Genomic DNA, 72,089 nt, shown 5'->3' with positions numbered 1-72,089 from the left:
GAGTGTCCTCTATCCGTTCTGTCCTCCACTGAGCAGCAGGGGCCAGGTTCTTACACAGCACAACGGCTTTCATAGTGTATCCGTTTTCTTTTTTATATCGAAAAATAGATTTTAAAACGACAGTTTTTGAACTATGGATTGTAAAATGAGAAATATAACCATAACTTACTTACGTACGTGTGCAGTTTAGGAGCCGGAATGTGGAGTCCGATTTTTCGATTTGATTTGATTTATTTATTTAAAATAGGGACAATCTGGATTAGACAGCATTACCAATTCATCTGCAGACACTTCAGGATGACAGTATGTGCTGTGCTGCTTCTGACATGACAGGAGGTTTTGTCAAATCCAACAGTCGATACATATGGGTAGTTCCTTTGTTATATCACCACCAGGAACCCCCAACATTCCAGTGTAGGAACCCCTCTCCCAAAGGCTTGCATTGAAACCACCATACTTACTTTTAAATGCCAACAAATTGCTTTGTTGAACTTTGTAGAGCCAGCAAACGAAAATACTTGAAGTCGGGATTTCATATTGTTCCTAATTGTTACATGAAGCCAGAGAGATGAACCTGTGGCTGCAGGCAGTTAGGAGAGAGCTGGACAAACTCAGTCAATCTACAATAGCTCATTTGTCTGATAAAGGTATGCAAAGTAAACAAAATAGCAGACTTACAATTCAATCTGTTGAGTGTAAATCACCAGTTATGCCACCTCAGGACAGTTATGTCACCTTGTTTGTAAAAGCAGTAGCCATGGTAATCTGCCAAGCTGAAGAGGTTATGTTTCGAGACCAAATTTGCCCAACTTTTCTATATATCTGGCACGTTCCACCAGGCCCAACCTTTGGAAATAATTACGGGACATTTCATCTGAGCTAGCTACTAACTGTATTGAAATAAATTAGCTCACATGAGAGATTTGTACAGTTGTCCCCTCTGGAGCGTGATGTCTTTGGAGTGGCGCTGTACAGACTGATTGTATAGGGTTATTCTATGGCCAATTCACATGTTGCCGAGGAGGATCATGTTAGGCTGTGTGCAGTGTGATTTGATACCCCTAAAAACTGTAACATTGGAGTAAGTGGTTCATGTGATATGCCTCTTCTGTATCTGTTCCTCTATGAGATAATATCAATGTTTTTTCGGGCCTAAAATGTGTTACCTGGTGTAATACTGTTATAATGTTAACCCACTTAAGGGAGTTCTGCAGTACATCACTATTGATCAAACTCTTTGAAGGTTTGCTACTCTATTTTTGTTTATTTGACAATCTGAGGGTATTGTATTCCCAATGCCATACGCCTATTGGTATGAAACAGATATGTACTATGTAAGCCTCTGCCTTGTAGGCAATATACACATCAATATACGCTTTACCAATGAGTGAACATATCTGAGAATCCAAAAAGTTAAAGGGGTAACCTGGGGATTCAAACAAGTCAGCCCTCACCCGGCCACTTTCTTAGCGAAAACAGCTGAAGGACGGGGTTAAAGAGATAGATAGAGATATCCACTCTCAAATTCATAGACAGAGCTATGGACGCAACGGCTGACTATCTGAGATCAAGATGAGTTTTAACAATGTTTTGAAGCTATGCAGTGTTTATACCAATTACATTGTTTCCAAAACATTTAGTCAAACAAGTTTGTTGTATTAAGACAGTTGAACTAAGATCTTTGTCCTTTAAACAAAATAAAAGTAAAAGGAAGCTTGGTTTTTTTCTCCAGCAAAACAGATGTATAACAAGTGCTTTAGACTGATCATCTGCATTGTGCTGTCAGCAGTTTGGTTTTTAAGTCTGTCACTGGCTGCCACCAAGTGGTCATCAGGGTAAACTGTATGACTGTTTGGAAGCCATGGTTTGAGTTACTGTACGTTGCTGTGTACACTCAATGAACACTTTATTAGGAACACTATACTAATACTGGGTAGCCTCAATTCTTCATGGCATTGATTCCACATGACGTTGGACACATTCCTTTGAGATTCTGGTCCATGATGACATGATTGCATGCGCTTTCAAGTTGCGAATCTCCCGTTCTACCACATCCCAAAGGTGTTCTATTGGTTTCAGATTCGGTGACTGGGAAGGCCACTGAAGAACACTGAACTCATTGTCATGTTCATGAAACCAGTTTGAGATGACTTTTGCTTTGTGACACGGTGCATTATCATGCTGGCATCAGAAGATGGGTACATTGTGGCCATGAAGGGATGCACATGGTCAACAACACATACTCAAATAGGCTGTGGCATTCAAGCGATGATTGATTGGTATTAACAGGCCCAAAGTGTGGCAAGAAAACATTCCCCACACCATTACACCACCTGAATGAAGGAGAAGGTACTGTATACAGTACATGTGTTCCTAACAAGTGTTTGGTGAATGTATGTACTAACGCTGTGAAGTCAAGTAGACTTCCACTAGAAGAAAGGTTATGTCGAAAATGCAGATATTGTGAAGTGCCTTGTCCTCTTTTCAATTTCAGAGTTGTGGTTGAAGTGACAGATGCTCAATTATACCTTTTTATATTTAAAAAGATAATTTCTCAACCTGATCTACAAAGGCATTACAGTAATTGGTGTAATTACTTGCAATCTTTCATTTTGCATCAAGATCTATAATTGTGTGCTACTTTGTATTACAGTTTTTTTAAGTTTTTTTTCTCAAAGCATAGCTCATTTACTCTTAACTCTAAACACAAATCCCAAAACTCACACACAAAACCCTGAACTCCACAGATCTCTTGCAAAAGCAAACACTGCATTCAAAATAATGTAAAATAACTCAAAATGTAATTTTGTTGTCAAATAACAAACACACACCATCAAATGAATAGACACTTGTAACAACCAATTGACTAATTGCACACGCACACAGACATGCACGCACAGAACAGAAGAGAACACATGGGGGGTTCCTCAGCAGTATGAATTACCAGCAGAGCTTTTTATCTGGCTGTGAAGGACGACAGGATGGCATTCTCTTGGCTATGTATCCTCATGCTAGCTTCTCGGCTAACGGCCCAGGGATACTTGGCTCAGTCTGAGCACACCTCGCCCTCTCTCCCTCTCTCTCTCTCTTTCTCTCTCTCTCACTCTGTCTCTGTATCTCTCATAACATATCTCTCATTCTGTCAGCATCCTACCCCTCTTCTCTTTACTGTTGGCTCCAACATACACCAACCACTTTGTGTTTCAATCGAGTACCATTTCTTCTGCCCCTCTCTGGCCAGTTGCCTGTGTAAAGCTGCAGTGCTTTGTGTTGCCCATTCCAGCCTTTCATTATGGCTCAGACTTTGGCTGTTGCAGTTTTTCTCTATTGCTTTAACACTAACATCGGAACCTCAAACACAATGATCAAAACCTGAAACTGGTGTATTTTATCTCACACCAATTCTTCACAATGACAAACACATTTCGTGCTTATCACTCATGTTGCATCTCTAAACCACACAGTTAACAACACACTAAGTACAATTCTCAACATTTGGCACAATCTTCCTTGATGAAATCGTTTGTGTTCACATGGAAAACACTACCATTCAGACTGCTAAACTCAAACCACCAATCACTTAATCACACTCCTCATATGCACCTATTGTTTTTTAATTAGCAATCATAGCTTTAGCCATGAAAGGGCCAAAGCTGAGCTCTCCTGTGTTGAAATATATCTGAAGTATATCAGGGCTGGACATACTTTCAGGTCATACTTTCCCCTCTGCTTGGTCAGGGAGAACATTGTCTGTGATGTCGACGAGGTATTGTGGCCTGTGTGTCGAGTATATGCAGAAGGCTAATTTTATGTTTTCTTTTGTTCTGTATGAAGAACACTTTACAAATCCAACTGTCATTGCTGAGAATAAAAAAAAAATGCTATTCCTGTATTTGCGTGTTTTATATTTGAGTATGAAAACATAACAGTTTATAACAGGCTACTCTACGTATGTAGTGTAACACTGAAAATGCAAAAGGCCTACTGATAATCTCATCATAGCACAGTTTTCCACTGATCATAGTGTTTTCCATTGTGCACATCAGGGTTCAATTGGTTGTTACAAGTGTCTATTCATTTGATGGTGTGTGTGTGTGTTTGTCATTTGACGACAACATTTCATTTTGAGAAGACATGACATTATTTTGAATGCGGTGTTTGCTTTTGCAAGAGATTTGTGGAGTTTAGGGTTTTGTGTGTGAGTTTTTGGATTTGTGTTAAGAGTTAAGAGAAAATGAGCTACGCTTTGACTAAACATGTTAAAGCGATAGAGAAAAACTGTAAGAGGAGTGCACCATGGTACAGTACCTACGGACATCCGCACAATTATACAGCACAGGTAGAGACGTGGCAGGATGATTTGTGAATGGCATTATAGCCTGTCCATTTTGAGTTACTGCAGGGTAACACTGGCGTAATTCAATTGGAGGGTTAGGGTTAGGAGGGACAGCCTTGGGAGGTGCAGAATTTAGAGGCATATGATCGCTTATCATCCACCTTTTTTCACTGTCTATCTAATTGATAGCTCACTCTGGCCAGCTTCAGTGACATTGTGTGGAATGTCCTGTGTCTGTCCTGCTTAATTGAACACATAATTGCCCTATTTGGATACGCTCAGGAGGATGGAGCTTAACAAATGTAATAGATATGATCAGAGCTGACCTCTAGAACACACTGTGCATGCGAGCGGCCAGAAGGTGCAATCACCAGGATTATCTCTAGAAGGCGTTAGGAACATTGATCAGCCATACAGACTTGAGAGCATTTCTGATTACAGTTTTTCTCTATCGCTTTAACATGTTTTCTCAAAGCATAGCTCATTTTCTCTTAACTCTTAACACAAATACAAAAACTCACACACACAAAACCCTAAACTCCACAAATCTCTTGCAAAAGCAAACACTGCATTCAAAATAATGTTATGTCTTCTCAAAATGACATTTTGTCGTCAAATGACAAACACACACCATCAAATGAATAGACACTTGTAACAACCAATTGAACACTGATGTGCACAATGGAAAACACTATGATCAGCGGAAAACAGTACTATGATAAGATTATCAGTAGGCCTTTTGCATTTTCAGTGTTACACTACATACATACAGTAGCCTGTTATAAACGGTAATGTTTTCATACTCAAATATAAAACACAAATACAACAATAGAACGTTTTTTAAATTATGAAATACTGTACACATCTCAGTAATGACAGTTGGATTTGTAAAGTGTTCTTCATACAGAACAAACAATAGAAAAAAGAAAATGTGGTTTCTGCATATACACAAAGGCCACAAGACCTTGTCGACATCACAGACAGTGTTCTCCCTGGTCAAGCAGAGGGGAAAGTATCGCCTGGCATGACGAATCCAGCCCTGATATACTTCAGATATATTTCAACACAGGAGAGCTCAGCTTTGGCCCTTTTATTGCTAAAGCTATGATTGCTAATTCAAATGCAATAGGTGTTTGCCCATATGAGGAGTGTGAGTGTGTGATTGGTGGTTTGAGTTTAGCATTCTGAATGGTGGTGTTTTCCATGTGAACACAAGCTTTTATCAAGGAAGAGTGAGCCAAATGTAGAGAATTGTACTTAGTGTGTTGTTAACTGTGTGGTTTAGAGATGCAAAATGAGAGATAAGCAAGAAATGTGTTTGTCATTGTGATGAATTGGTGTGAGATAAAATACACCAGTTTCAGGTTTTGATCATTGTGTTTGAGTTTCCGATGTTAGTGTTAAAGCAGAGTGTTAAAGCGATAGAGAAAAACTGTAAGTGAGAGAAGATCGGGAAAATAGTCTGGTTGAAATAGTGATGATGGTAAAAATCAGAGTGGGGTAATTTCTCACCCTATCACACAGATCTTACACACACCACACACACACACACACACACACACACACACACACACACACACACACACACACACACAGGGATGCATGCAAGCACACAAGCGCACACATACACAGTGTTATGTGAACCACTGGAAGTATTCGTTTTGATGAGGCAAGATAGATGTTGACATTGTCCCTCAGGCTCTGAGCACTCATTCTCTGACAGAAGTGCTCTCTCAGGTCTTTTGTTTGTAAAGGCTTCTCTTTTATGTGCTCAGTGAATGGGGTGAGTGCTAGGACAAGTCTGTATCAAGCACAGTGATCCAAGATACAGTTAGTAATTGGAGCCTATGTCAAAGTACAGTACACAGATACAGCTTTTGAATTAGGTACGTAACCACATTATGACACTGGAAACAAGCATTACCGGTACTTCATGTACAATACCGGTGACTGAATTAGATCACTACTTTATTGTAAGAATGTGAAAAGTCTGAATAATAGTAGAGGGAATGATTTATTTCAGATTGTATTTCCTTCATCACATTCCCAGTGGGTCAGAAGTTTACATACACTTAGTATTCATTATACAGTTAGTATTTGGTAGCGCTGTCTTTAAGTTGTTTAACTTGGGTCAAACGTTTCCAGTAGCCTCCCACAAGCTTCCCACAATAGGTTGGTGGCATTCTGGCCCATTCCTCCTGACAGAACTGGTGTAACTGAGTCTGGTTTGTAGGACTCCATGTTCGCAGACACTTTTTCAGTTCTGCCCACACATTTTCTATAGGATTGAGGTCACGGTTTTGTTGTACCAAGTAATGCTGTAATGCTCTCTTTATTTTTTAGGCTATGACACGGCTCTCTAAAATACTTGATTCTGATTGGACAATCGCTCGTTCTACCAGTGAGTTATTTCTCCTTTGGCCCGATGAGCCCGGGCGAGCTGGAAAAAATGTGTTGTATTCTACCCCCCCCACCGCCCCCCACCCCCCCCAACTCATAGCCACCCCAACTCATCAACTGTTGCTTAAAGTTTAGACCGTAATGTTCACAAAACAAGGCCAGTGCTCCGCTCCCGTGCCACAGGAAGCCTTTAGGCGTGCGTGCATCAAAGTGAGAGGAGCGCATTTCGGGAACTTGTTGACACACAGTTGAGCTGTTGAGCTTCATTCTTTCTTTTTATTTATTTCCATCATTGCAAAGAACATGTATAATACTGAGAAGGATATGAGGAGATATTAGCTTTGATAATGATGGTCAGACGTCGAGAAGATTCATCTGACACGGAGAGCAGCCACCATTTCGCCTCTCACACGATTATGTCGTTGGTAAGTAGACTCCGCATTCCCCATTTACAAATGTGTTGGTCCTACTTTTAGAGTTCACTGCATGTAGGCTAGACATTATGTTTTGATTGATGTAATATAGGCTGCTTATTGAGTTACATACAGTGTGAAGCAAATCCCGTCCGTTCCGCTGGCGCTGCATAGTGGCGCTGTCCATGGTGCTGTCCATGGCGCTAAAAGTAAGACTGTATTTCCCACATGAACCATCCTGACGGTTTATGTCGGCATTTCCCGGGACATGCCAGCATAAACCGTTTTCCCACATGTACCGTAAAAAACCAGGGTCGAAGTCTTCACAGAGTTTTTTTCACAGAGGTGGGAACAATAGCTGGTTAACTCCACCCTAATCACACCCTCAAGACAACCACACCCTCAAGACAACCACTCCCCCATTACACTACCTGTCATTATCTACCTGTCATCTGTCAGTTATTAATAATAATAATAATTATAATAATTCAAGATTCATGATTTTTTATTGCCATGTGTGGCAAAAGTTTATTACATCCCTTTACAAGTACAAGAGAGTAACATTCATGGCAATGGAAAAAAATTAGGCAACATACAATTGAGCAATACAATAATAGAATGGTAAAAAATTATTATGTTGTGTCCGTGTGTATCATTTATCATCCATAAGGCATCTAGTGGGACTTCGGTGTAGTTCCTTCCCATCCCATCTGGGCATCAAAGCTGTAATAAAAAAAGAAAACAGTACATTTGAAATGATTGCCCACTGTTACCAACATACCACTTTTACAAAATACTACTATCTTCATAAAATAGAATTGCTTATATAATGACAATGACAAATACCTGAAGTGCTGGTGACTCTCATCAAGGTGTCATCTCTCAGAACCTCTCACCTCCTCATTCTGTAACACAGATGTCAGGTCAGAGATGTGGACACTTCTCTAGTGTAGGTTTTCCATAGACTCAGTGTACTGTCTTGTACTGTAAGAAGTAGGCTAGTGAAATCATTTCAATCCACAGTATTATTCTACAGCAAATCTACATATCAATGAATGAATCATTATTTTTGATTCCATACAACATTACCGTTCATTACAACATAATTTACTTTTTCTATAATCTATTATATCTCTAACAAAGCTAGCTAACTAACTAGCTAACACTTGTTTGGCTAGCTGGTACACACAAACACACTAAAATGGTGCATGAAACATATTACAGTATGTTGCATGTTTAGTAGGTCTGATTGTGGTGAGCAGTTTCAGTGGTTTGATAACTGATGCTAACAAAGGCGGTATCTACCTTACTCACAAAACAACAAATAACTGTTTGGCTATCCTAAGTAAACAACACAAAATCCTAGTAAACAACACATGTAACTTACTAAAACTTACCCAAGAACACAGCAGAAGGTCTGTCTGCAGACGACTGTGCCATGAATAGTGAACTGATGTGGAGATCAATGAAATCTGATCAAAAATAATAATAATTCCGTTGTCATCTTCAGATTCGGAGTTCGGAGTTCCCATTATGTATATAGTCCATTATACAACAGTTAGTTCCGACTAAGTCATTTGATTGGACAAGAGGCATTCCATGAGTGCTGATATACAGTATAACAGCACTGGGACTTTTAACTATATGTATCACTCCGAAATGACCGTTAATACAAAGTATTAGTCTAGTCTGTAGTCTAGTCTTAGTTAGTCTAGTCTAGTTTAGTCTAGTCTGCTAGTCTGTAGATGTTTGTGTTCAGGTTACTAGGCAACAGTCCAGTTGCGGAACTATTTTTTGTTGACGGAGCCAAAATAAATGATTAAATAAACAAACAAATCATAATCTGTTGTGAGGTTGTGCTGTTATACTGAATATCAGCACGGCTGTGATTGTCTTCGGTACTCGGCCTGCGGCCTCGTACCTACGACCCAATCACAGCGTGCTGATATTCAGTATAACACACTCCCTCTCGTGTGATATTGCTTAAATATTAAGGAGTTCATTAATTGCCCACTGTCGATATTTCTGCCTGCTTTTGAAATTCTGTTGATAGCATTAGCGAGAGCTTCAGCATCCATCTTGTAAACTACAGGTCCACACGCACAATGCTACTTACATACAGCTGGGGTGTGTGTGGCTCCCCACACTGCCACACTAATACCCCCCACCCGACATTGCTACTTTGCTAACTAACTGTAGGTATTTGGTGAATGTAAAACTATTGGTTATGATATCGAGTGGGTTCTTCATTGCTTCATTTGTCGTTCTATGCCCAAAAAACACATTTTTTCACAACAAGACTTGTTTGGCTCGATTGCAAGGTTTCACAATTGCCGACATCAGGACCTTTTAATGAAACGGTGTCACATATTGTATATAATGTCTAATGGCCTCGTTAGTTAATGAGAGCCTATTGCTATACTGCTCTGATACATTTGCTTGTATACAATGTTTTTTTATTTTTTTTGAGAAAGGCTTATGACATCTGCCCACAGGGACAACAGTTGAAAAGTAGCCGTTTGCTAACACTGACTCATTTACCAACTGGTTTATTAATGTGTACTGTCCCTGGTCAATAAATAAAAAATAAAAAATAAAATACTGAGCAACAATACCTTTCCGGACCCAATGTCACAAAGAACACCAATATTACTGGTCAGGTCATAGAGATTGTATGGATCAGGTACCTAGGTAAAGACTAATTGTTTCATATCCATGTGTTTATACATTGAATTAAAAAAAATATGTTACAGTTTTTCCCAATTGCTAAAACACAAAAGCCAATTCTCTAAACCAAAATGACCAGTTCTCTAAACACATGTAATAAAACTAGCCCCCATTTGCCAAAACCATAAACACATTTCACATGAAGACACAATTCACAAAACACAATCCTCCTTTTCTCATAAATCTGAACACATGTTGTCTTGCTAAAACACAAGTTGCAAAAAACTCAAATTCTCAAATTAAAGCTAATGTGATGCAAAATGCTTGCCACAGTCAGCACAATTTGAACACAACGAACACACCTGGCTTCATTCATTAAACATAACGACTCAAAATGTAAGACACTTGTTGCAAATGATGTGAGGAGCAGGCCCAGGAGGGAGCGGAATAGTTGGTAGTATAGATAATAGGTGGTATAGTTCCATAAATAAATAAAAAAACATCACACCCTGAACATTGTTTTCAATGAGTATTGTTGTGTGTAATGGATCCTCTGTAGTGTTTGCATTGAGTTGTGATACAGTACAGTAGTGTACATACTGTATTTTCTGTAGATTTACATACTGTTCATATGAAACACACAAATCTATGAATGCCCAATACTCTACAGTGACATATTCTGAGAACAGATACTGTAAGGTATTCTCACACACTGAACATTGTGTTTTCAGTTGTTTTGTTGTAGTCTGTAATGATGCGTATAGTGTTTACATTTTTGCAGGCTTTGAGCAGCTGTTTTGGTGTGAATGTTTGAGTTTTGAAGAGAGAAGGTGTGTTTTTTTTAATGTAGCTTTAGAAAAGTGTGTTGTGTTTAGAGTTTGGGGAAAATGGAGGAAAGTTTTGTGAAATGTGTTTTAGCAATTGAGAAAAACTATAACTGTTCATGATTCTCCACCTACTGACAATTCCTTTTCTTTTCCAGGAGATGGTGCAAAATACCAATAAATGCTTCATTACCGGTTCATTTTGTATGAGACCAAACTGCATTTCCTGGTATCAGTGCAGCCAAATCTGAATGTAGGCCATCTGAACCAGGGCAACAAGGAGCATTACAGTCTCAGCCCACCGACAGCAGGCTGCTGTTAAGGTAACTGTTAGCTGTTAAGGTGTGTCAAATACATGTGATTTCTGTTCAAATGACCTCATACACATGTTCCATGGTGTGCTCACGCACTGACTTTAACTGTAATGTTTACATGTTAATACCTATGTGACACCTTAACTTTAATGTCTACACTTCTAATAAGCCAACACATAATGTACGTTGGGTCAGACTGTGTTTTCATTGCAGTACATTCTCAAGTATCACAGTCTCCATAATGTGCACTAGCTATTCAGCCTGTGTGACAGCAGCAGGTGTGGAATTGTGGACGGCGTTTCGTTGTAATTTCAACACAGAAAGCTTTGGGCTACTTATACTGCAATTACCTAAATTACCTAAATCATCCCTCTGCACCTCCCTCAGTCATCTAAATCATCCGTCTGCACCTCCCTCAGTCATCTACATCATCCCTCTGCACCTCCCTCAGTCATCTAAATCATCCCTCTGCACCTCCCTCAGTCATCTAAATCATCCCTCTGCACCTCCCTCAGTCATCTAAATCATCCCTCTGCACCTCCCTCAGTCATCTACATCATCCCTCTGCACCTCCCTCAGTCATCTACATCATCCCTCTGCACCTCCCTCAGTCATCTAAATCATCCCTCTGCACCTCCCTCTGTCATCTACATCATCCCTCTGCACCTCCCTCTGTCATCTACATCATCCCTCTGCACCTCCCTCCCAGTCATCTTTCCCCCCCCCTTACATTTTACTTTCTAACTTTCCTTTTTTAAACTACACTTACAGTATTGCATCCACGCTGTCATCCATCCTGTCATCCACCCTGTCATCCACCCTGTCATCCACCCTGTCATCCATCCTGTCATCCACGCTGTCATCCATCCTGTCATCCATCCTGTCAAAATAATTTGCCATCAGCATTAGCTGGAAATGGCATGATTGGCATGCAGTTCTGAGATAATCATCTGAGATGTGATACGTATTACCCCACCATGGAAAGCTGCACGCTACAAAGACAGCATTCACCATTCAAAACAGCAATTACAATTTCCCTAACGAAAATTGCAAAGATGGAATTGAAATATGCAACAATTTGTTTGGTCATTAAGACTCCTATTCAAAACTTTCCTTGGTTGTAATTATAACAAACTAGACAGTATGCCTCGTTGATGGGTTCCCTCAGTGCTTGGGAGTAATTTTCAGTCCTGAAGGAAACACTGTCTTCTGTTTTAATGTTCACATCACGTCCACCACTGCCAGATACAAGAACAGTGCATTGCCTGTTTACCTGAAAGGATTAGGTTATTTCCCTGTTAGTGATCACAGATGACACCACACCACTCGCATATTGTGTGATTCACACAGTTACTTCAGAGGGATTTAGCATGGTGCCAAATGCTGGGAATCATAATATATCCCTGATCACAATGGGATAATGTATTGGAAATTGCTGCTTTCAATTCTCAATGAGTCTCAATGAGCAGTAGACATTTAGAGGGTTATCACAATATTAGCAGAATCTCTAAATGGATTGGTAATTGTTAATCTGACACGCAGACGGATAATGCGGTATGAATAGTCCTTACTGTGAACAAATTGTTGGCTGTAACTTCTGAATGTGATGTAATGAGTTAATTGATGCCAGCAAAATGAATTACTAGAGTGTATACAGTCATACAGCCACCATACATGTATATAACATGATATTAGCTCATAACTGATATGAGGTATCTATGTTGAACTTATAAAGGATTTGTGTAGGCTTCATTAAGCCTTTACAATATATGTTGCATTTAAATCTGCATCTGATCTTGTTGTCATCTTGATTTTGCGTCAAGTTGCAGTTCTAGTTGAATGAATGAATGAATGAATCGTTTAATGACCACACGACCTAGGTCGGTGGAATTTGTTTTCGGTACAGGTGGAAAAGCTCAATACAGCAGTGTCAAAAACATACACACATTGCACATAACTATCACATGGACATGTACACACATAACCACAGGACAAGACATAATCAATATTTACAATTTATAAAGTGCAGTACATCTGGCAGGGTTAGTGCAGTGAGTCAGGTGTTGAGAGTCCTTATAGCAGAGGGGAACAAACTGTTTTTGAAACAGGATGTTGCAGAGCATCTATCTAGTCTTCCATATGTAGAGTCCCAGCTGATAAGGCAGTGATGCGTCATATCTTGTCTCTAGTGTGGTCTGGCAGAGGCTCAGCTCATCTCTCACACACCCATAAAGCCCAAAAGGTGACAGGGTAGATCGGCGAGGCTATTTTTCATCAAGACATAATTCAGTATCCCCATCCCGATTGTGCAAGCCTGGGTCTTAGCTATGTCACAGGGAGACGTTCATGAAGTTAGAAGCACTGAGAAGGCACTGTCAAATTTAAGGGGAACTTCAGCACAAAGGCAATGCATCTATGTTTTTGTATTTTCACCCTCTCCCTAAAATGTAGCATCTTAGAATTGGACAGTTTTGGGGGACAAACCGAATAAAATGGTTACCCAGCGAGATACAGCCCACCTTTGAAAAACAATTTGCTCAGGGACCCACATCCCCTTCTGCAAATCCACAGTCCTCTGTTGTCAAACGACAACAACATTTAAAAGCACGGTAAAGTGCAAACAAGAAGATAATTGAATATCCACCGGGTTGTTACATACCTGAAGTTGGTGCCCCTGCTCATTGGACCCTTGTTAACAAAAAGGCTCCTCCTAAACAAACCAACCAACCACACGACCCGAGGACAATCCCATAACTGAAAATTATAGAATCTAGTATGTTTAGAAATAGATCTATGTGTTGCTTTTTTTGACTGTATTGTAAAGAATGAGTGGTGTCCGCTGAGGCACCATCCGTGATTACTCACTGGAATATTCGCTCATCTCAGCGAGGTGCACCACCTACCTTTTAGTCAAACTGAAGTGTGTTTTCAACCTCTAAACGGGGGGACACAGAGAGAGAACGGGTGGGACACAGGGTGACAGAGAGAGAACGGGGGGGACACAGGGTGACAGAGAGAGAACAGGGGGGACACAGGGTGACAGAGAGAGAACGGGGGGGACACAGGGTGACAGAGAGAGAACGGGGGGGACACAGGGTGACAGAGAGAGAACGGGGGGGACACAGGGTGACAGAGAGAGAACGGAGGGACACAGGGTGACAGAGAGAGAACGGGGGGGACACAGGGTGACAGAGAGAGAACGGGGGGGGACACAGGGTGACAGAGAGAGAACGGGGGGGACACAGGGTGACAGAGAGAGAACGGGGGGGGACACAGGGTGACAGAGAGAGAACGGGGGGGACACAGGGTGACAGAGAGAGAACGGGGGGGACACAGGGTGACAGAGAGAGAACGGGGGGGGTACACAGGGTGACAGAGAGAGAACGGGGGGACACAGGGTGACAGAGAGAGAACGGGGGGGGTACACAGGGTGACAGAGAGAGCACGGGGGGACACAGGGTGACAGAGAGAGAACGGGGGGGGACACAGGGTGACAGAGAGAGAACGGGGGGGACACAGGGTGACAGAGAGAGAACGGGGGGGGACACAGGGTGACAGAGAGAGAACGGGGGGGGACACAGGGTGACAGAGAGAGAACGGGGGGGACACAGGGTGACAGAGAGAGAACGGGGGGGACACAGGGTGACAGAGAGAGAACGAGGGGGACACAGGGTGACAGAGAGAGCACGGGGGGGACACAGGGTGACAGAGAGAGCACATCGTCCCTCAGGGACCAGGCCTCAGGTGCTCCTCCTGCCCTGTCACATCCCATCCACGTGTCAATATTTCACCTGCATTATTGATTGCTAGCCTAACATCTCTAAAAATATTCCTTCCTCAACCCATACAAAACATCATGTATAATGAATCATGACATGTAGCCTGCTCTCATCTACTTCACAGGAGGTACAATAACATTCCCCCCAAAAGAAAGTTTTGAGGTAGTCATGTCAAACTGGTTGAAGTGGAATATTTATGCCAGGTAAAGTCTTGCATGTACAAAACTACGAGACGACCCAGGGGAGGGCCTATGAGTAATAGAGTACCTAGTTCACCTAACATATCTGAGAGTACCTTACACTACCACTCCATACAGTACCTAGTTCCCTAACATATCTGAGAGTACCTTACACCTCAATGGAATGGAAAACCATTTCACAGAGTTGCTGATGTGACTATTTCAAGAGATGAGAAACATCAAAGCCACATCAGAGTCAATCGATGGGGGTTACAAAACCAATGTTGCGAATCATACCCCGCCAACATGTACACACACACACACACACACACACACACACACACACACACACACACACACACATAGACTTCCTACAACCTTATAACTATGAGATCTAGGGGCAGAAAAAAATGGTGTTACCAAACATTGGATAACGTCATGAAAATGTCCTCAATGGCCTCAGGCGCAAATTATTTTTTAACATCCAAGAGCTCCACATCTGGGAAAAGTATAGGAAAAGATCAGCTATTCTCTGCCGCTTTGCAACTGTACGTGCACTGAGAGAACCCATCTGGAATCAATCCACCATAATAAGGTATCTGTCATGTATTATTCTTTTAAACATCAGACAGGATATAAGCACTCATCACACTGTCACATGTGACTGCGGTGAGCAATTTGAGGATTTCCCCTATCTGGTGTCTTAGAGACCCTGCGGAGACCCTGATGATAGCAATCCATCCTCACAGATCAGTGCACCACATGGGTCATTGCAGTTGGATGAACACACCATGTGAGACCGCAGTTAATTTTGTGATTAAATGATTACCACCTTTCCTTGAAGTGCTTCTCTTTTATTCCGTTTCACCCCAGCAACAGCCACAAAGCACAGAATGATTCGAGTTGAAAGTAGCTTATTTTTTTATGATTATCATAATGTCATGAATATAATTCAGATGTTGTATTGTGTAATACTGGTATCTAGCATGAATATGTCATGTTACTAGTCTTTCGTGTGACTCAGTGTCAATGTTGTAAAAAATGATGTTGAGCATCAAAAGATGGAGAGAGAAGAGATCGAAGTAAAGCGATAGTGAAATCGACTGTAACCTATTGATCATTAAGTCGTATGAATAGTGACAATGGGCATCATAAGCCACATGGTTTGTTACAGTGAGGTTTAGAAAATGAGCATCGGCTTCAATATGTTCCCCCTACAAAAGTGACTGACTGGTAGACTCTCTGTGCTGATTACAGTATGTCAACTTTATAATCAGATTACTTCTCCAAAGGTTATGGTGAATATATTGACCTATCCTACATTTTACTGATGTGATGCTTTGAATATGTATGGAGCATTTTAGGCTTCAGGTGACATTGGTGTTTGATATTCCAAGTGTGCAAGTAACCACTAGTGACAATTACATTTATTTGTAGTAAGTAACCTTGGCTCATCTCTATGTCCATAGCCATGATTCAGAGAGACACGTAACATCTCTCAGACGACTCACAGTGGTTCTCTCTGTCCTCCTCCAATACTCAGATGTTATGGTTTTGCTCAATGTTGATACTGTATGAAATGGACTGCACTTATATAACGCCTTTATCCAAAGCGCTTTACAACAGCCTCTCATTCACCCATTCACACACACCAATGGCCGCAAGCTACCATGCAAGGCGCCGGCCCGCTCACTGGGAGCAATTATGTAGTGTCCTCAAGCAGTTCAGTGTCTTCCCCAAGGACACTTCGACATGTGGCCAGCCGGGGCTCGAACCGCCGATCTGCTGACCTTGTGATCATTAGACGACAGCTCTACCTCCAGCACCCTGTATGAATGGCATAAATGGCATAAATGTGACAGTCAACAAAGGTGCATTCTTTCTGGATAATAACAGGCAATGATTCTTTGGATCTTCTCTGATTAGCCTAGTCTGATGTTTCAGTCATTAATTTAATGTGAAAGAGAAAGATTATACTCAAGGAGAAAGGAGCGCTATGGTGTTGTAGTATTACTGTATCAAAATGTGCATTGGATAATTTGGGGTAACATTGGGCAATACTTTCACAAACATTCTGATAAAGATGTTACTTGAGGAAAAGTTTTAGTATAAGATGAGCAAACGTAACCGTAACCATGACCAATACCACAGGCAATATTCAAAGTTTGGATTCTGTGATTCCATAAGTGATGGATATATTTGTTCATCAATGATTCATGTGTTTTAATGTGAGTGCTCTGTTCTGGCTAGATTAGATTTGATCCAATATGCATACAGCTACATTATCCATAATTGGGCTTGGACTGTAAAAGTGGGGAGCTAGTGTTGTGTGTCAGCTTTGAGATAATATATAGGCAGAGTGAAATAAATTGGTTGGGTGAAAAAAAAAAAGATAACAAAATTCGAAGACAGAAAATATGGCCACAAAGGGAGAGTCAAGAGCCACTGATCATATGAAAAGTGGAACTTCCCATCGCCATGCCGACGCTGCTGATCTGCTGGTGAAGCACTAGGAGATTGACATTACACCGGAGTGGCTATCAATAATGAGGTTGTGGTTGTGAGTTCCAATGTTGCCATATTAGATTTACAATGTGCTGTACCACAGTAGCTGCATATCGTGTCGCTGCTATGTAACCACATACCATTGAGACACTAATGTGTTATTAATTTGTAATTTATAATATAATCTATAATAATCTATCACAGTCACAGTATCCAATTATGTATTTATCAGGGTTACAATCTGCATACTGCAATAGATGCCACATTAATACTACCTTAGCACATACCATATTATTGCACATTGCAGACCTCTTTGATATAGCCTCTTTTATACATCTTTATATTACTACATATTGTACATCAGCTACCTTAACTGTACAGAGCTCATACAGTGGGAGAAATAAGTGTTAGTATTGAACACATCAATATTTTGTCTAGTAAATGTATTTCCAATGAGCCGATTCAAGTTTGCGCCAGACTTTGGTATTAAGTCAAACAATCCAGACAAAAACATTCTAAACATTAAAGTCCATATGTAAATAAAGTTAAGTGGAATGAAACAGGAAAAAAGTATTGAACACACTAAGAAAAAGCAGCACAGCAAGGACTGGCAAGGAACCAGCTGAAAACCATAACTAATTAGGAGGCAACTCTACCTCCAATCTGTGCTAATTAATGTCAGCTGGGTTAGAATATACTGATGGGCTATAAAAGGCTTTTCTTTGGTTACCGAGGTGCCACACAACAAACATCTAAGGATGGGTAAAAGCAAAGAGCTGTCTCAAGACCTTCGCAACCAGATTGTTGCAAAACATGACAATGGAATTGGCTACAGATGTATTTCACAACTTCTGAATCTTCCAGTAAGCACCATTGGGGGCATTATCCATAAGTGGAAGCAACATCACTTCACCATCAACCTGCCATGCACAGCATAGTCTAGCAGGAAGGGCCCTCAGATTTTGAGATACCCCTACCTGAGGTAGAACAAAAGACAACAATGATGTTTCTTATCTTTAGGGTCATTTAATGGAATTGATTGTTGTCAAATTTTATTTTGAGGGAAAAAATGTTTTTTGGGTTCTTTAGAGCTACCACAATCCCTGAAAAAGAGCCAAATTAGACCAGGCTGAATATGGGAATGGTGACAAAAAAGCCCATAACTTGAGAATGATCACTCTTTTCCTCTTCAGATTTGCTGAGGTATGAACCAGGTGGCTGCCCTACATCACCAAATAGTCAGACAATGATTTATCTAAAGGAATTCTGAATTATAGTCCTGTAAACTTAGTTTTAGTTTAGACAGAAATTGTACTTTTTTGAGATAGGAACATAGGACTCCATCACTTTTCTCTCATTTATCAGAAAAACAGAAATCCTTAAAAAATATACCATTACTGAATTGTCTAGGGTGCTATTGAACACTAACCAGTAGTTGTATGGAAATATCTGGTACAATTCTATTGCAAATTAGATTTATTTAGACATAAGCTTACCTCTTCTCTGATAGTCACATTCCGAATGGGGGATAAGTGGCATACTAGCCTAAGTTAAGAATGCTCACTCTGATGGTCATCATATTTGGAGATGGAAATACCAGGTGGCTGAACTACATCACCAAATAGTCAGAATAAGAGTAACCCAATAAAATAAAGTGTATTAGTTCTAAATTGCAAGCCTCTAAAACATACAGTAGGTGTACATAGTACAGGTTTGGCACGTTCAGCCCGCAAGACTCCACTACTGAATTTAAAAAAATAAAATAATAATAATGACTATGTTGTATAGTGCCTTTCATAAAACCCAAATACAATTCTAGAGGAAATGGTCAGACAGACAAAACAGAAAACAAACAAAGCAAAACAGAAACAGTGACTAGGGGCCAAAGGCCTTGGTGAACAGATGTGTTTTAAGGGCTGATTTGAAGGAGTCCAGGGTGGGGGCGTTGCGGATCACTATGGGGAGAGAGTTCCAGAGGGTAGGTGCAGCCACGCTGAAGGCTCTGTCCCCAAAGGTCCATAGGTTGGTGCAGGGGGTGGACAGCAGGCCCATGTCTGAAAAAGATATGTTGAAGCTCGTTTAAGGTTTGCCAAACAACATTTGGACAAGCCAGTGAACTACTGGGAGCATGTACTCTGGTCAGATGAGATCAAAATTGAACTTTTTGGCTGTCACACAACACACCTTGTTTGGAGAAATGGCACTGCACATCACCCAAATAACACAATACCAATAGTGAAGTTTGGAGGTGGAAGTATCATGGTGTGGGGCTGTTTCTCCTCTCGTGGTACTGGCAGACTTCATATCATTGAAGGAACAATGAATGGAGCCATGTACAGAGAGATTCTTGAGACGAACCTGCTGCCATCCACCAGGATGCTGAGGATGAGACGTTGGTGGACCTTCCAGCAGGACAACGATCCAAAACATACAGCAAAGGAAACTCACAATTGGTTTCAGAGAAAGAAAATCAACTTGTTGGAATGGCCCAGTCAATCACCTGACTTAAACCCAATTGAACATTTGTGGAAGCATCTGAAGATCCAGATTCACAAGAGGGCCCCCGCAATCTTCAAGATTGAAAGACAATCTGTGTAGAGGAATGGGCCAAAATCACACCTGAATTACTGCGGGCGATTAGTTACTTCATACAAAAAGCGCCTTGAAGCTGTCATTACAAACAAAGGCTTCTCCACTAAGTATTGAATTAATTTCAGTTAGTTTCCATATTCTTTTCCTGTTTCATTCCACTTTATTACACATAACTTTATTTACATATGGACTTTAATGTTTATTTTTTTTTTGTCTGGATTGTTTGAGTTAATACCAAAGTCTGGTGCAAATTTTACTTGAATAGTCTCATTGGAAATACATTTACTGGACAAAATATGAATGAGTTCAATACGTATTTCCCCCACTGTACTTCCGGATGATTCCAACATCTTTGTTGATTCGGCTGTAATCTAGCCACTGAATTCCCACTCACAACCGTGGCCATATCCTCGACCTGGTTTGCTCCATTGGCATCACCATTGGAAATCTGACTGACTTCACTATCTCTGACCAACAAGCTATTCTCTTTGATGTTGACATCCCCACTCTTGACTCAAAGCAGAAATGCACCTTCAAGTTCCAGAACCTCAAGGTTATCAACACTGAATCTCTCTCTGCCTGCGTCTCAGAGTCCTGTCTCAGTATTAACAGTAGTACTCTGAACTGGTTCACCTTGTACCTCTCTGATAGAAGTCACTACGAACACTTTACCAGGCTGCCCTCGAAAAGGCGGTTCAGGACCCTGGCCGCAAGGACAAACAGACTGAAGAACAGCTTCTACCACAGGGCCGTCCAGGCCCTGAACACAGCAAAGACCTAGGTTCTGGGCCCTGGACAGTCTGGACGGATTGATGGCAGCTGCTGGATTGAAAAAATCAGGTGTAGTGCTGAGGCACAAACATGTACATTTCAAGCCTGCAAACTGTGACACTTTAAATAAATGTGAAATAATACTATTGTGCAATATGACAACCCTAGTCGTCTATCTGTACAGTATAGTACAGTGGATAGTGTACATAGCCTTTATTTATGTAAACCAGCTCCTTCCCTTCTTGTGATTTTTTTTTTAAAGTTTTTTTTTTCCCCTTTCCTAACACCAGGGGAGCCACCCCTCCTAAATGTCGTTGTTTGGTACCTGTACTGTAGCAATGACAATAAAGTCCATTCATTCATTCATTCATTCATTCATTCATACACAGCCACTGTCACCCAAGGACTGCCTCAAGGTTGGGTGCTTGGTCCTCTCCTCTTCATCATGTATGATTATCCATTGCCATGGTCTCCAGTTCCATTGCTACTGTATGTCGACAACACTGAACCTAACTCTAACCTCACCACCAAAAACTATCACTACAGCCACTCACTCCACACTTGCTAACTGTGTTACTGTGTGGAGAGAGTCTCAACCTGGGTTTCCGTTAACCGGCAATTACCGGTCTTTGTCCGGTAAATTTTGTTGAAGTCCGACATATTGAAAAGTCGTCGGACATATTGTCCGGTGAAAATAATTCCCTTTGAATACAATTCGCTAAAGTTCACATTCTGATTCCTTCTATTTTAAAAAAGACGAATATATAGGCTATGTATTTCTTTTATTATGATATGATTTGACACCGGCATGATGATGACTCCTAATGTGTAGGCCGGCCTATGCGAAACAGCGCACAGGTGCCACATGGGATTGATGCCAGATGGGATTACAGCTTAACCAGTCTATTACCACTTAAACACAGTAGCCCATTCGGCGGTAACCCATGCCTATCTGGCAACCCTGCCAACCCGTCCACCATAGTAATACGGTTTCTTGATTTCCCATCTATGGGTGCGTTCGTAAACACGCTCTGGAAATCCGATCAGCACTCGCGGAACGCCTCTCGTCCAATCGAACGACTCGGTCGCTCTGTGACATCGAAGCCAGCGTGCGCTCCGGCGCTCTCAGAGCGTGTTTACGAACGCACCCCTAGAAGTTTCTAGCCAGCTAGCTGAAGCTGCTACACACACTAGAGCCATGGCGACCGAACGGCAAGTTAAACAACATACTATAAAAGTGACATTGTTTTACTCATTACTCATACATTTGTTGTCATTCAGTTATACAGTTATGTTCTTCCCATTGTCATACTCCCGAGCTAAACGAAATGCCTTCCCAACCAGCGAGACTTATAGAAATGACGTTGTTTTATTGATTTAAAAAAAAAAGGGTAAAACTGGAAAGAGAAAATAGAAAACTCACATTAATCCCAAACAATTTAACAAACTTCAGTTAACGTAATGTGGAGTCCGTTCATTGATCGATGCTGTCTGTTCAGTTCCCAGTGAGGCGCCCGTTCAGCGCTGGACCCGTTCAGCGCTGGATTTGACGCATGGCATAGCGCGCATCCGTCAAATCATGTTATATTATTATATATTATATAGCTCGCATCTAATCGTATCGGATGAGAAATAGACATTAAATGGCATATATAGGCCGCTACACAACAGTAATCACCGCGACAAACAGCTATATTAGATTTGGAGGGGAAAAAAATATGATTTTGCAAAAAAAAAAAATTGTTATATTTTAATATGATGACCGGAATATATCACGTTTGTCCGGTAAATCGAATTCTTCCCGGACACGATGTCCGACGGCAAATTTTTCTAACGGAAACCCTGGTCTCAACCCTCCGATTCCTGGGGGTGCACATACAGGATGACCTGTCCTGGAAGACCAACACAGCAGCCATCATCAAGAAGGCACAACAGCGGCTCTACTTCCTGAGAGTCCTCAGGAAATACCACCTCAAACAGGAGCTGCTTGTGACCTTCTACCGCTGCACAGTGGAGAGCATCCTCACCTACTGCATCTGCGTGTGGTTCTCCAGCTGCACAGCCGCAGAGAGGAAAGCGCTACAGAGAGTTGTGAGATCGGCCCAGAAGATCATCGGTGCCCCCCTCCCCTCTCTGGAAGAGCTGTACAACACACGTTGCCTCAGGAAGGCCTCCAAGATCTCCAGAGACCCATCCCACCCTGGGAACGAATACTTTGTTCGGCTGCCCTCGGGCAGGCGGTTCAGGACCATGTCCGCAAGGACAAATAGACTGAAGCTCAGCTTCTACCCTAGGGCCACTCAGGCCCTGAACACAGCAAAGACCTAGGTTCTAGGCCCTGGACAATTTAGACAATTTGATGGCAGCTACTAGATTGTAATCAAGTGCAATACTGAAACACAACTGTGAACATTTCAAACCTGCAAACTGCGACACACTTTAAATGAATGTGCAATAATACTATGTGCAATATGACAACCCTCGGGTACATAAGGTTCAGAGATAGGAAATGTTAGGATATTTATAGCATAGCATAGAGTACAGCACAGTGTTTTATTTGTATAGTATAGTATAATGGATAGTGTATATAGCCTTTATTGATGTAAACCAGCTCTTTTCCCTTCTTGTTTTTAGTATTCTTTTTTTTTCCTAGCACCAGGGGAGCCCCCCCTCCCAAATTTCGTTGTATGGTACCTGTACTGTATTAATGACAATAAAGACCATGCATTCATTCATTCATTCATCAACTCCTGGTTGCAATGCAATCTCCTCCAACAAATCAGAAATCATATTTGTTGACCCAAAATCCCTTTCCCTCTCTGCCCATGCCTTCACCGTCAACATTGTTTGCACAATGACACAATGCAATTACCTAGTTAGTGTAGAGTAGTGGGGGTTACTCGCCGAATCCATTGCATTGCAATATTTTGGCCTGACTAGCGAGTGTCATTTTTTTTCAAGACGGTTGAAACTTATTTACATTTTTCTGAATAAAAATCGGAACATTTTGATTGGTTGTTGACTTGTTCCCACTTTCACTAGCTGCTGTCACATGTGTTACCTGCAGGCTGCACTACTGCAACAGTGTTCTATTTGGGGCTTGTTCAAAACTCAGCTGTCCACCTGCTCACCCAAACATTCTGTTTAAGATTTCCCTCACCACCTAAAAATCGTCAGTCAGCTGATGTCAACCGCCTTATCAATCAATCAATCACATTTATTTTTGTAGCACTTTTTACAAAGACAGATGTCACAACAAAAACAATACTAAACAATATGAACAATAAATACAATACACAAAATATGATCTAAAACAAACCAAAGGACAAGGCCATTGCCCACTGACACTGTGTCCCCTCTGTCACAGGCCCGCCTCTTACACTGTGTCCCCTCTGTCACAGGCCTGCCTCTTACACTGTGTCCCCTCTGTCACAGGCCTGCCTCTTACGCTGTGTCCCCTCTGTCACAGGTGTGTCCCCTCTGTCACAGGTGTGTCCCCTCTGTCACAGGCCTGCCAGATGGACATCAGGGGGTAGAGGGAGCAGCAGAATCCAGCACGCTCTCCTCAAAACCCATCTTTTTGCTTTTAATCAAACACATTTGTTTTATCATTGTTTTTACTTACTATACTTTTATTTTACTTTTTTAAAATCTATGTATTCTTGTTCTCCATGAAATGTAGTGTCTTTCAGTATTGAGAAAATTATGATGATGATGATGATGATGATGATGATGATGATGATGATGATCATGATTAGTAGTAGTAGTAGTAGTAGTAGTATTGTTGTTGTTGTTATTGTTATTAGTGTTTCTACCACCAAGTAGTAATACATAATACTACGTATTAGACAAGGTAGCGCTATAATAACCAAAAGTAAATAATTACATTCAGAATGCTGGCCTTTCCACCCTGTGGAAACTTGGTACATATGGGGCTTTTCTCATGGAGAACATAATGCCTCAAGAACCCATAAGGTCCGACATAATGGATTTTTCTGCAGGTGCAACATTTTGCCAAACTTACTTAACTTACTTACTACTTAAAATCAACTGTGACTCTGATTGGTCCAAAATGTCATATGAACATGCTTGGTGCACGTCTCTCTATAGGGTGTTCAAGGATAAGAGATCCATTCCAAGATGGCAGAGAAAATTATATGAAAAAGAAAAGCAATTGGGCCAGAATTTTCTAATTCGCATACATTTTGCTCTGCTAGATAAAGTCCCTGACCAAAAATGCTATAGTCTACAACTAGAGAGCATCAGTAACAATGCCAGAAATAATTACCATGATTAGACCATAGGTGGCGCTATAATAGCAAATAGAATATCAAGTAAATTCACAATGCTGGCATTTCTACCCCGTTGTATGAAAATGTATGAAGCTTGGTACATATGTGTCTTTCCTCATGAGGAACATATTTGCCTCAAGAATCCATAAAGTCCGCCATGATGGATTTTTCTGCAGGTGGAAAATTTGGTCAAACGTATAAAAATTCATTTAAAATCAACAGATTGGTCCGAAATTGTATATGAACATGCGTTGTGCACGTCTCTCTATAGGGTGTTAAAGGATAAGAGATCCATTTAACGACATCAGAGATAATTATATGAAAAGAAAAAATGTATAATTGGCCCAGAATTTTCAAGTGCTCTGAGTATTTGCCCTGCTACGTCAATATGTATGGCAGTCGACAGGCTGATAGAGGGCACTACAATGTGTTACTATGTCGAAGCATTTGAAGATATAAAAAAAAAAAGGCATTACAGATGTTTTCAACACGTCTGTGACATAATGACGCTTCATTTGGCGTGGGCACAACACGTGCCCACCCTCCTCCCCTCCTCCATCTTTTATGACTAAGAGAGGACAGAGGTCGCAGGTCGCAATTAGCTAGCTATGTTTTCTATCCAGCCTTTTCAATTTGAACCCGAGCGCAGCGAGGAGGACAGCAGAGAAGACATTACACAAAATGTTGATCAAAATGAAGATGATCCGAGAGAGGAGGCGCGAGTGGGACATGGTGGGACATGGTGTCTGTGTTGTCCGGCAACACTTTCTTTATTTTCTTTAGAAAAAGTTAAAGAGTTCATATTTGATAACAATGTATATACATATTTTAGTTAATATTTGATGTAGTGACATCACTTCCGGTTTACCGCAAATCTACTTCCGGTTTGGGAGTTCGTCCTTTGCTAGAGAGAGACCGAGACGTTATGTGTGTTCTCCATTCATCATCCAACATCCAATCCAGATTTACACAAAGCAATGTTGTAAGTACGAAATATCAAGTGTTGGATTGGTAGCTTTATATATTAGTCATCATTTGTTGGGAATATTATGTTTTTAGTTATTATTTTGTAGCTAGATTGTTACCACAAAAAAGCGGACTTTCTAGCTAACCACTGTTTGTTTACATCCTGTTGAAACATGTTTTGTGCTGTTTGTCTTGCAGTTTTTAGCAGTTCAATATACCTGATTTGAAAAGCCACCCTACGCCTCTTTCTTTGATGAACTTTATTGACAAGGTTTAGCTAGATGTTACCAGAGAACATTATATTCCCAACAAATGATGACTAATAATATTACAACAATAAATATAACAGTAAACCATAACTGCGCCATGAGCTTTTTTAAAGTATTCAGGTGGCTGTCTCTCATTTCCTAGTCTGTCCAGCCCTGCGGCCTGTCGGCCTCCTCGCCCCCCCGTCTCCCGGCCGCGGGCAGTAGCGCAGCGTGTGGGCCGCGTCCCCCGTGGCGTCGCACCTGGGACAGGTGTAGCTGCGCAGGACGGGGCAGGTGACCTTTCCGCTCCGTGTCTTGAGGCCGTGGGACCGGTAGATCTCCGGCGTCTCGCCGTTCTGCTTACAGAAGCCACAGGACTCCTCCGAGGCCCGACTGGAGGAGGAACTACTGGCGGTACGGCTCAGGGTTAAAGTCTCGACAGACTTGGATTTATACAGCTGGATCATGTCTGTGTGGTCGTGGCGGGGGACCTGCTGGTGCGTGTGGTCCCACTGGGGACCGGTGGCCTCCTCTCGTGTCTCCCACACTCCGGACAGTTGCTGCAGCATGCCGCCCAGATTCAAAGTGTGAGGCGGAGGTGTAGTCCAGCAGCTGGTTGTGGAAGGCGGTGAGCTCCTGGCGGACCTGGCGGACCCCCCCCCCCCCGTTGGAGTGGGGCTGGTACGACTCCCAGCAGTTGCTGTTCTCCTGCCTCATCAGCCTGTAGATCTCAAACTGGTAGTCCCCCTGACCCATGAACAACTCCTCATCCTCAGAGATATCGCAGGACACCGTCAGACCATCTATCTCCAGCCTGGAGAGTGAGTAGTCTATGATGCGTACGTGCACCCCCCTGGTCTGCAGACAGTGGGCCACCCCGCCCAGCAGGAAGCTCTCCTCCTCCTCCTCCTCCGTGGGTCTCACCAGCACGTTGCCCCAGTGCAGGTCCCTGTGCTCGAAGCGCAGCTCCTGTTCGGCCACGGCCATGGCGGCGGTCACCTGGTGAAGGATAGCCTTGGCTACGCACAGAGACGCCAGCTTCCCGTTCATGTTCTCCAGGTCGCTGCCCCCGAACTCAAACTCCAGGATCAGGAACAGCTGGTCCGCCTCGAAGAAATCTGGTCGGTCGTTCTCTGAGCGTCTCTGGCGGTGGAAGGCGTCCCAGGTCTTCAGCAGGGCAGCGGGGTAGACCCCCTGCACACAGTGGAGGCTGTTGAGTCCGATGAAGCCGTGGGTCTGGTTGTGCGTTTTTGTTTTCAGACTACTGAGCTCCTTGGAGATGATCATCTCGTGAAGGATCTCCCTGAAGGTCTCGAACAGTGTGGGGCTTCTGCTCCCCTCAAGTGCTGCTGCTGCACCTGGACACATTCTTAAACATCATCCCTGGACACATCCTTACTCTGAACTCTGTCCTCAGTCACAGATGGTCCACCTGTATCACTGTCCTCAGTCATGGATGGTCCACCTGTATTATCCACCTGCATTATAACAAAAATAGTATTTAAAAAATCAGAATCGTTTCTGATTCATCAGAACTAATCTTTTCATCTGATGCAAGTCATTCTCAAAAGAGAAAGCACTGCACTCATCAAGACTGCCATAATGGTTTGCAACAGATGCCAGGTGTACCAAACTGTGAATTTTGTAGACAAGGAACTCATCCCCATACAATTGCCTTCCCTGGGCAATGATGTACACCAACAACTCCTCTGCATTGTGATTGTACTGTTTTGCCAGTGTTGGACAAACAAGGATAGACAATGCGACACTAAAAAACAGGAAGTGCTCATAGAGCTCCTTTGAAATAATGCCCGTAAGCACAATTTTTCCTGTATAGAGGGCAAACTGTCTCAGTTCTGTGGCCTTCCATCTGTCAATGTCTTCCAAGCCTCTTGGTTTCCTTGCAAACACATTAGGAATGCACGTTCTGAGCTCCAGAAGCTTAAAACTGACCTGCTTAACATGCCCAGATGACAATCTGACTGCCCGTGGTCCCCTCAGCCACAAAAGGATCAGTTTGCGCATGACCTCAAGACAACACAGGTGCATATAATCTGCAGGGAAGTGCTCAACCATGTTTATTGGGAGCTGGCAAAATGGCGACACCACTGAATGCAGGTGATGCTCCTCCTGAGACTGATCTCGGAATGATTTATCAGTTCTCAATGTTAGATTGGTGATTTCAGGATAGATCACCCGATGGCCATCCCACAATCCTTTTTGTGTACATTTGTCACACCCATAATAACCTGAATACAGCTTCATGGACTTCACCAGAGCCTTGGCTGGGGCATCACATGTAACACAACGCAGCTTCACCCTAATCAAACCACTGTCTGTCTCTAGTCCATTTTCCATAATACTGCGAAGGTCACCAACAACATCATCAAGAAAGTCAAGGTTAGTTGGCTTTGACAAACCAAAACAGAGAGCCAGTGGGAAAACTGTGGGAGGTTGGCACAATACTGGCCACAGTGTCTCCTTGCTGCTTTTGAAAAGCGGCAAGCCATCGATATTGAGGGAGATGTCAATGAAATCTAATCTAGAAATTTCCTGTTGCGGATACATTTCCAAATGTTTCAGGAGCTGGTCTTTGCAGCCAAGGTAGATATACTGCATTCCTGATTTCAACTCAAACTCTACACTTTCGCAGGTGTCAATTAGTGTTTTTGCTGTCCTTGACAGCTCTGAGTGTCCATATCCTATCAAAATCTTTCACAAACCATCAACTGCATTGTGTTTCACTTGATATTCGATTGCCCACACTGCAATGGAATGTCTTAGGAGGGGGTTAGTTTCAGTATTGCTGCCATTACTGCTCTGAGACAGTAAATCTTCTAAATCTTTCTCATCTGCACAATTCTGTTCCACAGCACAATTCTGTTCCACAGAAGCCCCCTCTCCTGTATGTTCCCCCTCTCCTGTATGTTCCTGGTGTTGATAAAGCAGTGACGGTAAAAAGGAAAACTCATTTTTCTTCTAATCTTTTATCCCTTTTCCAGCGGGCTGAGTATGTTCTATCTGACATCCTAAACCCTGAACACACCCCAGAAAAAAAAGTTTATAAAAAAGCTTCTACCAGGTCTGTTGTGGTATCCATGCTGTTTACACTGTAAAGAGAGAACACAAAAAATGTCAGTATGAGTACAACATTCATGTGAAGTGAAATACCAGTACTGTTACCCAAACAGTTGACCACATTAATGGGCAAAACTATATGACAACACATCCCTGAAAATGCCTTTTATAGCTGTCATAAGAAGATGCAGAGTATTATCTACGAAAAAGACTGATTCGGACTGCCACCTTACACCAAACAATTGAGATGACGGGAGCGCGAAAACTCTCATTATTTTATTCTGACACTGGAAATTTGTCTGCAACAGTGAAATCGGGTGAGAAGTTGTTTGGTGTAAGGCCAGCATTAGTCTGCACTCACAATAAATCACGAAAAAATACAAAATATCAGATAGCTGTCTGACTCAAATAATTTTTTCATGAATGGCAAGTCATGAGCAACTCTGCTGCTCAGTAGGCAGAATTATTGCAGTTTTTATAGTAGGCAGAATTATTGCTATTATTGTTCTTATAGTCTGTCCTATTAATGTACACACTCTTGAGGTGCGTACAGTACACACAATATATATTTTTATGTTAGCACTTTTCTAGTAGATTTATCTTTATATAATTTTAGCCCTCATTCTACCGACCGGGGTAACCGCAGTCACTTTGACTTTGTCAATCAATTTGACATGACTTCATATTATTGTTTACTGTTTTAATAAAATACCATACCATAGATGTAACTATTTGTCTTAATGTTTGTCATCAGTCCTCATTTAAATTACACAGCATCTGCCTAGTCATTTATCTGCTAGTCTCTCTCGCACTCGCAATCAATCCCACCTGTGTTCAATTCAGTCAATCAGTGACTTCATGCCATTTAGGCCCTGTCCACACCTATACGTTTTTTTGATAAACGTTTTTCCTATATACAAATATTACCGTCCACACCAGCATGTTTAAACGCAATATAAACGCTGGCATTGAGCATTCCACACCAGTAGTCGGCGATATAATATTATCCCCATAGCCCCGCTGGCCAATCAGACGCCTCTGTCTCTCAATGTTCTCGATCATTAACTGTGCATTTATCTGTAAACAGGTTAAAAGTCCAGTTAACAGTGAAAGAACTAGAAGCACTTTGTTCACATCCATTTTCCTCGCTTGAACACCGTTGCCTGTTGTAAACGAAGTAGTTACTGGTGCCAGGATATGACGTTGGAGGGAACAGCAAACAGCTGCAGTGCGCATGATCATAGAAATCTACGCGCATGATGACGTGACGAATACAAAAAGCTCCGTCTATCTCGTCCACACGTCAAAAATATACGGCGAATATACAGCGTTTTCTTCACTCTGGCAGGCGTTTTTAAACATCTTCGTTTTCAGGGGGCAAAAACTCGTTTGCGTCTGGACGAACCCCCCAAAACGAATATAAAAATCCACATTTATCAAAAAAACATATAGGTGTGGACAGGGCCTTACAGTCTATGCTTCCAACTCAATCTAACACGACATTACATGCTGGAAATGTGTGCAATAGTACAAGCATGCAAGAGTTTGTCGAATTTTGCATGAATATGACACGAGATATGATAAGACATGGAGGCGCCAGTGCAGCGAAGCACTGAGCCATGTGCGTCCACGATTGTGCTAGCTAGATTGCTATAGCTTGCTAGCTAGCTAGCTAGCTCCCAAACCTGTCCCAAACTTTTGGGCTGGTAGATTTGCTTCACTCACCAGCCAAAAAAACAACAACAATGACGTTAATCTATTGAGTGCCTGGTAAAATCTGAACGTTCACCAATTTGTCGATTTGGACGGTGGATAAAAGTACATTTTGCGCCCAGCTTCCTACAGGGCTGCCAAGTCTCACGCAATCACCGTGAGACACACGCATTTCAACCAGTTCTCACGCTCTCACGCCGCAACTCTATTTCTCACGGCGAGAAATAACAATTTGTTTTACGGGACTTTTATTTTTGAAATTCCTTGAAAGAAAGCTACTGGACATGAGTTTCGTGACGTCCTCTTTCTGCACTCGCGTTATTATGCTTGCGCGTGCGCAGTCGGAGCGGTAGACGAGCGTTGCATCTGTGTTCACTGCAGAATGAAGCGGACGGCCAAAACGGTAGGTACATCTCACCTCATTCGAAGAATAAGGTAATAATTATTCTGCACCCTTTGACATACTACACATTGACTTAATCAACTTGCTGAAAGAGAGATAAGAAAATCCTTGAGTAATTAGGCTTCCTATGTACATTTTTCTAAGGTGAACGGGATGAGCAGATTTGGGAGGCTCTCTCATATTGCCAAATTGGTTTTGGTACTTCCGCATTCAAATGCTGATGCAGAACGAGTGTTCTCCGTGGTGGGGCTGAACAAAACCAAAACCAGTAACAGTCTGGCTCTTGATGGAACCCTTTCATCCATCATGACGGTGAAGATGGCTGGCCTCGAGCCAGAATGTTTCAAGTGGGAGCCCCCTACCTCTGTTATTAAGGCATCAAAATCTGCCACAAACGCCTACAACACAGAGTTATGAACACCGCTTGTAAGGGTTGGGGTTGTTGTACTGCATAAGATGTTGTAACTTTATAGGTCACATGGTTGATTGACAGTTAAAAGAGTGATTAATATGTTACATGGTTGATTGACAATTAAAAGAGTGATTAATATGTTACATGGTTGATTGACAGTTAAAAGAGTTATTCTGATGTTACATGATTTATTTATTTATAGATAGATGATAATAAATATAATATATTTTTATTACTGTCTGAATTTGTCTTGTTTTATACAATTTTCCAATTGTTTTCATTTCTTGTGCTGGTTTAATATGATGTAAAAATGTAGGAAACTAGCAAAAAATAAAATAATAATAATAATAATAATAATAATAATTGGGTGGGAGAGACGGGCCGCTGCTGCCAAACATGCTTAGTTTTGCGTCGCTCCGCGTTCCTAGATAAGTATGATTTATGACACCCAGGTCTTTATTATAGTGGATTTTGCATTTTCAAAGTTAGGGGCATCATGTGCATAAAAACGCTAGTACTCATCATGCTGTTGTTCGGCCTCACCTATTCCCAGGGGTCTGACACTTTGTGGGTTGTTACTAAGAATCCTCTGCTCCAGCCTCTCCAAAGAGCAGCCCCCTAGATCCACCAAAACAAAAGATATGCACTTTTGAATGTGTACACAGTACCTATTGTGCATTATTGGGTACAGTACCTGTTTGCGCCGTTTAATATTATGGGCTATTTTGGGGCTTGCAAAGGGTGTCTTGCACCCTGAGTATACCCCCTTGTACGGGTCACCCTTGGGACTAGGAGCACCGTGTCAGGGCAAGTGCTTTTAAAACCCCAATGATGTCCCGGGTCAACTGGACCCGAACAGTACGAAAGGGTCCAAAAAGTGAACATCATACAAGGGTTAAGAAAACCTATTTCAATATGCTATCTATGCATTTCTTATCACATAATAAATGACATGCTCATTTGTATAGAGCGCAACAGTGTGGATCCGGAAGTACATTTTGCGTTATGGTGTAACATTATCGTGTAACATTGTGAGAACATTTTGTAAAAGAACATTCTATAATCTGTTACCTAAACAATGTCCCCAAAACATCCATGGAATGTTGCAGGTAAAACGTTCTTCCTTTGTTTACATATCACATTACAGGAACATTCTAGAAAAAACGTTTTGTGATCTGAGGCATCAATAACATCCTGAAAACATTATCCGAATGTTGCTTTGAAAATGTCCTTCCTTTGTTATCGTGTAACATTGTGGGAACATTTTATAAAAGAACATTCTATAATCTGTTACCTAAACAATGTCCCCAAAACATCCTTGGAATGTTGCACCTAAAACGTTCTTACTTTGTTAACATTTAACGTTAGAGGAACATTATTTGAAATGGTAAACATCCTTAAAATGCTCTTTGAACATTAGATGAAAACGTTTTCTTTAAAACAATAGCAGAACTTGTAGGGAATGTTAGCCAATGTTGTGGGAACATTCCCTGCTAGCTGGGATGCATCTTCCCACTGCTTTCTCCTCTTCCGCTCATTCACTAACCTTGGCATTGCCTCTATGCTGTATATTGATTAAATTCAGCCCAAAAATCATCGATTGAACAGTTTTGATCATATTGTGTGTGGTGTGCGCTGATATTCTCAATACAGCACACCACATACATAAAGATCTGTCGTTACGACAGTCTAGAGTCTCGTCCCCCAAGCCAGAAATCTTGTGTGACCAGGGTAGTAGTACCCTGACTGACCTGTATGAGGCAGCCATGTGCGACAGGGCAAATAAAGAACCGAAGAACGAAAATGACTATCACTTCACTTCATCATATCACTGAATCATTTCTAGCCTCATGAATGCGTGTATGTTCTATTGATTAATCTCTAAACCTCGGCTGATGAATGCCCCTGAAAACAATGTGTCCACTAGCACCACAGGGTCTAATTAAGTGAACTGTATATGATCTCTCCCTTGTATCTTCATGTTCTTTCTTAATCTGTTACAATATATTGAAGTACGGAGTGTATCATTGCCAGGCAATCATGTAATTCTCGGGTATATAGGCTGTGTCCTTCCTATTGGAGGTTGGACAATTTCTCTGCTGTAATGTTGGAGATTGCTCCCTTGTTGCAACTCAATAGTAATACATCTATTGATTGATCACACATGCTGTTGCTTATTCCTGCACCTGAGAATACACTACAACATAGATTGATACAAAACATGTTGATATCTCATCATTGGAGCAACCGAATGTCCTCATGTTGCCTTTCACTAATCAGCATCGTTTTGGCAAGTGGCAAATGTGCATGGTCTTGAGGGTCTCTTAGATTATATGAGAAAAAGACACTGGTATTTTTTAGTCTGTGAGTAATAGTAAAGAAGAATCAAGTCAGGGGTGGATAACAAGCTCAGTGTGTTTCTGGATTCCTCTTGATCTGTCTTTTTGTCCGCATCCAACATTTTTGCAGCATAAGCGTTTTAGGTTCTGTTTGAAAAAAAGTATAGCCATGATCATCATCAGATTCCCTTGAGATGGTAAGAAAGGGAAGGAGCTTCAGTGGTGGTGCTTGATAATGTTTAATGAAACATAAGGATTTCAAGAACAGATACTGTACTATATTGTCTGGGGTATATATATAATATATAATATGTGAAACTGGAGGATTCAGATTCTTATCAACGAAGATTCCAGGCATCTAGTTTTGGTCCATTTGTCAACTACAGTAAAGAGTCGTTAATTGTTTGTGGGAAATTAAATCATTTCTGGTTTAAACTAACCACAGACCATACTGTGCTTCCATGTGTTTACAATCACATGTAGGTGTCTTGGAAGAGTCCAAATGAATGCAGGATACATCATCCTATAATGGAAGTTATACTCTCATTCTAATATGCCATGAAAGTCCATTATGTCACAAATTGCAGAATGTAAATACAACTGGAGACGTTTGTAATTGTTGGAGAGAGGCGTCAGCAATTTCTGGCAGAAGAGATTCAGCACAGTAGTAAATTCCAGTACATTATTCAATTGACCTTCCTTATAAGCTTGGTAATTATTGTTCCAAATTAGACCATACAGTATTTACCACTTGTTAGCTACCACTCAGATTTACTCTTTCTAGCAATCATAACAGTAACAGTAACGTTTGTCTCCAAAAATGATGTTATGTTATATTATGTTATGTCTCCAGTTATTTTTACATTCTTCAGTTTGTGATATACATGTCATAAGTGTTCTTATGCAGTCATTATAATACTACCACTGCCACCACCAACGCTCTGTTAGTCAAAACGTTTATATATAGAACTAAACACATTTCTTTGATTAGGGGAATTACATTCATTTGTACTATTACAGCTACGTTCAGTAAGAATACAGTCAAATACAAATGTTTTGGCAAATTTTTATTAATAAAATAAGTATAAAAATATAAATATAAAACAGTATGACTTGGCATTCAAACAGCATGAATTCAGTGTATGACATTTATCCTACAACGTACACGTCCCAATTACATGTTACACCTATATGATGAAATGGATCCACAGTTTGACGAATAAACCTCACCAACCATTCACATGAACATTGCTCGTTAAACAAAGATAGCAAATAGTATATAGAATGTCCATCATTAAAAACAGTTCATACATCTATTTCAAATGGAGTTTGCAGGAAAAGCTATTTTTGTTCATTTTATTTTTTTCCCAATAAACACTGATAGTATACAAGACTACTATCGCTCTCTTCAATTACAAAACACATTGTCCACACCATTGTTCACAAAATTCCTAAAATTCAAAGGCATCTTTACTGATTATAACCCAAAACAGTAAAAGTGTGACAAATGTCACAAGTAGTGTCATCAGTAGTAAGATATACAGTAGTTCAAGTCTTGGATTCTATTTTACCATCCGGGTCGACGGGTGGCAGGAGTGAGAGAGACAAATAGATTTTAAGCTACTGTGACTCTGAGCTAGGTATCTCTCTCTGTGTCCTTCCCTATATACATATCTGCAAGTTTTTTGAAAGGTGGTCCCCAGTTGCTAAGGTAATCATACTCATGGTCACCTTCAGTGGCTCCAGACTCTAGTGAGCTAAGGGACTCGGCTAGCGACCCGCTCCCCTCGTAAGCATATGTTGCCAGGGAGTCATAAGGGGGTGCGGTGGCGTCTGAGTCGTTCTCGTGGAGCCTCCCGTTAATGAAGTCTCTGACATCTGTGTTTTCCTTTATAGGTGACGTCCTACGAAAGGGGAACAGCATCTCTGGGATGATGTCCCTGCGCAGCTTGTTAGCGTCCATCACCTCTGGATTGCGCAGCGTGCCGATATCAAACGCCTGGGTGTCCTCCTCTCCGCCCCCTTCATCGTTGTAGCTGACTACGTTGTCTCTCACATCCTCTTTGGAGATGATCAGAGGCTCCTTCTTCCTCTGCCTCCTCAGGGCAGCGAACAGCACCACGATCACTACAAAACAGAGAGAGAGAGAGAGACAGAGAGAGAGAGACAGAGAGAAAGAGTGAGAGGGAGAGAGAGACAGGGAGAGAGAGGGAGAGAGAGAGACAGAGAGAAAGACAGAGAGAGAGAGAGAGTGAGAGACAGAAAGAGAGAGAGAGAAAGAGAGAGAGAGAAAGAGAGAGGGAGAGAGTTTGGCATAAGACGGGAGAGAAGTGTGCTTGAAAACATGTGTCATGCATTAAAGAGCCAAGGGAGCGAAAGCACAGAGGAGAGACACATTTGCTATCACTGATAAATCCCTAACACTGCCACAGGCATTCACCTCCGATTATTAAAGATTCAGCAGAAAAGATCTTCGTTTATTGTTTTGCTTTAGCCATCACATTGGCTGTTGAAAAGCTAAAATACTTTAAAGAGCTTTTTTTTCTTCTTTTTTTTTACTTTGACTACCCTACCCTTGCATAAAATGATGAAATATCTCACCCTCTCTCTTCATTATTTTCAGCGGGACTTTTAATCAGAAGTTGCAGTGCGAGCATATTGTGTGTATCCAGAGAGTGGCACTATGAGAGTGTGCAATTTCCATACGCCTCATTATTCTCCTGAAAAAAGGCAACAATGGCTCTGATTTGGGTTTGGTGCAGACAGCGTTACCCCTCCCCTCTCTACCGCTCTCTCTCTCTGCAGGTACCACGGTGCTCTACCTGCCTCCCAACCAGGTGTTAATTACAACGCTCTCTCTGCAGAGGGCTCATCAGTGGAGGTTCTGACTGACCGTCGCTGTGTTGTGGGGCAGCGTGGAGCGCTGCGGTGTGGAGGGAGGAGGAGGGAGCAGCCGTTCCAGCTCACCGCGCGCCTGTCAGAGGCGAGTGGAGGTGAATGAGACAGTCTGTCAGAGGGGTTCAAGCGGGAAAAGCGTCGGATAATGAGCAGATGTCATGATATTTTGCTCAAGAGCCGAGCGCGGGGTTCAACCTTCAGCACTCTCAATCTGCGTGAGCAGGGATCTCCAGTTGCCAGATAACTGAGAGGGGGACTTTGAGGAGGAACAGGCTGGGGGCGGCGGAGAGGGGGGGGTGGAGGGTTGGGGTTGGGGTTGGGGGGGGTATGTCAATACTTAATTTGCGAGAGCACGATCAACGACTAGGCGCGGTGGTGAACAGCACTCAAATCAGATGGAGATCATGGAACAAATGTTCCTGACAGCAGGAGAGCACCCACATCATCAGCTGTACACACACATGAACAAAGGAGCACGTTCGCACACACATGTGCATGGACGCAGACACACACACACACACACACACATCATTGAATACATCACTTTCTTAAATACAGTGCTGTGTAAGTAATTGGACAGTGAAGCATTTCTTCTTTTGGCTCTATCCAACCCAAAATGTGGGATTTGAAATCAACGAGACAGATTCATATAATGTCCAAATTAAGCACTCATGTTTAGTACTTGGTCATCAATCCTTTAACACTACAACAGCCATTCCTATTTTACCTACTAGTAGAGCCGCCTTGGGGGTTAAATAGACCCCCTTTTTAGAATGTAAATCCGCTATTTACACACAGAGATGACTAGAGGGCGCTTCTTTTTTTAGCCTGCCTCCCACACAGAAAAACTGCAAAACAGCTTTATACTATCTTACCCTGAAGTGATTTTGAAAATGTAAGGATACTGGGTGGTAGGACGCACATATCTAGGAAAAGTCATGAAAGGAGGGTCCTGAAATGTTATTTTACTCACAGGGGTCACCCCTCACGGCTCTTCTAGTGTTAAAGGCTGAATACCTCATTAGGAGGTTGGTGGCGAGGTGGAGGCATTAGCATCCCAATTTGCAATCTCAACGTCACTGGTTTATTCGTGGTAAAGACACATGTTTCACAGATTAGGAGGTGTACTATACATATTATTTGATTTTTAAAATTTGTTTTTTCAGATTTTATCCCTTTTTCACCCAATTTGGTATCCAATTGAACCCAACCTATTATCCAATTATCCCCTGCCTATTGCGTAGGATCCGCCGCAGGACCCCGTGGCCGGCAGCCCCAGAGGAGACCGCCAGGCAGACTAGCTGACTGGCTCCTCGAGCCCGACACCGTTACTCCAGCACCAGACGGGGGCGGTGTTGCGCGACGGATCCTTGTCCGGAAATAGTCCTATACCCCCCTTCGGGAGCGGCCGCTCAATATGCCGCTCCCTGTGTGCCCCGGCCATATCCGGGTCTGGCGAGACCGGGATTCGATCCCAGTCCCCGGTGGGCAGCTTGCACTAGTGGCTAATGCTTAGACCGCTGTGCCACCGCGAGGCGGTGTATTATACATTGGAACCAGATCATGTTTCTCCAAATGTTCCACTTGAAATGACTCTGGTACATGAAAACAGTAATCTTATACGTAAACAAGACCCTTTTCCAGACCTCTGCAGGCTGTTTAGGTACAACTAGTGATTTGCACCTTGAAGTGAAGCCTCTATAGTTTGCTTGGTGATGTGTTCTGCGGGTGGTCGTCTCTGACACATTCAGGCCTACCTCCTGGAGAGTGTTTCTGATCTGTGGGACAGTTGTTTTGTTTCTTAATAATGGTGAACATTCTTTGCCCATCCACTATAGAAGTCTTCCATGGCTTCCAGTCTTCCAGTCTACCAGTCGACCAGTCTACCAGTCTACCAGTCTACCAGTCAGTCTACCAGCCTACCAGTCTTCCAGTCTTCCAGTCTACCAGTCTACCAGTCTACCAGTCTACCAGTCTACCAGTCAGTTTACCAGTCTACCAGTCTTCCAGTCTACCAGTCTACCAGTCTACCAGTCTACCAGTCTACCAGTCAGTCTACCAGTCTACCAGTCTACCAGTCTTCCAGTCTACCAGTCTACCAGTCTACCAGTCTACCAGTCTACCAGTCTACCAGTCTACCAGTCTACCAGTCTTCCAGTCTACCAGTCTTCCAGTCTACCAGTCTTCCAGTCTACCAGTCTACCAGTCTTCCAGTCTTCCAGTCTACCAGTCTTCCTGTCTACCAGTCTACCAGTCTACCAGTCTTCCAGTCTTCCAGTCTACCAGTCTTCCAGTCTACCAGTCTACCAGTTTTCCAGTCTACCAGTCTTCCAGCCCATTTGTGTTTGCTGCGTTTTCTTTTAAATGATGTTCCAAACTTTTGATTTTGTCAAGTCTAAGATTTTGGCTACTGTATGTCTCCAGCCAGCTAATGGCTTCCTTGACTTTCATTCATACCTCTGTCTCGTCCATACCTTTCATTCATACCTCTGTCTCGTCCATACCTTTCATTCATACCTCTGTCTCGTCCATACCTTTCATTCATACCTCTGTCTCGTCCATACCTTTCATTCATACCTGTCTCGTCCATACCTTTCATTCATACCTGTCTCGTCCATACCTTTCATTCATACCTGTCTCGTCCATACTTTTCATTCATACCTCTGTCTCGTCCAGACCTTTCATTCATACCTCTGTCTCGTCCAGACCTTTCATTCATACCTCTGTCTCGTCCATACCTTTCATTCATACCTCTGTCTCGTCCATACCTTTCATTCATACCTCTGTCTCGTCCATACCTTTCATTCATACCTCTGTCTCGTCCATACCTTTCATTCATACCTCTGTCTCGTCCATACCTTTCATTCATACCTCTGTCTCGTCCATACCTTTCATTCATACCTGTCTCGTCCATACCTTTCATTCATACCTCTGTCTCGTCCAGACCTTTGGCCCTCATGATGACAAACACCGATAGAAAACTCAAAACCTAGAATCAATACTTGACATTAACCGCTCTCTTAGCTTGAACACACGATTTGGCAACATACACCTGGGCAACCAAAAATATCTGTCAAGCCACCTGTCCCATTACTTTTACTGCCTTGAAATAGGGCTACTATGTAGTGTTGTCATTTCTATGTACACAAATGCCCTCAAATAAAAACGGAGAATCTCTACTTTAACCTCAGAGTAATTGTCCCATTTTCCCTCCAAACCTTTGGAGTATAGAACCAAAGGAAGAACACATTCTTCACTGTCCTATTATGTATGCAGGCCACTGTTTGCTTTTGGTTGATGTTGTTAAGTGGGGCTCAAAGACAGTTATTACCCATTTATTATTGATATACCCTTGAACATAGGCACAACATATTTTCGCTTTAGCTGGGAAAATGACATGCACATTTGCTGTTTTGCACTGTATGCTTTAAGACACTGCATCACCTCACAAAGGCTGTGAGGTAGGATGTCAGGAAATAGCATGTGACCTACTTTACCAGCAAAATACAAAATACCTTTTTGTCAAGTGTATTTATTGTCTAATGAAAAAGCTACTGCACCATTTTCAGAAGGAAATGCACTGTAGGTAACACAGTCAGGTAAGATGTAACACGGAATGTCTTAGCAAGTGGCCCTCTCTTAACGTCAGTTGAAGAACTTGGGAGGACAAAAGAAAGTCAACAAAGGACAGTGTTACGATGTCCAGATGCACATCGATTAGTTAGTTTGATTAAGCTCAGTTTGAGTAATTAATAATTAATAGGAAATTACCTTATCCCCGCCCAGCTAGGTTTCCCCCTTTTTTCTCTCTTTGATTTCGTTTATTGTTTTCTTGCCATTTGTCTAAAACACATGTTGTGTGTCTAAGTAATGATGCCGTAGTTCAGTTGGCGGCTTTTGATGTGTGTGTGCTGCGCGAGTGTCGAGATACGTTGAGGTGTGTGAGTGAGCTGAGGAGAGAGTGGAGAGCAGCGAGTGGTGAGAGTAAGAAAGTTGAATGTTTGGAGACCAGAGCCGGGGTATTATTTAGTTGTGTTTAGTGTGAGTAATACAGCTGAGAAAATAGTAACCAACGTTATTATACGTGGTTATTATAATACATCGTTTGGACTGTCAGCTGCCTTGCGTGCAGCGAAGAGACGAGGAGGCGTTAGCTAGCTACTAACGGAGCTTCCAACAGTAGCTAGCCATAGCCGCACCAACGTATCGCGGACCTTGGGACGCCGATTGCCAGGGACAGTGGGCGAGATACACCCGCCTCCACCGTCCTGCGTTCCGGGTAGCTGTGTGCGTGGCCCCCCTGCATCTCCCGTCGATCATCCCAGGACAGTTCCCCCATCAACGTCGTGGTTATCCCCCATATCCCCTCCATCAGAGATTTTAAAAATCTTATACCTGCCTGGCGGCCATTTTCTTGGGGCCAAGACCACAGTCATTTTGAATACAGTCATCTGCCAAATACCCCATGACTGACAGAGGACAACTGGTGTCCTTGTAGCTCTGTATAAGGAGATGACTCATTTTGACTACTTTTAATCTATAGTTATTTACTATAGGTAGTTATGTGTAAATGGTAAATGGACTGCACTTATATAGCGCCTTTCTTGCTGCTCCAGAGCTGCTCCAAAGCGCTTTACAACGGCCTCTCATTCACCCATTCACACACACATTCACACACCAATGGCGGCAAGCTGCCATGCAAGGCGCCGGCACGCTCACTGGGATTTTGGGGTTCAGTGTCTTGCCCAAGGACACTTCGACATGTGGCCAGCCGGGGCTCGAACCGCTGATCTGCCAACCTTGTGATCATTAGATGGCGACTCTACCTCCTGCGCCACAGCCGCCCCTGTGTGTGTGTGACTACCAACTAGTACAGCACAGTGCAGCGTTGGTTTTTGTAGTACAGTCCAGAATCATGCGGCGTGTAGTTTTTGCTCAACATTACCTGACAGGGATAAGCAGATATTATGCTCTGAATTCTACTGTGTACGGGTACTGTACTTGTGTGATCTGCCTCAAACTCTAAACTCAAAAAATGCATTGACTGGGCGGACCGAGGTGATTGGTACTACTGTACACTGCGCTGTACTGGTATCTGTGCAATAAGTATAGTGCGAGTCCATGATTTGTTCTTGCAATTAAGTTGACCCTCCCTTTTGCCCATTACTGACCCCTCCCTGTCCCTAGCTCTTTAGCTGTCTAGTTTTAGGTTTTGTAGTTTTAGTTTAGTTTTAGATTATCTTAGACTGTTTTAGACTAGTTTTAGTTTTAGACTACCGGTATGTAGTTTTAGTTTAGTTTTAGACTATGTAGGCCAGGTTTTGTATTGTATTTGGTTGTGGTGGATGTTGTATGCCTGTGAACAGGTCACACTTGAAAATGAGCCCTTGGGGCTCAATGGGTTTTTTACCTGTATAAATAAAGGTTAAATAAAAAAAGAAAATAGTAGTGCCACATATACAATATGACTGGTGTGATTGCTACTCACTGAGGAGGATGATGACACACAGCAGGATGGCTACCAGGGCTCCGGTGGTTAGGCCGTCTGAGAAAGGCATGGCCTCTGGGTTGCAAGACTGCATGTTGCCTCGGCTGTCACAGGCGCAGACGCGCACGATCAACGTGCTGGTGCTGCTCTGGATGGGGTAGTCGTTGTCTGAGATCACCACCGGCAGTAGGTACATGCTCATCTCACGGCGACTGAACCCCCCCCTCCGCGTCAGGATGTTGGCTGTGTTATCTAAGGAAGGTTCAAAGGAGGGGGGAAGTAACTTAGCAGTGTCGTTTCTCATGTTAGAACAAACGGTGAAATAGTGAAGCTTTAATCATATCACCATCAACATATCAAGTTATCTTTGTTAATACACATATATTTGCTCTCCCTGATGTTACCTAATATGTTTACAGAATATCAAACATAAAATAGTGCCTTTGAAGTGCTTGAAGAAATGTCATTAGATTCAGTTCTTAAGAGAACATACAGTGCATGTTTTAATTGTTTTTATTTATTATCAGTGTTCACTGTGAAAAGAAGATATTACTGGGGTGTATGCCATTTGAAACACAGACATTGTTACAGCAGGGGGAGTTTACCTTCTCTGTCAACAATTGTGAAGTTTGGATTGATACTGCTTATACTGAAGACAAATGTATGTCCAACAAGGGGTTCATCTGTGTCAACAGCACTTATCGTCTGAATCAGCTGTGGATAGCAAACATTTACATTACACACGTTTTAATCATTTTTTTCCAAATGATGTTGCTGGTAAACTGTAGTCTAGTTACAATTATATGAGGATTTTGTGACATAATAGTCAAGCAATTGCTTAAAAACTATTTTGTCGGTTTTAACAGGTAGAATACAGTATATTACATACCTGTCCTGCTTTGACATTCTCACAGACAAATGTGTCATAAGACATTGCAAATTCAGGTGCGTTGTCATTGACATCTAGGACCTTGATGAGTACTGGGACTCGTGTAGTTTGGCGAGGGTTACCTAAACAAGAATGTTGACATTGTGTTAGTGTACAGACATAATAATAATAATAATAATAACAATAACAATAGTAATAATAATAATACATTACACATATATATAGCGCTTTTCTAGACACTCAAAGATGATTTACAAACTGAAAAGATAGAGTAGTAAAATAAAAATAAATAAATAAAAATAAAATAAAAAAGAAATTAAAGAAAGTATAGGGGTCTAATGAATTTTTTGATGACTAAATCTAAATCTAAGTGTCTTTGTAGGACAATCTACTCTGTATACTGCAAGTATACTTAGATTTCGGGCGGAGAAGCGGCGAACAAGCAACGCCAGTCCTTTCTCGACCGGATTTTTTTGAAAAGTGATCATTTAATATCTATCATATCTATAGGTCATATCTATTATATCATATCTATCATATGACATATGATATGTCATGTCATAGACATGATACGTTTAATTTGAGCTTTTCATGAGGAAATAAATAACGTGTTAGAGTTAGTATCTTTTTTAGTCTGCTTAAACGTCTGTCTGTTTTCAATCCACTCATCTAGGGCATAGATGCTCCACACTCCACACCGCCTGTGGCCTGTCCACTCTTTATGACCTGACATTCATGTTATCTCTCACAAACAGGCTTTAAAAGGTCATACATTTTGTTGAGCCAGCAGAGGTTAATGCCATTACTGAAAATGGTTCCATAGACTCGCCAGTGTGTTCAAGTTCTCAAGACATCAATCAGCTTGGATCAAAATCTTGAGTTGATTTACAGTACCTTATTGTACATTATGTGTGGATAAACCTGCATGTTCCTGAAGCTGTCATCTGTTTCCATCAATATTATGATGATGATGATGATTATTAATAATAATAACAATAATAATACAATGCATACATGTGAACTAAGCACATTATTCTATTGAAAGGATACTAAAGCATAATTACATTTGAGGTTATAGTTTACCATCATGCATTAGTCCCTACAGTCCTCACTATTTGAACATCTAATGCTTTTTCTTGTCTTTTTAACTTTCTTGTCTTTTTAACGTTCTTGTCTTTTTAACATTATTAATGTATTCTTTTCTGTAACGCGTGTTGTGCTGCATCTGTGTATGATGCTATATATATATGCAATTTGATTTATGTTGAACTTACTAATTTCAGTTGCGACCACAGAGATGTTATGCCACTTGGACATCTCCCTGTCTAGTGCTTTCAGTGTTGTGATAGTGCCGTTCACAGAGTCAACATTAAAGAGTCTCTCCAGATCTGTATGGCGATCAATGGAGTATCTGTAGAGAGAAATACAAGAACATCGCTTTGGTTGTGTAAAAATATACATGACAGTAGTAGGCCCATTAATCACATCACATTGTAATTATCTTGTTTTTTATTCCCTAGATGGTCTGGAATACAACTGAACGTGCCACAGCAACGTACACCAACTACTGTATGACCCGGAGCTGTCACACTGTATGTTGCTTCCAAAACCCTCTTAGAGATCTTAGTCTGTTTTTACAACATTTACAACTTTTCTTTAGTTCTGTCCCTCTTTATGTCCCATTGCATTATGTTCCTCTTGTATCTTACTGCAATCGGCTTTCTTATCTGACTACTGGCATCGTTACGTTGAATAATACAGAGGTCTATGACAAAATACATTTGAAATTACCCAACATTTGTCCCTAAAGCATGTATCATCCCTCTCTCTCTCGTTTGTCGAGAAATAATGCATTATTTACACAGCTCTCTCATTTATCACTGTCAACTTACATATTCCATTGACATTTAAATATATGACACAATACTCCATGCTGCATGGGCAAATAATGCCATATCTCCATGTTGAAGACAGACAGGCGCCATATGTGTGGAATGGCAGAACAGAGTTGTGTGAATCGATAGAGCAAATGAGGCTCTTTCACTTTGACTTTGTGCCGCACCGCGCTGGGCTTACATAATTCTGGAAAATAAACAGTGTCTGTATTCACTTAACAGTGCCGCCAACTTCCTCTGGGAAATCACCAGGAGGGAACCATGAATAACTTGCTTTTCTTCCCCCTCAACACTAGCACAGAGATAGATTAGATTTAACCAAGCGAACATTTCCACCCCAAAAAACCTGAAAAAAGGAGACGTTGAATCTTATACAGACTCTTTTACCAATAATTGCTTGCTTCTACTGTTTTCTTTATCTTGAAAATTAGTACTTAACAAAAGGTTAAGTCATGAAAGTCATCTAATTTCCTCAACCAAAGCCCCATATTCACCTTAACAATGAATCATTCTAAACAGTGGATACATCCACCAAACAAATCTTCCTTTTTTTCGGAGAGACACCTGCGTTATGTTAGAAAGTGCAGAGCTGTTCTTATGTGGGAGGTGTTCATTTTGATCAATTCGTTCTGCGGTCACTCACTTGACTGGATTGTTAGCCGCATCAGGATCCCTTGCGGACACCACCCCAACAAAACTGCCAGCGGCTGTGTCCTCGTGCACTTCGATGATGTAAGGATTCCTGGTGAACACAGGGGGTTCGTCCACGTCCTCCACTGTCACCCGGACATTTGCTTCATCTTTGAATGGCAAACCGCTCATGAATCGCGAGTCCAGGTAGGTATTTTTTACCTCCACTTTGAACGTGTATGTCCTCTTATTTTCGTAATCCAGTCGCTAAAGTTGACGATGGAAACAAGAGAGACACACAGTGAGCTGTCTTTTATTCAGATGCATCATCTATTGATAAACAATAATAACTGTAGCATTACGGACAGTTCTGCTTACTTGAACGCTTGTGTAGCATGGATTACCAACATTCATATTGTTATTCATATTTATACTCAAGAATGTCAAGATAGTTAACACACTGGGGTTTCCCAAGACATACAGTATACACTCACGGAACACTTTATTAGGAACAACTGTACACCTTCTCATTCATGGAGGTGGTGTAATGGTGTGGAGAAGGATGTTTTCTTGGCACACTTTGGGCCCATTAATACCAATCAATCATCGCTTGAAGGCCACAGCATGATAATGCACCATGTCCCAAAGCAAAAGTAATCTCAAACTGATTTCATGAAGATGACAATGTGTTCTTCAGTGGTGTTTCCAGTCACTGGATCTGAATCCAATAGAACACCTTTGGGTTGTGGTAGAACGGGAGATTCACAGCTCGAAAGTGCACCTGAAAAATCTGCATTGATGCAATCATGTCATCATGGACCAGAATCTCAAACGTTTGCAACATCTTGTGGAATTAATGCCAGCAAAGAAGAATTGAGGCATTTGAGAACAAAGGGAGGCCCTACCCAGTATTAGTATAGTGCTCCTAATATGCTCAGTGAGTGTATGTGAAAGATATGTGTGGCTATGGTTCAGGAGGTAAAGCCGACGTCTAATGGTCGCAAGGTCGGCAGATCGGAGGTTCAAACCCCCGCTGGCCACATGTCGAGGCGTCCTTGGGCAAGACACTGAACCCCAAATTGCTCCCAGTGACCGGGCCGGCGCCTTGCATGGTAGCTTACCGCCATTGGTGTGTGAATGTGTGTATGAATGGGTGAATGAGAGGCCACTGTAAAGCGCTTGGGAATAAGGCGCTATATAAGTCAGTCCATTTACCATTAGGTATAACCTATAGAACTCTCCTCCGAATTCCAAGTCTATGTGGAACTGCTAACCCTTGTATGGTCCTTGGGTCTGTGGGACCCATTTTCAATGTTTACTAAAATAAAAATTACATAATTAATATTTTTTTCTCAACGTGAGACTCATTGGCCTTGGCTCATTTTCTGTGAAGAACATGTAAACAAAGTCATGTTCATGGAGTACCCACTGTGCAGCCCCCCTACACATTTACATTACTTCCCACTGGACCCGAAGGTATTCGGTTGTTAAGTCGTGACGTGTTTCCGGGTCCAAAGTTGTCTGAGGCGCTCTCTTCGAAATGCCTCATTAATGATAATAATTAATTATATTTGTATAGTGCTTTTCCGAGGCTCAAAGACGCTGACAAATAATTATGGGAAAAACGGGAAAGTGCTGTGTCCCTTGTTGTATGAATAGATCCGAGTCTAAAAAACGATTGAACTGTCATTCTACCGCTTTAGTACACTGGTAACTCTGGTTATTTGGACCCGGAAATTCAGACTTAACAACCGTGTGAGAATGGAAATTGGATCTTGGGTCACAGCTGGTTGGGGGCAGGTCAGTGACCTCTGGGCCACCCCCTGCACACACTGGCGAAGACCACGTGTCTGTACCTCACACAGGGACCGAGTTGTGGGGTTTGTGGGTTTGTGCCGTGGATAGTGGCGTGGTGATGAGACTCCGCCCCCTCGGGTCAGAGCCAGTCCGGGGCAGGTCAGTGACCTCCGTGCCATCCCCATGCACCCCCCGGCGACGACCGTGTGTCTCTAGCCCACTCAGGGGTCGAGTTGTGGGGTTTGTGGCGTGGATAGTTGCATCGTAGTGAGACTCCGCCCCCTCAGGTCATAGCCAGTCCGGGGCAGGTCAGTGACCTCCGGGCCATCCCCATGCACCCCCCGGCGATGACCGTGTGTCTTTAGCCCACCCAGGGGTCGAGTTGTGGGGTTTGTGGCGTGGATAGTTGCATCGTAGTGAGACTCCGCCCCCTCAGGTCAGAGCCAGTCGGGGGGCAGGTCAGTGACCTTTTTTTTCATCACTGTTTAATGATTTGCATAATTAGCTGAGGCTCTGTATAGTGACATGGCAAAGAAAGAAGTAGCTAAACCTGGATTTTCAAAGTCTCTTTTACAAGGGAAGGGAATAGGGAGCTCTTGACAGTGAACATACTTAAGCAATTTTGTTGAGCTATTAATACAACATGGGTTCAATTTTGAGGATCATTCTCCCCGCACAGAATGTGGTATCTTGTGATCTTGTGCGGTGGTGGAAGAAAACTGGGTCAGAGACAAATGATACATGAGAGTTCTTGGAGATGTTTACCGTACCTTTTTCACGATGATAATGCCTTCCTGTGTTTTAGGGTCAGTGACTATCCTGAACATGTCTTGTAGTCCATCTTCACCAACAATGTTATAGTCCATCTCAGCATTCTGGCCCACGTCTGCGTCATAGGCCTTGATCCGACCGATGGCAGCCCCTATGTCAGCTGTCTCCACAGCATTGAGCCGAAAAGTATCTGAAGGAAAATAAAAATACAAGAATAAACGTGAATTGGAACTCCACAATGATTTGCTCTCCATAATTATTTTCATGACTGTTTTTCGGAGTGTTTTGGTTTATTCAAGGTATTTGTTTATCCACTCCAGGGAAATGCTAAACGGTTTGTTTTTTATTTAATACATTTTCAGCTTCAATGAACTAGTGCACATTTTTTTTCATCACGTGTTATTAAAACAAAAATAGCATTCAATTGTGTCTTGTCGTTAGTTTGTGGAACTCATGTTGCCTTAGTGATTATCTTGGCATTCCAGTGCCTGTGCAAGCCATACTGATACACCTGCCTCTCAGATGACAGGCACGTTACTCCTCAGTCAGTCGTTACTGGATATCACATTGATAATTATTACACAGCATGAATAAAGCACTATGCTTAACACTAGAAGAGCCGTGAGGGGTCACGGTGACCCCCGTGAGTATAAAAAAAGTATGATATTGTGATATGTGCGTTCTACCACCCAGTATCCTTACATTTTCAAAATCACTTCAGGATAAGATAGTATAAAGCTGTTTCGCAGTTTTTCTGTGTAGGAGGCAGGCTAAAAAAAGAAGCGCCCTCTAGTGATCTCTGTGTGTAAATAGCAGATTTACATTCTAAAAAGGGGGTCTATTTGACCCCCACGGCGGCTCTATTAGTAGGTAAAATAGGCACGGCTGTTGTAGTGTTAAAACAACAATAAGGTATAGAGGAGTGGTGTCTTACTGTTCACAAAGCGTGGTGGACTGTCGTTCACGTCTGAGAGGGTGATGCTGACTGTGGTGGTCCCTGACAGCCCCCCCATCTGCCCGGCCATGTCCTTGGCCTGGATCACAACCTGGTAGTTCTCCCTGTTCTCCCGGTTCATGCCAGGTAAGGCTGTCCTAATAGTGCCTGAATACAAAATGAAACCGTTCTATTCATTAGAATCAGATCAATTATGTTTGTACATTTAAATCTAAGCTAAAAACCTTCATGTTTTGCATCAGTTATGATTAAACACACACACTTCTATCAATGTATTTTTATTACTATTGTCTTATTTAATGTTTTATCTATTTACCTCGTATATTTGCTTTTATTCATTGTCATTTTTATTTTCTTACTATGCTCCTCTTGCTGTATTTTTAAATGATGTATGTAAAGCACTTTGAATTGCCCCTGTTGTATGAAATGTGCTGTACAAATAAACCTGCCTTGCCTTAGTTTCTGTTGTTGTCTGACGGAGCATACTTATAGATTGTACATTCAATGGACAAACCATTTTGACAAACCATTTGTACAGTTCATAATATCACAAATCAATATTTACCAACAATCAGTACATTCATCAGTACATTCATTGTTAAAGATTGTTGGTTGATATTAAAATCACTAACACAGATATATACAGAGCAAAACCTGATTCACAGATTCACTTCTCTTTTGTTGAACAGACATTCCATATTGAGCACAGCTAGACCTCCGTTTGCAGAGTTGAAGAGGGTAGATAATAGGCATAAAGAAAGAGCTAATCATCTTTAGATGCATTTTCATGCTTATTGTGCGGGGATAGCTTACCATTATCTGAATCCACTGAGAAATAAGGTTGACCTTGTAGAATACTATACACAAGCTTGGCACTGTTCCCATAGGTTTGATCATCAGCATCTGTGGCGGTGACTTGTACCACATATGTACCTGTGGAAGATATTCATATTCATACAATATTCATACATCCTACTCCACTGTCCCTCACATTATTGCGGAGTGATCGTACCCACTCATGTTCTGCATTTTCACCAATGCATTTTAATACACCATACAGTTCTTAGAGAAAGTGTAAGGCTTTGAAATGTTATGTTGCATGTGATGGCACAGTTGTTAGAGTAGCCCTCTCTAAACAATTTCTTTAACACACAATGCAATATTATGTTGGCTTTCTTACAATACAATATGCACAAGTTGCCATACAACAATAGATAGTCTTTCCAAAATCTTTCATATAAAAATGTTATATGAATATTGATGAAGCATGGAATTGAAATACTGATATTGTCGTTGTTGAGATTACGATTATCTCTGTTTGTATGTACAGGAATAATAATGATGTGAACTTATACACCATATGACCATTATAATTTTACTCCACTATAGTGTGTAACATATAGTAACTTAATTCTCATATTGTAATGGAGTTCAGAGGTGACTGTTGGCCTTAGCCACATATACATCTGACACCTCTCAAATACCGTCCTTGGGATTCTAGAGACCTCTGTAACATTCTGTTCTGTTCTGACTGTCTAAGAGAATACTAATGAATGCTGGAACATCTGTCGCGCTTAGACCCTGCATTGATAACATGAAAGCGAGCTACTGACTCTTCATGGATGGCTGCTTTGATTAACCAGTTTGCAGGTTCTGAACACATGGGCAGTTTGTTCCTCTGTTGAGAAGTATTGGTGACCGTGACCTATTATTTGGTCACGTTCATGCATAAAAGGAAAATGCATCACTCTTGACTTCCTCCCCACATGAATGAATGAATTGCAAAGAGTGCACGGCTAAGACTCGATTCTGTCCACCAAACAGCCCTCGCCAAGCTCACAAAATACACTAACTGCATCCTTTTACAAGAAATACTTGCAGCTCATGATTGCATCTGCTCATCAAATGCAACACATTTTTATTTGTTTTATTGTAAGCCTTGAGAACTAATGGTTTTCCTTAGGGCAGGAGCCTATCTCCTGTTTCTGTAGCGTGAGGCGGCTTGATGTACAAGTACACCCTCTGGACACCCCCATGACGCTGGTATGCACAAATAATGAATTCTTTATCATGGATATGATAGAAAAAAACAAGTTTGTGAACAACAGAATATAATAATTTAATATTCTCTTTAAGATCAGTTCCCATACAATGTGAACAATACAGGCTGTGTTTCCAAACGGTGAGGCCTATTTTGTGGACAGTTAATGGCAAATTCATTCAATTTCAATCGTTATTTGGGTTTTGACTGAAAAATAGCTCTGTTGCAGCCCCCTTCTACAATAGTTGACATGACAACTTGTTGAACCAATAGGTAGTTTGGATATACTGTATCAGCGTATCAGAGTGTTAGCTTGCTGGAAGACAGACTGTATACATTCATTCTAAGCATATTGGCTGTCTGTTACAATTTGAACATTTCTTTCTTGGAGTCACTGAGTTAATCATTATGCCCTGGGGGACATAGAGTGCTGTCATTTGTCATAATGGTAAACAGGTTTTAATTAACTTGTGATTCGTATTTTTTATTAATTTGCAATTGCATGTTGTATCTAAGGATGTGCTCATGCCAATTGAATCCATACATTAATACACTGTGAGTGCAATGAGGCTATACCTCCTGAAGATATAATAATAACATATTTCAATATTACATGAGGATAAAATAACAGGATTTGATTCAATTTGATTGAATTAAAATAATAATCCCTCATGAAGCTGTGCTAACAGCTAATTGATTGCCATCCACATTTCCTTTCACAATGCACATGACAAACGTCAACAGCCATTGGACAGAGAATAATATTGTCATGTAATCAGTTAACAATGAGTCATACCATAGATCAGGGGTCGGCAATTAGGTTTGGCCTCGGGCCAAATTTTTTTTGAGCCACTAGATGTCGGGCCAGAACATAATCAAAGGCTAATTTAAGTAATTGATTGTTAAAAAATGTGACACGTTCTAATGCTTTGACTTTTCTTTCGAAAAATGTACACATCGCTAGTCAACTAACACAGCTTGTTTTGTGAGCCGGCTAACAATGTAAAGTAGTGTTCTAGTTAACTAGGTAGCAGTCCAATCCATTACGTTGCAGTATTAGGCTTGACTAGCAAGTTTGTGTTGTGATTCTCAACAACGTTGAAACGTAGTTTCACCCTTTTCCATAGTTTTGAATAATAAATATGTGGACTGACGATGTATCGCAGCCTAACTTATTCTAATAATTATTTAACATCGTTTTATTCTGAATTATTCCCCCCTCCTCCCAGACAAGGTCACATTATTATTATTGGATTGGTTGTTTGCATGCCGGGTGAAGTTAGCTAAACAGTTAACCTGCTAGCAAGAGAAACATCATGCCACTCTCCAAAGGTCTAAAGAGGAAAGTTGACGGTGGAAACAGGGCATTTAAAGAGGAATGGACAGCGAACTATACGTTCATCCTACCTGGTTTCATCAATGCAGAGCCGTTGTGAGACTCACATCTTCCGTGCTCACGATGTTCCCTTTCTATACAAGTCGTCCTTTTCGTCAATGAATGTGATAAAGACGCACGAGAGGAATCGATTGATGCATACAAATAAAAATAAACTGCCTGCAGATTAAAGTGACGTCAATATCACCAGATATCAAGCAAATAGTGACCGATGGGAGATGCCACTTTTCACATTAAGTGAGTACCAAGCCTGTCGTTATTGTATTTAATAACCTAATTGTATTTTGTATATTTTGAATGAATGGCTCATTGTACTTATTATCCCTAATAGCGCGTTTGCTCTGTCGTTTCAGGAGCATAGGCCTACCACCACTTTGCGCCGATTTTGTTGTCAATGTTTTTCAGAAAATTAAACAGAATTTGCTTTGTTACTGTTCATATGTGTGTTGCAGTCACATACGTAAACATTACGTTTGAATGATTTAATGAGCTGATGTTATTTTTTTCAAACCACACACCGCATGTTGGCTATTTCAGCACCACGCCTTGTCCACCTACTTATGATTCACTATGAGGGGTTCAGCGTCAGTGCGCTTCGGTGCACCCCGCTGCCTGATTGTCTGTCCCTGTGTCATTCACTCTCAACATGAAGTACAATACGCATTATTCAGGTGGAGGTAGATTCTCTATTCGGACATTATAGGCGCGGTGTTGGACTGTCGGTCCGATATTGTAAAAAAAGAAAAAAAGAAAAAAGAAAAGTGGATTCTCAAAATAATCTGCTGGGCCAAATATTATTGGTGACGGGCCAGCAATGGCCCACGGGCCGCCTATTGCCGACCCCTGCCATAGATATTACCCTGCGTTGCAACTCAGAAGAATACTGTAGACTGGCAAAAAACAGTGTCAGGCATTTTGTCCCAACTGAAAAGAAAAGCACGCTTCACTCACCCACATCAGACATCTCAGGGACACTGGCAAAGTAGATTTCCTTCGCAAACTTTGGCTCATTGTCGTTAATGTCATGGATTTTGATGTTAAATTCCGTATCAGCCTCCAATGTGATGTTATTCACGTCTACGACCTGGGCGTGGAGTGTGTACATGGCTTTCTCCTCCCTGTCCAGCCTCTTGGTGGCGTGGATGTCACCTGACTTTGAATCGATGGTAAACAGTGAGCCTGCCCCCTCTCCAGTTAGGATGTACCTCACGTTACCATCGCCTCTGTCCATGTTGGAGTGGAGCTGGGGAGGGGAGACACTTCATTAGAGATGGAGATGATTCACTGCCTGCCAGGACATGTAGGAAGTCAACAAATAAGCACGAGGAATGTCAACAAGTAAAAACTTTGGCGATGATCACTGCACAGTATTTACAAATGTAGCATTGCTACAAAATCACAGATTGGAATACATATGTCCATCTTTCTGTCTTGCATATGGTCTAGCCACAGATGATCGAGGGGTTGATCCTAAATTGAATCACCTTTAATGACAGAATGTCCTTGTTTGACAGAATGACGTTGTTTTTGTATATCTATCCATGTGAAATCATAGGAGAAGGAGAGAGACAATGAAAGACATGGCATATCCAAGCCCTTGACATACAATGTCAAATTATGTCAAATGATATTCTGTTGCGAACATGTATGTCTGTTGTGGAAGAAATCATTCTAGTTTTACTCTGAACTGATAACGTATTGATGTCACCTGCTTCTTAGCAACATGAGTGTGTCCTTCAACAAGGTAGTCCTTCTATCCAATTGATTGCAAAGCTTTTTGTACTGATTGTGACTGCCCCCTGAAGTGGCCATTTTCTGAAACAAGATGAGTCCTGTCTGATCAAAATAATAACATTGTGGGATACAATTGAACTAAGAAATGTACGGTGTGCTTCATTGCAATACACACAATAATATACAGCGGTGATCAGTATGCACTATATAAAGGTGAAACAGGTGAGGTTAATACATCATTGTTGTAAAAATACCATTAAGTGCATCGTAACAAATAATTGCTCATAATGGTGGTATTAGAATAAATTAGATCAGTTTACTCACTGAACCTTTTACAACCAACGATCATAGTCATACATACCTTGAAATGAAACATGAAACAACAACACACTATTCCAACTATATTGTAAGCAGCTCTACAGCATGAGAACCAAAGACAGGCACACATGTCAACACCATAAAAGAACCGCATTTTGATTCTTTATAGCATGCAATTGTTGATTATTGCAATTCCTAACTCAAAGTAAACCCTGTCCCTTCACCCCGCTTTCTTTAAAGTATACAGTCGTTGGTATTATACCTCCACTGTACATTTATTGAAAAAATACCTCCATGGTGGTCTAATTTTGATGGGGGACAGAACAGTAATGTAGGCACATTGTTACAAACACTTGCTTGAAGTTCATTACTATACTGCTGATGTGGTGTCAGTGGATACTGAGCTGAGCTGTATCTCATGGGCTCACATTTTAAATGACCAGGAAAGAGGCACAGAATGAGCATTAATTACTTATGAATATTAATATCAACATACTGAGAGAAAAACGAATTATTTTCTGCAATCTGAGATCAACAATGCAACTCTGGAAGAATTGAGAAACATGCACACTGTGACCTAACTCACAGACGGTGTTAGTATAACTCATAATGTCCATTGCTAAACACTGTAGAGGATGATAAAGCTAGCCTAGTTCAACATTAAATGTATACTACCAACAATACAGTATACTGTAATTAAAAACCTATTATTCTAAATCCTGTGTCCTTTTCCACTATCGTTGATGTCTCTAACATGTCTCAGATTGGGTTGCTAATCCCGTAAAGAGAGAATTGACAACGATAAAACAAAACATAAACGTCAAAGGAAACTTCGTACTTTACAGTGTAGCTATACTGTCAAGTTTGTCAACTAATTTGAGTTTTCCAGTCCTCAAAGAACATTAAGACCCAACAAGACTAAGGGATTTACATGGTCCATTTATTGAATAAGCCAGTAAGTTACATCACTCCAGCGATAAATACCCACAAGTAATTATCAGAGGGCTGCTCATTGTCAACTTCATAATCCACTGAATAAACAGTCATTCTGTCCTCCAGAAATACAAAGATTTCCGAAAGGTTGGTACATAAGTAGGGAGGGGATTCAAGCAATACAAACTCAGAGAGTAAACATCATTGTGATCACTGGGCCCTGCGTACAGACATCAACAGATCCACTGCATTGGCTTTTCCCATTGTGTGCCCTTCCTTTGGCCAAAGACATCATTTTGGGAAATGTAGTTTTTATATGTATGCATGAAACAGGTGTTGAGTAAGGGTTAGTGGTTTTAGTTTTTTAAGGCCTTGCTCCACAAAAGCAGTCTCTTACAGAGGAGAGGCTTGATAAGTCAAGTCCCCTTGCACAGACACAGTGGGATAGTCAATAAAGCAGCAACATCATTGGTCATTCTTGTCAGGCCTATACTGAGCATTGCTTATAGTGCTGCAGAGAAGAGATAGGAAAATATAACTTAAAACGGATACTGAATAATTATAGTGTTTCTTCTCTTTCTTTGTCTGTCTGACTCTCTCTCTCTCTCTCTCTCTCTCTCTCTCTCTCTCTCTCTCTCTCTCTCTCTCTCTCTCTCTCTCTCTCTCTCTCTCTCTCTCTCTCTCTCTCGCTCTCGCTCTCTCTCTCTCTGTATCACTCTCTGCTATAATAGTAGGACGTGACAATGGCAGGGATTCTCATCTACTTAATCCCTGACTTAAAACATGCATAAATGCACAAGTCTCGGTGGTACCTTTTGATTGCAAAACTGTACGCAGTTCAAGAGGTTACTTGGATCAGTCAGTGTAAGTAATGTTCTAACCAAACCGTTCTGGTTTGTTTAACTTGTTGCATATCTCAAAAGTAGTTCAACAAGGACCTGCTGCTGGCTAAGCTGGCTAATGTTCATGTTGCATCAATGGGCTTAAACAAAGTGACACTAGTCATCAATTATAGATATATATAACATCTCGGGGATATTGCCATGGCAGAAGTCCGATTGAAGTATGACACTTGGATTATAATGTGGGTTTTATTGTGGGTAAGTCTCGCCAATAATTTGGTTCCAATACCGATGTTGGTCAAATACTCTAATGCTCCAAATACTGTAATGAAACTGTAATTAAGATTGTTTGCCCAAAATAAGCACAGTGTGAGTGAAGTGATGAGCAGTAATTGTACACAGAGCTGTGCCCATGGGAAGCACTCTTCAACTAGGAACAGCGATGGCCAGGTTAACACTACAACAGCCGTGCCTATTTTACCTACTAGTAGCCGCCTTGGGGGTCAAATAGACCCCCTTTTTAGAATGTAAATCTGCTATTTACACACTAGATCACTAGAGCCTGCCTCCTACACAGAAAAACTGCAAAACAGCTTTATACTATCTTATCCTTTTGAAAATGTAGAGGCCCTCACATAGTCGAGCGGACAGTACGCGGACAGTATGCGGAGCGGACTGTCCGCTGGGGAAGCTCAAATTATCTGAGGCGCGGACTAGCTCTGCGTACTCAGTGTCACACAAAATGCTGCTCAGCGTGTTGGTCGACCTGCATTAAATGTGACACGGAATTAATTACTAGGCTGATGATGTACATCAACTGAAAAAAGAAAGAAATAAACAAATTCAAATTCTAGTTGTGTACATAGCCTATCAGGAAGTGATAATGCAGTAAGTTATCTAAAAATGTAACGTTATTGCATCGTTTCTCAACGGGGGCGTTCAGACAGTGTTGTGTGCCGCAAATGAACACGGAGTGGAATAGGCTATATAACTGTAAATAGTTTTGCCTGTGACTGTCTTTGGATTTAGCCAGTTGGCGAAGATTCATGAGCAATAGGCTATTTCTTTTTTGTTGCTAATCTAACAGCGATATGGTGAGTGTTGTTTAGTTTATATGAGTGTTTTCCTTGTAGGCTATGCTTGAGTGATATGTTTCAGTTTGTGGGCTTATTGTAATTGTTGGCTATAAGCCAACGGGACCCCTATTATGTAACGTTATGCTTGCTATGATCAGATTCAGATCATCGCCTACTTTGGTAATAAGTGTCTATGGTCGCTGCTGTTAGTGTTGCCACCTGTTTTATCATGTTTCTTGTGTACATCTGGCTTGCCGGCCGCTTTCCAGCCAGTACCTAGCCACGGATGTATGAATGTTTGTGTGTTAACGTCAGTAGCCAAATATTGAACCTCCTTACACAAAATAGATCCCACGGCAGGGTCTAGATGCGTTGTGTGTGTGTGTCTACGGGGGGGGGGGGGGGGTCGGATTTGAGGTTCGGCCCTACCCAACCTCAAGGCGTTCCGCAGTGCTGTAGCCTACACTCGAATCCAGATCCACATATGAATTGTTACTTGCTAATCTCTCATAATATTTTCTAGATCATTGGAAGATATTTAGTGTTCAAAATACATTGCGGTATATTGTTGTGCTTGCTGGGTGGATGTACCCGGCTAATTTGAATTCATAAATGAATGTATGGAATGGACGGAAATAACTAGATTGCGATGCTTTATTGAAACGTGAATAAAACATACAATGAAATTAACGGAATTGAAATAAACGGAAGTAGCTAAAATGTTTCTCTTCATCAATACTTTGCATGTCCCTCACCAACATGATGAACTCCCCTTCCTCATCCCTTGTTTCGTTGAGTGGCCTTATATACCACCTTCTCTGCGTCTCTTCCTCATCATCGGTGGACGACGGCATGACAGAAGGTCAAAGTCAAAGTCAGCTTAATATATGTACAGACATAACGTACTGTCCGCGTACTGTCCGCTCCACTATGAAACCTCAAACGTCCGCGTACTGTCCGCTCGACTACGTGAGGACCTTAAGGATACTGGGTAGTAGAACGCACATATCTAGGAAAAGTCATGAAAGGAGGGTCCTGAAATGTGATCGAGTGCAAAGATAGACTTTTTTTTTTTTACTCACAGGGGTCACCGTGTCTTCTAGTGTTAAGGGAAGTGTAGGGTGGCAAGTTTTGTTTACAGACATAATGCATCACAAGCTATCAGGAGGTTAATAGGATTTTGTTCACATCAGTAGCAAAGGTGGAATAGCGTGTAAGACACTGCCCCTGAAGAAACCTTAAACACAAAAGCCGCCTGATTGCATTGCAAGTGTTCACACTTCAGAGTCGTGCTTCAGAAGTAGGCCACCACAAGGGCTTGACTCGTTAAATACTCACACTCACTAATGACACTCTGGCTCCCAGAAAATCAGTAGATAAGAATCAGCAACTGCAAGAGACATGCAGGATGGTGTTTACTGCCAGAAATCATAAATAATTCAACCAGGGAACTCTTTTCAAATTCCTAATTGAAAAATAAAGTCAGACTTAAATATTAGTTGTTTTTTTTGCTTTTGTTATGTCAGAGTAACAGCAAACTCATGTTAGGAAGTTCACTTTCTAAGTAAAGTTTATTAAACCGTCATTTATTTCGAGATGTTCCTCTGCTTAGCCTGCTTCAGGACGAGGTGTGTATCTTCGGTTTGACTGACTTTGACTGAATATCCCATTTCACATAATTTACTCACTAAAAACCTAATATTGACTGGTAGAGTATTCATATTCAGAGAAAATCTCCTGGGTTAAAATCTGTGGACATGGGGCGCTTAGGTGGCGGGTTAAGCGCTGACCATGTAACCGCAGGGTACCCGGTTCGAATCCGGCCGGGGACATATCCTGCATGTCATCCCTCCTCTCTCTCTCACCCATCCTTCCTGTCTAAATCTTCACTGTAATCTGTCAATAAAAATAAAAAATATGAGTAGGACTGCCCCACTCAGAAAAAATAACTAAATAAAAATAAAAATCTGTGGACATCTAGCAGCAGGAAGTTTATGCTGTCTACATGGCTGGACACACAACTGTGTTCACATTTGAGGTGGGCACACTTCACCGGTGCCCTATCATGACTGTTGCTTTGGATAAAAGCATAAAGCATGTTTATAAACATGGTGGTAGAATTGGTGGTAGAAATGTCTTACTTTACAACATTATCAACATTGTACTGTAAATAGTTGTTGTGAACAAACAAATACAATACAATATGCTGGCATTTCAATACTGACATATAGAGATTGAGCACTGTGACAGAGAAATATTGCTCAAGGGATGATGGGAAGATAGCAGGTGAGATGTGTGGGGGGGGGTTGGATTAGATGTGAAATAAATAAGCCCTCCCACAGTGCACTGCAAAGGCCATTTAATGATCTTTGTAAGAAAAGACCATCAATGTCCTTGATGGCTTCTCACTGGGCCTATAAGTGCCTATCTGTTGTCCCCGGCTTTTCAGTACCCCTCACACACAAAACACTACAGTGAAACTGATGGAATTAGCGATAACGTTCGCAAACAGCTTCCTCTCTAAAACAGCATGTGGGCGTTATTTTTTTTCCTCCCCAGTTATTTATCGCGGCCTGATGTCTCTCTGGCAGTATAATTGTGAATGATATTGGCCACAGGGCGAGTGGAGAGTCAGCGCATGGGACTGCTGTCATGCCAGAAAACCTGTGTGCCAGAGACGATCAAACAGTCAGGAAGAACGCCAGGCTGCAGCCGCCACTGACACGTCAATAGACGGGCTCTTTATAGTCACTCCTGTTTTGTTGCCTCATCACGTAACGCTAGGAATAGTAGCTGTGAATATCATTGGCTTTCTTGATTGATTTATTGTTTTATTTCCCCTTTCCTTTTAATCTTCCGTTCTCTTCAACACGTCAGGTTGATGCTATCTGCGAAGCATGCAGTCATATGCCCCTCCTCAACCGTGCACATGACACTTGTTTACTCCTGAGAATGATGCGTATGATGAAAGCCAGTTTCCTCTAGAAAATTGGCTGTTGACAGTCACCTAATTTCCCTCCCTCGGGATGATAACTGTACCGTTCTCCACTGCGGCTGTCGTTGCGTTAGCGTTAGCACTAGCACTGGTGACTTGACAGGAGCCTCTCTGATCTAAAGGGGCTTATAGCTCTGAAAAAGGCCCTCTTTTGTGATTCTTATCAGGACTCTCTGGCTTACACAAGCCTCTGAGAAGAGTTGTGTCACGAAAGAGCAGAGCTAAGCCCTGGGTGTGAGTCAGTGATTATGTTGCATGCTTGATGGCTCGCACGGCTTGATTTGTTGTTGGATTTCCTCTCTGATTAATGGCTCATATTTACACTTCACTGTGTTTAGAATTGTGCCTTTGTGTGTAGATTAAGACATTATGCAAATCATCAGCCTGGGAGCCATGCTCGTCACCTGTCAGCATCGGCCTAACAAGCTGCTGCCTGTGTTTACTAGTAGGTTCTTAGGTCAGAGGTGCAACTCTGGTCCTTGAGGGATGCAGTGTATGATAGTTTTCTACCTTTTTGCCTTTTACTCAGAGACTATATAATACATTTGAACCAACAATGTGAAATATATGGGAAATCAATGGTCAAGTCAACTGGTCAAGTAAATAGTAAGTACCAACTTTGGGGACAGGGGATAAACGGGGATTAACAACTCTAGCAGGACTGCAGTCCTCTGGGACTGAAGCTCAGGGTTGGCTACAAGACTTAGACACACAAAGTAGGGAAGAGAAGGTATCTCGGCTGTTCTACTGCTTTATTACCAATGGAAGATGGGAGCTGTCACAAGAGAGTTACTGAAAGAAAAGGTTTTGAGCTTGGGGTCTTTGTGTTTAAGTGCATATGTGACACGGTTACATTAAAAGGTCCGCATCTCGGCAATTGTGAAAGCTCGCAATCGAGCCAAACAACTCTTGTTGTGAAAAAATGTGTTTTCCGGTTTTTGGCATAAGACGACAAACGAAGCGATGAAGAACCCACTCGATATCATAACAAATAGTTTTACATTCACCAAATACCTACAGTTAGTTAGCAAAGTCAGGTGGGGGGTGTTAGTGTGTGTAGCCACACCACCCCAGCTGTATGTAAGTAGTCATGCGCGTGTGGACCTGTTTGTTGACAAGTTTACAAGATGGATGCTGAAGCGCTCGCTAATGCTATCAACAGAATTTCATAAGCAGGCAGAAATATCGACAGTGGGCAATTAATGAACTCTTCAATATTGGACTATACATAACGGGAACTCCGAACGGGAACTCCGAATCTGACGATGATGAAGAAGACAACGGAATTTCAGACATCGATCTCCACATCAGTTCACTATTCATGGGACAGTCGTCTGCAGACAGACCTTCTGCTGTGTTCTTGGGTAAGTTTTAGTGAGTTACATGTGTTGTTTACTAGGATAGCCAAACAGTTACTTGTTTTGTGAGTAAGGTAGATAACGCCTTTGTTAGCATCAGTTATCAAACCACTGAAACTGCTCACCACAATCATGCCACCCCTCTACAAAACTAATAGGAGATGGTGGGAGGAAGAAATACGTTGTCAAATATAAAACATAATGAATAAATACATTTGTTGCAGACCTACTAAACATGCAACATACTGTAATATGTGTCATGCACCATTTTAGTGTGTTTGTGTGTGTGTACCAGCTAGCCAAACAAGTGTTAGCTTGTTAGCTAGCTAGCTAGCTTTGTTAGAGATATAATAGATTATAGACAAAGTAAATGCTTTCGTAATGAACGCTAATGTTGTGTGGAATCAAAAATAATGATTAATTCATTGATATGTAGATTTGCTGTAGGATAATACTGTGAATTTAAATGATTTAACTAGCCTACTTCAGTACAAGTACAGTACACTGAGTCTATGGAAAACCTACACTAGCAGTGTGTCCACACCTCTGACCTGACATCTGTGTTACAGAATGAGGAGGTGAGAGGTTCTGAGAGATGACACCTTGATGAGAGTCACCAGCACTTCAGGTATTTGTCTATTGTCATTGTATAAGCAATTCTATTTTATGAACATAGTAGTATAAAAGTGGTGTGTTGGTAACAGTGGACAATCATTTTAAATGTACTGTCTTCTTTTTGTATTACAGCTTTGATGCCCAGATGGGATGGGAAGGAACTACACCGAAGTCCCACTAGATGCTTTATGGACTATAATGATAAATGATACACACGGACACAACATAATAATTTTTTTACCATTCTATTATTGTATTGCTCAATTGTATCTTGCCTAATTTTTTCCATTGCCATGAATTTTACTCTCTTGTACTTGTAATGGGATGTAATAAACTTTTGGCACACATGGCAATAAAAAATCATGAATCTTGAATTATTATTATTATTATTATTATTATAATTTAACAATGTCAGCCCTGCAATTTTGTTTCCTGAGGGTTGACTGACAGATGACAGGTAGATAATGACAGGTAGTGTAATGGGGGAGTGGTTGTCTTGAGGGTGTGGTTGTCTTGAGGGAGTGATTAGGGTGGAGTTAACCAGCTATTGTTCCCAACCATTACCTCTGTGAAAAAACTCTGTGAAGACTTTGATCCTGGTTTTCTCAAAAAAATTGTCATTTGGAGGGTATCAACATTCAAATAGCCATGACTTCTTCAACTTGTTTCAGATTTCAATGTATGATACATCATTTTAAAGCTTACAATCTACCCTTTCATAATCTGGAAAAACAGAAAAATGATTTTGCCCTACTTGCGGACTTTTTAACCATGCCCTGTCACAAATGCATCCTCTGCTCCAGCCTCTCCAATGGGCAGCCCCCTAGATCCACCAGAACAAAATATATGCTTTTGAACACAGTACCTATTGTGCATAGCCCTTCAATATTATTTTGGGGCTTTCTTGCGCCCTGAGTATACCCCCTTGTACGGGTCACCCTTGGGACTAGGAGCACCGTGTCAGGACAAGTGCTTTTAAAACCCCAATGATGTCCCAGGTCAACTGGACCCGAACAGTACAAAAGGGTCCAAAAAGTGAACATCACACAAGGGTTAAGACAAAGTGACCTTTAGTAGTACAATAGTGCAATTATTATTTGCCACTTAGGCGTCTATACTTCATGGCAGCATATGAAACATAACAAACGGCACAACAGCATGTGGAACCCTTACCTTGCCAACATACTGATTGTCATTTCCTGTGTACTCCTCCAGAAGAAAGAACTGATTCCACATCCATCCTCGCTTTGAGCGCTGGAGCAACCTTCCATCATCCTCTGACGTCCCAAACAGATTCCCAGTGTTCCCAGGGGTCAACGGTAGGGCAGTACTTGGCCAGAGGAAGGAGAGCATCAGGAGAAGCAGGAAGTGATTGGTTATCATGTTATCCAATCACTCTTGGAATGCTCTTGAATTATGAATAACTTATGTTAATGAGCTTCTGGTAGGATGTACGCTGGGATGCAATGTCACCAAATCAGGCATTGTTGTTCTCCCTTCCATCTCCTACTGATCCCTGTGGAGAACATGAATACATCAGAGAAATAACATTAAAAAAGGTATTAAATATCATAAATATATATATATAATATAAGATATTACGTTTTCAGAGGACTTGCTCATGAATATTGCCAATGGTGAGATGTGAGAGCCCTGATTTTAAATACATGTAAATGGCTTGAATGAGACTATAAACCTTGAATGTTTGCACTGCTAATATTGCTATTTTGTCAGTAAAATGAAGGAGTCTTATCTGCAAGATGGTGAGTCCCTCAAATGTAATTCAGGTAAATGTAGTCATTCTGCTTGGTGTAACAAAAATGCTTTTGTATATCTGACATTTGTATCCATAGAGAGTGAAAGCTCGCTACTCACCCATACACACTAGCTCATTTAGATTTGAGTCCTGACAGCCCAGAAACAAGCTTAAACCAGACTTTGAAGGTGCTGTGTACTCCTGTATATATGTTATAGTACTAGTATAGTTTGCTAGTATAGTAATAGTACTAGTTCTATTTCCAATGATTTTAGCCTACCATTCCGACTACTATCCATTGAAGAAAAATGATTGAAAAATAACAATGTATACAATCCATATAGTAGATAATATACTGTGTGTATTTACATACATATTGTCTCCCAAATTACCTGCCAGGCAGCCAAGCTTTGTTTCTAGCCATTCTGTGTTATTGGCATATCCGATACATGATATGCTTCAACGAGGCAGTGTCCCCACTATCGCTGGTCTTGATAGGTAATTTGGGGCTGCATGCATAATTCATGAGCTTTTGGAAGTTAATCCTAATAAATCTGGCTTCCCTTTCTAAAAGAGCCTGTTTAGTGGGAGGCTTGTCTTGTGTAAAGGCCATAGTGCCAGAGCCATCCTGGCCAGCGTTGATGGACTATCTCATGGGGGATCGTGTACAAGCACAGACTGGATTAATAATTTCTCAGCTTTTGTTCAGCAATCTGTAGAAAGAAATGTGATTTCAATGGAGCCATTTGAATGAACAAAGAACCTGTTTTTTGTCCACGGACAAATTAGTATTATGGTTCCATCGATGAAACTGAAGTACCGCATTTAAATTGAATGTTATCCCATGAATGGGAATAAAATAATTATGTTAATGATATACTGTATATATATGAAAAAAACAAAAAACAAAACATTATGCATTCCATCCAGAATGTCAAGGATCAAGCCATAAAGAACCGAACAGATTGGCTGCCTGGTTTTTAATATAAAAGGTTGTGCCAGTGAGATTTTCAGACTCTGTCACGGTCATCCAAGGTCAGAGTCTGAGACCTGAAAACTGACAATTTAGTGTACAAGAGGACATGTACATGATTGTCACAAAGGACAGGCTCTATGGACAGTTTCCCATATATAGACTAAGCCTTCCAATGGTGATTAGGCATTGAAAAAAAGCGTTTTAGTCTAGGACTAGTCTTACTCTAGGTCCGGGTAACCAGCCCTCTATGTTTGAACCAAGACGTGTCATATGGAATGTGGGTTCAACACATGATGCAGAATGAGGGTCTCTCAGCAGATAACAGATATGGACTGAGCAGAGAAGAAGGCTGGGGGGAAACTCACAGGGTGCCAGTAAGCCATAAGCTGATGATGTGCTGATCATATCACTATGGTACTGTACGTGCCCAGCGTTTGCCATGAGTGTGACAGCACACTCTAGAAATCGGGAAATGTTGGCTGCAATTAATCTGTGCTGATACTTGTGATTGCATTTTCTAATTATCATTCAAGGCTGTCCTTGAGTTTTTAATAGCATTCTGGATATTAATCTTTGATGCAGCATGCCTATTAAGCATTAGGCCAATGTGTCTTTTTAGAATTCCTCCGAACGCTCCATTAAAGGATGGGTGAGCATACTGAATTCTTGCCAGATGCTATAGACTGGCACTGAATTATCTCAACTCCATTAGTCCATTAAATGCCTGAAGTGTATTAAAAAGTTGTTTATGATTAGATTAGGTTGTAGGGAGCTTGAGAGGCTTGCCATGAAAGAAGACAGAGAGAGAGAGAGAGGAGTGAAAAGATGAAAGATTAAATATGCTCTTACAAGATTTGTTTTAGAGTAAGGTATTAGTAATCTAGCCCAAAACATGGTTACCCATTCTGATATGAGCTTGTGGAACTGTGTACATTTGTGATGATCAAAATACATTCTTATTTGACTGACCTTTGATCATGGAAATAATGGACAGCTGTCAATCAATAGAGTAGAATCACTTGTACAAAGAACTGTCATGAACAAAACCACATCCACACACACACACACACACACACGCACACGCACACGCACACGCACACACGCACACACGCACACACACACACACACACACACACACACACACACACACACACACACAGTACAGGAAGTTGGTAGCAGTAAGGCTGGGTCTTTGGAAGTCAGACATTGTCTGCTCAAACTGCTCTGTCCCCGTCTGTATTGTACATATTCTCCTGACATCTACGAATGAGTCCGTTCGACAGCCGTAACAGGGTAAAGATATCCCACAACCATTCTCAGACCATTCCATACAGCGCCATCTACACTATACCTATCAGCCACTGGTTCTACACGCATCTTGATCTACCACCGAGGTCACCACTGAGGTATGAGTCACAGACACTGAGTATGTCATGCAAAAATGATTATCAAATACCACACATATGTAAAAGCATACGGTTCATACACATGCAGCGAGAGAGAAGGGAAGTCTTGGACAATGCTGATTATCTGACAGGGTTTTGACAATGAACAAAACGACAAACATGGATATCTGTTGCAAAACCCCCAAACAAACCGTCGTTAAGCTGTTGGATGAGGCCATGTAAATGGCTGTATTGTTACTGACAGCTTGAATAGCTTTACTGATTGAATGGTGAAATTGACTGACCACCACAGTCCAAATGCTCCAGAACGACAGTGATGCAGTTTTGAAAGGCAAAGACACCTGTGAAAATGTCCACTTGGTGGAGCCCTAGACCTACGTTGCTAATATTGGTTGCGGTCATTGGCAAGGCTCTGCAGTTTTCACAGATGTTCCGAAACCAATTTTGTAACACTCTCTTCACTCTAAACTTAAAACCCCGGTCCATAGTGGGAAGGCCTGTGTAACCTGTAAGACTATGAGGATTAAGAAAGAATCATTTTCAATAGAACCTGCTGTAATGTTGACATGAATGTCTATTACCATGGGATAGATAATGAAAGAAATGAATTAATTTCAATAATTTCCATAATTCCTTTTCAGTCCATTTAACAATTAATTCCTTTCCCTTGCAATGTGTTTTTTTGGGCTTAGCACAAATAGATGTATGCCTATTGCCTGATCGAGGCGTTTTCAAACTGTTACTGTTTTTTAAATGTAAATCAACCAGAGGCTATTGAATCCGATGGTTGAGTGTTTGTGAGAGAGCCAGTGTGTGTACTATAGGAGGGCAGGATTTCGGAGGAGAGCAGGATTTAACCATGGGTGCACACTGCACAGTAATTCATTCTAACACTGAAAGGCCATTACATATCTGACAATAATTCAGGGAACATGTTAGTGGCTAATTTGTGTTAAACAATAATGGCTTTACACAAATGACCCAGTACAAACTGCACTATTATAAATCACAAGGGGTACTATAAAACTGTCTGTACTAAGCACCCCAGCAGCGGCTCCGAGCAGAAACAGGGAGAGAGAGAGAGAGAGAATCAGGAAAAGACACCGAAAAAGAGAGCAAGAGAAAGATGTGTTTTGGGCTCTGTGAGTGGATAGGCACATCCCAACACGCTTGCTACCTGTCATTGCGATATTCAAAACCCCATGTTAAACTCCTCCATGCATTTGTTAGAGAAATGAGCAGTGTAGTCTCTCCATCAATTCTGCTCATACTTAATGACTGGTTAGATTTTCCATCACTACCTCTCTCTCTCTCTCACACATACATACTGTACACACCAATCCGCACAGCTGACATAAAAGTCAGAATATCACTTAGCTTATTGGAAGCGAGTCCATTCATGACATCTAATCAGAATGATACCCTGGGTGAAGTGGACTGCTGCTTACATTCTCATCTGTAAAGCTGTTTTACCAGGACTGTGCCAGTTCTGTTTTGTAGAAAGTATCCACTGCCCTTTGTATACCACCTTTTTATTTTAGACTTATTCTGCAGTCAATACACATCTTGAAAGAGGAAAGGTAGTCCCAAATAGTTTTTTGGACACAGACTCCATAGAATGCCATATACAGTACATCTAAAATACCAACTCATTTATCAGAGATTATTTGGAACATCAATTGCAAACGCTTAATGAATGTATTGGATTGATAATCTGTTCATTAGGTGTGCCAACAGTTAAAGATGTTTGGTGAGAGGAGTATCTGAAATCTTTCACCCCATCAGGAGATGTGACGAAAAAAAACACACCGATGTTAACAATGTTCACATCTTTATCCAAAAGAAGCCATCAGTTTGTTGCAGGGAAAATCAAATAGTTGGTTTCCCCTTCAAATATCGCATACACTCCTCCTATATTGTTGTCAGTGATTTACCATGAATACAAATGCATTTTTAATCTGAATGGACAAAATGCTGTCTTGGATGCAGCTAGTGATTATTTCTAATCAACCATTGTTAAGTTTAATCAACACACAGTTCAGGAGACACAGTGCATTACTCTGGCTTGCTTGCACAACAGCTTTCGTGGTCTTCAAGCCATAACCAAAAGATGTTATGTAAAATCCTCATATCGAGGGCAGAAAACGTAACCCTTACCTTTGGTATTCACAGCTCAGTGTCCGTCTGTATTATTGAGTGCATGGTTCTGTGGCTGCTCAGTCCTTAGCAGTGCTTAGCAGTGGTGATTCTGACTCCTCTCGGCTTTGCTTACATTCCAAGACTGACAACAGTACAGTGCACTAGTGTGTGCGTGTGTGTGTGTGAGCGTGCAGCCACCCTCTCTCCCTCTCTCTGTGTTTCTCTCTCCCTCTCTATCTCCATCCCCCTGACTCTCTTTTGCTCTGCTCCCCCTCCCCTCCCTCTTTCTTTCTTCTTTCTACCCTCTCTCTCTCTCTCTCTCTCTCTCTCTCTCTCTCTCTCTCTCTCTCTCTCTCTCGCAGTGCATCACTTCTTACTGTGGATGTCAGGAAGGCTGAGGGGACTCTGCCTCTGATTGGCTGCCATTCACAAGTTCACCGTAAAGAAAGGGATAGAGAAAAAAGAAGGTTGCAGAGGGGGGGGGGGGGAAAGGAAAGGATAAGGAAGAAAAGAGAGTGTCCTTACTTCCCAGCAAGCAGCATTTGACTACGCTGTGGAATGGAGGACGGGGGAGGTGAGTGGCTGCAGGAGGGTCGACTCCTGGAAAGCTCAGAGAGATTTCCCTGTGAATGCAAGGAGAAAGCTTTCTTCATAGGAGGCGACGCTGTGTTATACAAGAAGAGTGTGCTCTGATGGATCGACTCTGGGATGTTTGATGTCGAAAGCAATCGGCCCCATCTAATCTCTTTTCAATGACAGTGGAATGAAGGAGAAAAAGGCCATAACTTGTAAATCACCCTCGGAGGGGGGAACATTTCTTCATCTCACACAGTGACTTGGCCGGCAGTGAGCTCTCCGTGCAGTCTGGGCTCTCTGTCATATCTTTTCATTACGTGCCCCGTCTTGGATGCATATCAATTTATCTTTGTACAATCCGTGCCTTTTTGTGATATACCATTTTAATTCAGTTGAGGGAAGTGGAGAGAGAGCGATAATATATCACCAGGCTGTTTGATGCTGAGGAGAGAGAGAGTGATAAGGCAGCACATGCCAATACACATACATGTACTCTGAGCTGATAAAGTATGGGATGGACTTTGAAATGCATGGGATGCCACTCAGGGGTTCCAGTCTCAATGAATAATTTAAAGAAAGCAGTGGTGGTTCCACTCGCCAACCTCATCCCGGCACAACTTCTATCTCCCAATATCAGTGTGAATAGATTATTAACAACAATTCTGCAGCTAAGAAATAATTTAATAGAAATGCAAACAGACCTCACTAATTAACAGCTAACCTAGCGCGGAGGTAACCTCTCTCTGATAGGATGCCAAGTCCACATGCTTCATCATTTACATAGTTATGTTTACTGTGTCATGAGGTAGAACATTTGAGTTTGAGATTGTGTGTGTGTGTGTGCGTGCGTGTGTGTTTGTGTGTGTGTGTGTGTGTGTGTGTTTGTGTGTGTGTGTGTTTGTGTGTGTGAGAGTGTGTGTGTTTGTGTATGTGTGTGTGTGTGTGTTTGTGTGTTTGTGTGTGTGTTTGTGTGTGTGTGTGTGTGTGTGTGTGTGTGTGTGTGTGCCTCCATGCATGTGTGCATGTGTGCAAGTTTATTTGTGTATGATGCCCTACTCTAACAAGCCACTGGGAAAAACAGGCTATTTTATACATCTGTGCATATAATTAGTATTAATTTACTTGCTATTTACACCCTTGGGACGTTAATCACGTTGTTGTTACAGAGCCCAAACAACTCTGAGCAAACATCACAGGAAAACAACAAGCATTGTGCCTGAATGCTGCATGTTGTCAGAGTCAAGACACACTGTTACCTTAAACAAATCTCCCCTGCGCCACAAGGTCCAAGACTTAAAAATAACCATTTATTTTTTATTTTCCAGTTCATGTTGATTATATGAGCTGTTTTTTTCCATGTGGTCGGAGGATTTCAACCTGGTGCCATCAGTTAATTGTTCACATTGTTCAGTTAGTTGTTCACATTGTTCAGTTAGTTGTTAATATTGTTCAGTTAGTTGTTGATATTGTTGTTCATATTGTTCAGTTAGTTGTTCACATTGTTCAGTTAGTTGTTCATGTTGTTCAGTTAGTTGTTAATATTGTTCAGTTAGTTGTTGATATTGTTGTTCATATTGTTCAGTTAGTTGTTGATATTGTTGTTGATATTGTTCAGTTAGTTGTTCACATTGTTCAGTTAGTTGTTCATATTGTTCAGTTAGTTGTTCACATTGTTCAGTTAGTTGTTCATATTGTTCAGTTAGTTGTTCACATTGTTCAGTTAGTTGTTCATATTGTTCAGTTAGTTGTTCACATTGTTCAGTTAGTTGTTCATATTGTTCAGTTAGTTGTTGATATTGTTGTTCATATTGTTCAGTTAGTTGTTCATATTGTTGTTCATATTGTTCAGTTAGTTGTTCATATTGTTCAGTTAGTTGTTCATATTGTTCAGTTAGTTGTTCATAATTGTTCAGTTAGTTGTTCATATTGTTCAGTTAGTTGTTCATATTGTTCCATTGAATTAACGTTTTCCACGGCAAAACAACAGCTTTCTCTTGTAAGTATGATCCTATCCAAATTATCTGTGTCACCTCCCATCACCATCAGTGGGTTGCTACACTTCTATTACAGTTTTTCTCTAGCGCTTTAACACTTTTTCTCAAAGCATAGCTCATTTTCTCTTAACTGATCCAAAAACTCCACAAATCTCTTGCAAAAGCAAACACTGCATTCAAAATAATGTTATGTCTTCTCAAAATGAAATGTTGTCGTCAAATGACAAACACACACACACACACACCATCAAATGAATAGACACCAACCAATTGAACACTGATGTGCACAATGGAAAACACTATGATCAGAGGAAAACAGTACTAAGATACAATTATCAGTAGGCCTTTTGCATGTTCAGTGTTACACAACATACTGTTAT

At 41.5% G+C, this 72,089-nt stretch overlaps 1 protein-coding gene across 1 annotated transcript; it reads right to left on the bottom strand.

The window, feature by feature from the left end:
• Positions 1 to 35,867: 35,867 nt before the first annotated feature.
• Positions 35,868 to 64,245, bottom strand: LOC308173734 (cadherin-10-like; the record flags this gene model as incomplete). Its single annotated transcript, XM_080548777.1, has 11 exons — positions 35,868 to 36,358; positions 42,618 to 42,869; positions 43,223 to 43,331; positions 43,507 to 43,628; positions 44,781 to 44,917; positions 46,045 to 46,298; positions 48,599 to 48,789; positions 49,534 to 49,701; positions 50,368 to 50,487; positions 53,943 to 54,234; positions 64,036 to 64,245. 11 exons carry the CDS (start codon positions 64,243 to 64,245, stop codon positions 35,868 to 35,870), a joined length of 2,346 nt encoding a protein of 781 aa, XP_080404903.1.
• Positions 64,246 to 72,089: the final 7,844 nt, after the last annotated feature.

The sequence above is a fragment of the Nansenia antarctica genome (genome assembly GCF_963989245.1).
Source record: "Nansenia antarctica genome assembly, chromosome: 19".
NCBI classification, from domain to species: domain Eukaryota; kingdom Metazoa; phylum Chordata; class Actinopteri; order Argentiniformes; family Microstomatidae; genus Nansenia; species Nansenia antarctica.
This window is presented reverse-complemented; position numbering and strand designations above follow the sequence as displayed.